General features: G+C 44.4%; 5 protein-coding genes across 5 annotated transcripts in view; all 5 read left to right on the top strand.

Moving 5' to 3' along the window:
* The first annotated feature begins 4,569 nt into the window (after positions 1 to 4,569).
* On the top strand, positions 4,570 to 14,417 carry LOC118832238 (gastrula zinc finger protein XlCGF52.1-like). The gene is made up of 4 exons (XM_036739637.1): positions 4,570 to 4,839; positions 5,591 to 5,717; positions 9,285 to 9,443; positions 11,945 to 14,417. Exons 1-4 carry the CDS (start codon positions 4,570 to 4,572, stop codon positions 12,658 to 12,660), a joined length of 1,272 nt encoding a protein of 423 aa, XP_036595532.1. The 3' UTR covers positions 12,661 to 14,417.
* A 1,906-nt stretch (positions 14,418 to 16,323) lies between these two features.
* Positions 16,324 to 28,779, top strand: LOC118831859 (oocyte zinc finger protein XlCOF26-like). Its single transcript, XM_036739328.1, has 5 exons — positions 16,324 to 16,392; positions 19,296 to 19,422; positions 21,274 to 21,432; positions 23,629 to 23,781; positions 27,717 to 28,779. The coding sequence occupies exons 2-5, from the start codon at positions 19,323 to 19,325 to the stop codon at positions 28,430 to 28,432; spliced, it is 1,128 nt and encodes a 375-aa protein (XP_036595223.1). The 5' UTR covers positions 16,324 to 16,392; positions 19,296 to 19,322; the 3' UTR covers positions 28,433 to 28,779.
* A 6,863-nt stretch (positions 28,780 to 35,642) lies between these two features.
* Positions 35,643 to 47,217, top strand: LOC118831860 (gastrula zinc finger protein XlCGF8.2DB-like). Its single transcript, XM_036739329.1, has 4 exons — positions 35,643 to 35,848; positions 41,042 to 41,168; positions 43,958 to 44,116; positions 45,742 to 47,217. The coding sequence occupies exons 1-4, from the start codon at positions 35,825 to 35,827 to the stop codon at positions 46,443 to 46,445; spliced, it is 1,014 nt and encodes a 337-aa protein (XP_036595224.1). The 5' UTR covers positions 35,643 to 35,824; the 3' UTR covers positions 46,446 to 47,217.
* A 2,439-nt stretch (positions 47,218 to 49,656) lies between these two features.
* Positions 49,657 to 56,684, top strand: LOC118832032 (zinc finger protein 786-like). The gene is made up of 4 exons (XM_036739517.1): positions 49,657 to 49,793; positions 50,691 to 50,817; positions 52,686 to 52,844; positions 54,456 to 56,684. The coding sequence occupies exons 1-4, from the start codon at positions 49,770 to 49,772 to the stop codon at positions 55,874 to 55,876; spliced, it is 1,731 nt and encodes a 576-aa protein (XP_036595412.1). The 5' UTR covers positions 49,657 to 49,769; the 3' UTR covers positions 55,877 to 56,684.
* A 6,818-nt stretch (positions 56,685 to 63,502) lies between these two features.
* Positions 63,503 to 70,102, top strand: part of LOC118832034 (zinc finger protein 398-like) — an 11,114-nt gene continuing 4,514 nt past the window's right edge. Inside the window, exons 1-5 of the mRNA XM_036739518.1 lie at positions 63,503 to 63,725; positions 63,979 to 64,347; positions 66,089 to 66,215; positions 69,307 to 69,420; positions 69,665 to 69,781. Coding sequence (XP_036595413.1) covers positions 63,702 to 63,725; positions 63,979 to 64,347; positions 66,089 to 66,215; positions 69,307 to 69,420; positions 69,665 to 69,781 — 751 coding nt within the window. The 5' untranslated portion in view covers positions 63,503 to 63,701. The remainder of the gene's footprint in view (positions 63,726 to 63,978; positions 64,348 to 66,088; positions 66,216 to 69,306; positions 69,421 to 69,664; positions 69,782 to 70,102) is intronic.

The raw sequence follows: 70,102 nt of genomic DNA, 5'->3' as shown, positions 1-70,102 counted from the left end.
TATGTATTTTTTACACACACATTTTCCAGTATATCATCTTGTTCCTCACCTAAAATGACAGAAAAAATGTCACTTGTGACAAGAAAATCAAAGCAATCACATCTGACAACATATGAAACATTTCTCACCCAGAGGAACCCACAGCTTTTCTCAGAGGAGGGATATGTGGTCATCTTCTGTTCTCTGAAACCAACATTGTTCATTACAATTTACTAGAGTCTCATTGTTATCTTTTGTGGTTTTTAAATCTAAATTATTGTAGTCATTGTGTCTATTTTCCTTTTGGTCTTGCTTTGTTCCTTCCATCATTGACCAGGCTGGGCAGGACATAGGGAAGCCGGCTCCAGGAGAATGTCCATCTGAGTCACCTGGCTCCCCTAGAGAGGCCTCAGTCTTTCCTGTGGTTCTCTTTACTTGTGCTCCCTATTGCCTTAGGGATAAAAATAAAGACTCTTCAGCTTGGGATTCAAAGCTAATTTTTTTATCTCTATACTCCGCATTTTATCTGCCACTTCCACAGCTTTGCCCAAGGTGTCCCTTCCTCTCCACCTCTACTTCTCAAAACCCCTAGGGGCCCCTTTCAAATTCAATCATCACTTCTATGTAAAGGAAGAGATCTTTCCTGATCTCCATCCTTCCTCAAATCATCCTGTTTTTACTCATCTTGTCCCTAGGCTAAGAGCTGAACAGGACTTAGAAGCCATTTAGTCATAGGATTATAAATTTGAAACTGAAAGAAAATTTAGAGATCATCTGATTCAATCCCTTTTTTCAAATGAGGAAACTGAGACCCAATGTGGTGAGACAACATCCCAAAGTCTCACATGTAGTAACAGACCCAAAACTGGATAGAGTGCTATTTCCTTGAGGACAGGGGTTGTTTCATGTGTGTCTTTGTATCCTTAGAACCCAGCTCAGTGATCTCTGAATTCCCACTGAGGAAACTCCTTCAAGCAATGTAGGTGGGCACCTGTTCTATTATGCCTTTTACTCTTAGAATTGCTTGGGGCACTGACAGGTTAAGCCAGTCTGTGTGAAAGGTGGGACTTTCACTCAAGCCTTCCTGACTCTGAAGCTGGCTCTCTATCTGGTATACCACACTGCCTCTGGAAATATGTAGATAATAAATGGCTGTTGGATTGGGCTGGATCAGATTAGAACATTTCATACAAGTCTTCTCATGTTTTTCTTAGTAGATGGTCTATGAGAGTTGCCACGTTCAAAAAAAAATGATCACCATGTAGCCAACAGGATAAGCTCCCCCAAATTTAGCTGGTACTTAGGAAGCAAAGACATTGTTCATTACCAGATGTATACTCAAAACTTTTCCAACATGGTAGGACCTTCCAGAGCTTGCTTACTCCCTACTGGTATAGTCTTTGAGAACCAAGAGTCATCAGTTCACAGTTAAATTAATTCAATTTCAATTCAATCAAGTAAATGATAAGCATTAGGGGACATACAGAGATGAAACAACACACTTTCTGCTCTTGAGGAGTTTGCAATCTAATTAAAGAAGCCTCCAAACTGGTCTCCTTGTTGTCATTCTCTCACCTCTTCTAATGAGTTTGGGTGCCGAGGGAGGACTTATTGACTTATTACATTCTTAGATGGACAATCTCATTCCATTTAAAAGGAACTCTTTTTTAATTTATTTGTTTTCCTTTTTTTTTTTCCTCATGGGGATAAGAAAGGGGTGTCATGGGGTTTGCCTGTAATAAACAATTGAATCTGAAATAAAAGGAAACCTATAAGGAAAGATTTACAGTTGTACAATAATAATCTCCTCATCCCTTAGTCCTTAGCCTTACTACACAGAATCCAGAGACAAAACAGGTAAAAGGACGTTGGAGAAGAGAAGGAATGTTTGTGGCTGGACTGTCATGTTCTTTGCCACTACTATTGAGCTGTCTTCTTTCTTCCAACCCTCTGCCCTTTCCTCCTGTTCTGGAATTAGTAGTGATAGGCTCAATTATACAAAGTAATAATCATAAGAATAGCTGACATTTCTAGAGTCTTTAAAGTTTTCCAAGTACCTACCTTCATTACCTCATTCAAGTCTTTCAATAGTTCTGTGAGGTATTCTTATACCAAATTTATATGATGAGGGCTATCCCCCATATGTAGCATGAGGCTGTTGTGTGGCTCTAAGGAAAGCAGAATACACATCGCTAGCCTCTTCTCCTCCCCTCTCTTCTCCAAGGGAGGCTTGAATTCCTGCCAGGATGGGAAACAGGAGGTTGGGGCCAGAGGTTTAGCCACTTTACTCTCCTCAGAGAGAAAGGCTACTGGGCTACAGTTATATCTATCTGATCCCCTAAATATTAGTGGTCTAGGGGATGCAATTTTCAAGTTTAATCTAACTTTTGATCACTGTTTTATTCATTAGGGGGGAGCAGAACCCCAAGCTTCATAGCCAAGGCTTGATTCCTTTCCCATCAAATACCAATTCCACAATGAACACACAGAGGAAGTAGCAAAGAAACTCATTTATCCAATCTGATATCAAACAGAAAGTAAAGAAAGTAAACATAGAATGTATATCAGACAATACATAGTGAAGTAGCCTTCCACCCTTACCTGACTGGGAGAAAGATAACTCAACTCAGCCAGGAGAGAGTTCTAGATCTCACTCAAGGGAAAGTTCTCCAAAGTTTCTAGTGTAGGAAGCAGGGAATGGGAACATGATGAAGACTACCAACTCTTCTCATGTCAACTTCTTCCCAGAGTCTAATTCTCCTTCAGTAATCTGAAGTGGGCTTAGTGTCTTCCATCTTCTCTTCTCCCATCTGGAAGCCAGAAGTGCCAGAAAGAGACCCTCAAGCTCAAAGAGGAGTGAACCTCTCCTCTCTCCTGCTCTTGACAACTCTACCCCCAGTCCTCTCCCTGCAGGGCATTGTTAAACCTGAAAATTTGGTTGAAGGAAACAACAGAGCTAGGTGATAGAAAAATCCATGTTGTTTATTATTTTCCCTTAAAGCATAGCGTAGCTAGCTTACTTGTACGTACAAGGAGTCAGAGTATAAACTCTGGCTGCCTGAACAAAGCAATGAGAAAACTTATATACGTTATTTTAGCAGAGCTAGCAAGCCTGTATGATCTCATTTTTATGACCCCCACGTATGTTTAACCATGATACAAGAAGAGGATTTTCCTTAATGGAATAGATTGTAAATACAACAAATTAGACAGTTGACAAAGTGTCAATTGGAATTACAACCCCAGGATCTCTGTGTTTAATTTGCCATTAACATTCCACAACACAGTATATGCCCATAAAATATTAAGATAAGGAAAAGTCACATAATTCAAGATAGTGTCTGGGGTCAAGGTTTTCACCCTTAATGGCCATGGACAGAGCAAGGAATGCTCCATCTGGATTTGTTGACAGAAGATAGAGATATCTCTGAGCTTACTCAGAGAACAAAGAGACTGTTAGGATCAGGCTTTTCTTCTGGTTAAGTAGTTCAGGCCCTGAGTCTTATTGAAATTACAAAAATGATATAAAATAGTATAATATTTTCCACAGCATTGATCTCTGCCAATGAGAAGAGAGTCCCATAACAATGGGCTTCACGAGGCAGGTTACATCTATAAGATAGAAACAAGCTTCGAAAAGTTAAGTGATTTCCATGGAGTAACATAACTAGTCACACAGTCCAACAAGATTTGAACCCAGGTCTTCCCAGATACAAGTATGGCACTCTATACAACCAGATTTCTTTATGCAGTGGGGATCACAACTCACAGGATCATAGTATTTAAAGTTAGAAGGGACCAGAACATGGGGAATGGATTGTCAGAGTGGAAAGAGACTTCAGTATATAGAGTGCCAGCATTAGAAAGGGCCTGAGTTCTCTCACCTACATGTAGAGGGAGCGCCTATCAGCCCAGAGCCGTATCTCTACCTCGTTGGAGTGAGATGCAGATTGAGAAAAGCAACGAATGGCTATTCCAATGAAGCCCTGTGGGGCTTGATGGTGAAATGAAAAAACAGTGGTGGCTAGCCTGGGGCCAGCGTGAAGATGCTTCCTGTCCCATTATCCCCAGATGGGTCAGTTTCCAGCAACAGAGATATTGGGACTCTGGAGGCGGGATCCTGTTTTTTCATTTGCCTGCGTATCAGCGAGGCAGATATCTGTGAGACTCATTGATGCTTTTATGCAGGACCAATACTGGCTAGAGCCAGCTGATTATTAAATTTTCAGTGAGCAACTACATTCTCAGCAATAGATAAAGGCTCCCAATCAGGGCTTGGTGTATTGTCTTGCCGACTTTTTAGACTTAAGAAAGTGATGGAGAAACTCCTGATAATGCAGACTGAACTTAAAAATGTATCGTGCATACAATTTTTCTTCAACGGAGCCAGTCGTGAAGCATTTAGCAGCACCCTGCTGAGTGTAAAGGCCTCGGAGACCCCCAAAGCCCTGGTAGCACTTATCCCAAGTACCGCCATCGGGTCACCGCAGGCGGCACTAAACGAAGCCTTGGCCTGCAAGGCTGGAGGCTTGTATCATACTCTCCGCGGGATCCTTCTTCTCTCTGGGCCTCAGTATCCTCGCCTGTACAATGGAGGCGTTGCATTCTTACACAGCGAGCACAGGCTCGGAAGAGAGCAGCACAGCTGAGGGAAGGGGTGGGCCAGCGGCTCGAGGCAGTTCCCCCGCCGGCCCGCAGTGGGGCGCTGTGAGGGAGCAGCGTCGGGAGCAGGCGAGGCCCCTCCCCCTAAGGGAGGAGGGGGGCGTGACCCGGATGGCGCGCGGCCTGACTGAGGCCCGAGCTTACGGACGCGGGGCGGAAGGAGAGGAGGAGGCCATGGCCGCGGGGGAGCCTGCTCCGGTAAGAGCGGCAGCGGCCGGGGAACGGCCGCAGAGGCCCGGGGCGAGAGAGGCGGAGCTCTCGGGGAGGGTCTGCGGCCTGCGGGAGGGACAGCTCCGGGCCATCGGGCCTGGCCCAAAAGGGGCCTGGGAAGGACACGGGAGAAGCCATCGAGGCCCCACCCCCTCGCTTTACAGAGAGGGGAAACTGAGGCCTAGAAAGACCGAGTCTCCCAATCAACGGTGCCGAGCAGACGCTGGATTTGAACCTAGGCCTCCCTAACCCAGCGCCGCGGTCCTGAGGGAGGGGGAGGTGGGGAGGCTGGCAGCGGCCCAGGGAGCCCATCCCTTTGGGGTAAAGGATGCCCCTGGGGCAGAGGCTCGATGGAGCCGGTCACGTGGCTCCCCGGTCCGCCGCGGGGGAGCCTTTCCTCTGCACCAGCGCGTGTGGCATCTGTGCAGCCCGATTCAGGGTTTGCAGAGGGCTTTACAGATGCGCATCTGCCTCGTCCAGCAGGCGTTCGTTGCCTGTCTTGTTGCTGCCACGCACTTGGGAAGAGAGAAGCCTTGCTCACAGCGAGGCAACACCCAGGGTTTCTCCTTGTTGGCTGTGATCAAAGTGTTTAAAATATGCCTGGTGGGCATCCGTTTTTAGCATCAACCTTGTGTGGGGGGAAAAAATGAAATAGTAGAAATGGTGCCTGGAATGGGGCGTTTATAAATGGGTGAAATAAAATTTAAAATGAGTCTGTGTTTCTCATGCTTGTTTCCAGGTGCCTGTGACTTTTGATGATGTGACCATGTATTTCACGGAGCAGGAGTGGAGAAACCTGGAGGAATGGCAGAAGGAGCTTTACAAGCATGTGGTGATGACCAATTATGAAACCTTGGTCTCATTGGGTAGGCTATTATTATAGGGAAATTGGGGAGTTATATAAAATCAGATACTGGAAGAGGCCTCAAAAAGCACCCAGCATCTCCATCCACAACCTGAAACGGGTTTCCTGAAACCCAGTTCTAAATTATTCTTTTCGTATCATTTAGTTTCCTTTTTAGACAAAGTTTTATTGATGCCTTTTGTTTCTTAAGTTAGTGACTTGTTAGAATCCACCCCACCCCTATTGAACACTTTCTTTTTACAAAGAAAACTATTAAGCGAAACAGAACAAAAATGATTGTTTACACTGTATTAAACATTCTGCCCCCATGTCTCCCACCTCTCTGCGGAGAAAAGTATATTTCTTCTCTTCTCTCAGACCAAGATTGGCCATTACAAATCTATCTGTAAAGTATGGCTGTGTTTTGGTGGTGTTTTCATTTGTGTTACTGTAGTCTAGTCTAGCTTGACACAATGCTAGGTCAGGTCCGTGAAATGTCCTATACAGCTAATGGCTTTTTCCACATTTGTCACTGGCGTTTGTGTGCCTCAGCCTAGTTAATAGTAGTCTCCCCCAGAATTGAAACAGCAAGTGTTTTTCTCACTTACCTCACTGTCGTCTGCTTCATTTCAGTCCCACAAGTATCTAATAAATGCCTGCTAACAATGAATGATACCTCAAATTTTCCTGCCTGCTATATGTCACGTGGTTTTCTTTTTACAACTTTAATTCCACTATCTTGCCATGACTAGTTTTGCATAGTAGATCATGAAAAAATCTTTTTTGAGCACACCCACCAGGAATTCCAGAGACTCCTCCTACCTACCTGGCCAGAGAGTATCATTAACCTTATCAGTCCATTAATTAGAAATTTTTTTTTTTCTGTGCCTGCTCTGTGAAAGTTACTTCAAGTTCTGGGAAGAATAAAAAGTTGCATAAGAAACGATACCTGTTTGCTCTCAAGGAGTTTGTTCTTTGTTGAGACCTAAAAGATAAACAGGATTTAAAATATGGAATTGTAAATAGTGTTACAAGAGACCTTTTTTTAAAGTTCAGTATAGCAATGTAATATGTCAGGAGGCAATGTGTGATTAATTGCCAGACGTGCTATAAATGTTCAGAGGAAGAAGAAATCACTTGAGGTCTGGAATGAGGTTGTAAAGGCTTCACAGAGAATTGTAGTCAAGATATTTTCAAAACAAAGGTTTAAATGAAAGTTACAGAGTAAAGCGGATGTAAAATGAGTAAGTGCTGATCGACTGAACTATGTGATATTTATTAGTGACCTTCATGGAAGCTGTTTTTGCAGAGTTGTTTGGATAGAAACTAGGTTTGAAGAGGTTGAGATGGAAAACTGAATCACCACAACCTCTGCTCGTCAGATTCCCCATCTCATTATCAAGACCATCCAGCATATGAAGCCTAAGCCAAATCTTTTTCACATGAGACTTAGACCTTACCACCTACTTCAGAGATTATTCGAGGGTTCCTTTTATTCAACTGATAGTTATAAGTGCCCACCACGTACTGGGTAATCTATACTAGATGCCAGGGATACAAGGACAAAAACTAAATAGCCCCCTAATCTCGAGAAACCTGCCTTCTATTGGGGAAAACAACATCTACGTGGAAAACTGTATACAAAGTAACATCCAGTGAAGACATTCATTGGGGTAATATCAAGAGAGGTTTCTTATAGGTGACAGTCATACTAGAGCTACACTTTGAAGGCCGGTAGGGATCCTAACAGGTGGAAGTGAAGAAGGGAGCAGCTCATAGAAAAGCAGAGAGACAGGAGATGCCAAGTAATGTATAAGCAATAGCAAACTGTTTTCTTGGTCTAGAATTTAGACTGAGTGAAAGAAAATAACATCTGATGAGACTGAAAAGGTAGGCTGAAGACAGATTGTGAAGGGCTTGAAAAGCAAGAGGAGTATGTATTTGATCCTATGGGCAAGAGGGAGTCACAAGAGTTTCTTGAACAGGGGAGTAGCATGGTCAGACCTGTCTGTGCTTTAGGAATAAATAGGGTAGCCACACAGAAGATAGATTAAAGAGGGGAGAGACGAGGCTAGGAAACAGATCTGGGTGGCTATTGCCATCTTGTAAGAGTCAGTGAAGATCTGAATTAGGGTGATGGCCGTGTGAGTGGAGATAAGGGGCATCAATACATAACATATTGTGGGGCTAGAATCAATAGGACTTGGCAGGATATTGGATGTGATGGATGAGGGAGGGAGAAAAGACAAGGAGGACTCCAGTTTTGTAAACCTGAGTGACTAAAAGGCTTGAGGGGGAAAGAAAATGAATTTTTGGTTTAGACATGGTGACTTTGAGATATTTAAAGGACATCCAGGAGATATCCAAAAGGCCATTGGTATTATAGAACTAATAGGGGTGTACAATCAAAAAGGTTTGGAGACCACTGGTGTAAGAGAGAAGAAAAGAGGGACCAGGATAGAGCCACAGGGTAGACGCCCATATAGGTGACAGGATAAGAATAATGACCCAGCAGAGAAGACTGAAAAGGAACAGCCATCGTACACATAGAATAAGGGGAGAGCAGTGTCAAGAAAACCCAAAGGGGAATGGAAGGGAGGGATGATCAGTAGTGTCAAATGCTACAAAGAGATCAAAGAGGATGATACCTGAGAAGAGACCACCAAATCTGGCAAGTAAAAGGCCATTGGTAACTTTGGACAGAGCACTGTATAATGGGAAGAGGTAATGGAACAAGGAGACCTAGGTTCAAGTGCTACCTCCAGTGCCTACCCAGCTGTTTGAAATGGCCAAGTGACTTCATCTCTGTGAACCTCAATTTCCTCCTCTTTATCATTCCCTGCCTTACAGGGTTGTTGTAAGGAAAATACTATACAAATGTTATGGTGCCATATAAATAAATATGATGAATCGGTCCATCTCTCATCATAACAATTATTTGTTCTTACAAACTAATCAGTGTTGGATTTTTTAAAAGTAGGCTCAAAGTCCACCGAAACTCTTTGTTTGGAAGATTTTTAAACAAGTTAGAAAACTCTGTGCCTAAGTTAAGTATGAAGATAATGAGAGTTTTTAAGTGACACACGTTTTCAAAACAAAAGCTTAGTTTTTAAGTATCTTCATTTAAATCATTCATCTCTCTTTCTAAGGACAAGGTCCATCCATTTGCTCTGAGTGGTAATGGAAACTATTCCCAAGTAAGCTACGGGAAATGTTTCTTCTAAAGTCAGTTGCTTTCAAAACCCTGTGATTTGATGCCTCATTTCTTGATAGCCCAGAGTATCTTGAAACCACTCAAATGGCTCTCAAGGAATTCTCAAAACAAAAATAATTTGAATTGATTTTATTAAGTGATTATGTACCATGTAATGATATTTGGGGGGTGGGAAATGGGGAAATATGAAACACATCATGGGCAGCTTAGAACCAAATATGTTAAGCCTAACTCTGTTAAGAGTGTGAACAATTGTATTCTGCTTTATAGCACCCCGAGGCCCATGTGTTTTTGCATATGTAATCATATAATTTGTGCATCTAATGTAAATTTTTTTAAAATACACTTAATTTCTTCTTTGTGACCTCTATGTAGGCTGTGCCATTGCCAAGCCAGACTTGATCACCTGGATTGAACAGGGAGAAGAGCCGTTCATCAGAAGTCAGGGATACTTAGGGACAAGAGATCTGGCATTTGGCTTCAGAGATGACGAGCATCTTGACTTGAAGCATACCAAGATGCAGCTGCTTTGTGGTGAGTGAGAAAAGATGAGAACAGCAAAACCAGAAAAGTGTGTCCAGCTTCCCTTAGCTGGGAAACTTAAATCTTCCTTTAATGCTGAACTGAGCTGGTGTCTGGTATCAGGATGGGCTTCAGAAGAGTGGTAAAGAGACTAACTCTCCAGGGCTCAAGACCCAAAACAAACCTCACTGTCAGTGTGGGGGACGTAACTCAACTTGAACACACAGAGAGGAGTTCTCTATTTTTTCTGCGTGATTGGGATTCCTGAAGTTCTAGATTTTAAAAAAGATGAAACCTTTCAGGAGTCAGGAAGACCCATGTGCCACATCATGAGGGCAGATGTTATTTCATTTTTGGCTGTTGATTTCCAATTAGTAATAAGCCAGGTATGCTATCGATGTTAAAGTCTGAAATTTTGTCCCAGGATGAGGAAAAAGAAGATATAAGGGCCTCCTGGTTATCTCTGTGGGTCAGAGAGGAGGAGAATTTAATGAGATTCCTGCCATCTCTTTTACTTAAATAAAAGACACCTGAAATAAAATAGGCTTGAAATCCTCAAATATGGACAAGATTATATCTCATAAGGGAGTAGGTTGAGCCCTTCTCTGATTTCCTTTCCTACAGGTAGTTCTACCACTTGTAGTAGCCAAAGTTTTCTAGAGACTTGTGTCCCAGATCATCAGGATTTGAAGGAGGGGACCAGATGGGGAACCCTAGCTCAGAAGCATAGTTACTTCTCAATATGAGAAGTCAGGGAGAATGTGGCTAAATGGTGCCCCTCTTGCTCCTTCTCTTCCCATGAGCTTTGGAGAAGCAACAAAACTACCTAGGCAGCCAGGTGCACAGTAGAGCACTGGGCCTGGAGTCAAAAATTCCAGGGTTCAAATGCAGCCTCAGACACTCATTAACTGTGTGACCCTGAGCAAGTCATTTAACCTCTACCTCAGTTTCTTCGTAAAATGGGGATAATGATAGTATCCACCTCCCAGGGATGTTGTGAAGATCACATGAGATATCTGTAAAGCCCTTAGCACAGTGCCTTCCTTAGTAGGTGCTATGTACCTATTGGCTATCATTACTGTTATCATTGCCACTTATATGTTGTATGACTTCAAGCAACTCAGCTCTCTAAGTTTGTTTATTCATAAGATGAGGTTGAAAACATTTGCATCACATGCAAAGCACTTTATATTCATTACTTCACAGGGCTGTTGTAAAGGTCAGATAAGGTAATGTGTTTAAAGTGTTTTGTAACCATAAGATGTTGCTAACATATTAGTTGTCATAGATTAATTGTAAGGAAAGTGAAAAAAAAATTTTAAATGATAACATAGCTTTTCATTATTTATTATTTTTTGTTATCATAAACATTGGCTAAGCCTGTTTGCCCATCGTAGATTGTAGGAAAATCAGTCACAGTTTCTGAGTAATTCCCCTGTGTTCATTTGTGTAAGTTTCCACTTCCACCTCCTGGAGATTTATCATTCCTCCAGCATTGCATCTTCCTGGAAACTTCCTTGAATACGGTGGTGAAATTCAGAGGGTAATGATGATCCTGAGTCTCTCTCAAAGACCTCTGTGTAAGTTATTCCACAGATTTGAAAAAGATATTCTCAATTCTCCCAAAGCATTTCCCCCCAGACCTGACTGGCTCCATTCAGGGGGGAAATATATGGACTAACACAGGTTTTAATGTCCCTTGACATGGTATACAAGGCCTTAGTACTTGTTACCTGTCATCCTGAGGTTTGCGTCTCCAATTTCAATCCAGTCTCAGTGATCTAATTATATTCCATTGCATTAATTAAGAAGTGAATTTAGAGGAGGAGTGATTGACTCTCTGGCAGGAAAACACAGGACAGGAATTGGATTTTCACCGCAGGACAAGCCAGAGAGTCAGTGTCTAACTGGGAGAAGGATCTAGAGTGATAAATTCAGTTCAAGACATTAATTAATCATTTAATTAATTAAATCAATTAATCAAAACCTTTTAGGGTTTTGTATGCAGTGTGCCATTTGGTCCACACAACAATGCAAGGATTATTATCTAGGTTTTGCACATGAGGCTCAGAGAAGTCACATAGCTGGTAAATGTCAGAGCTAGGGCCCAAAACCAGATCATCTGATTCCAAATCCAGTGTTCCCTCCCACATAGCCTGCTGGCAGTGCTGGGCTCCATACTGAGCAGACTACAAAGGCAAATAAGACATGTTCCCTGATGATAGTACAGTATCATCGCATAAAGAAATGGTCACGGGCCTGAGCGCAAGGAAGATCTAGGTGCAAATCCTGCCACAGACACTTATTAGCTCCATGACCATGAGCAAGCAACTTAATCTGAGCTTCGGCGTCCCCATCTGTAAAGTGGGGGCACCCATCTCCCAGGATTGTCATGGGGATCAAATAAGATAAAGTATATAAAGCACACCGCAGAACTTACAATGCCGTTGTTGCAGTTGTGGTTAGCACCTAGTCAAGTCATGAGGACTGACTGGATCTGTTTGTCATTCCAGGGGACTCTGGATCTTCAAGTTCAAGACAACAGGAAAGCCATGGACATGACCCTCAAAACCAGAACTGTTCTGAGCCCTTACCATTCCGCTGCAGTGAGTGCAGCAAGGGCTTCACTCACAAAGCTCAATTAACCAAACACTTCAGGATTCACAGACGAGAGAAACACTTCTGGTGCGCACAGTGTGACAAGAACTTTGCTGGAAAATACGAATTACTCCGGCACCAGCTTCTGCATACTGGGGAAAGACCCTTCCAGTGCCCCAAGTGTGACAGGAGCTTCCGCCAAAAAGGGCATCTTCTCCGGCACCAGCGCCTGCACACAGGGGAGAGGCCCTTCCAGTGTCCAGAGTGTGACGAGTGCTTCAGGCTAAAAGCTGACATGAAGGCCCATCAGCGCCAGCACAGGGGAGATAAGCCATTCTCCTGCAGTGAATGTGGTAAGAGCTTCACCAAACATTGTTATCTCAATGAGCACATCAGATTGCACACAGGGGAGAGGCCCTTCCAGTGCCCAGAGTGTGGTAAAAACTTTCGAATGAAAGCAGATATGAGAGTCCACCAGCGAAGACACATAAAGGCCAGATCTTTCTGCTGCAGCGAGTGCGATAAAGCATTCCCCAAACAATCTAAGCTCACAGCCCACATTAAGGTGCACACCAAGAAACAGCGCTACAGGGCCCTGCTCTTTGGACTGATGGACCTGGACTGGGGTTGAGGCAGAACCATAACATACAAGGTGTGATTATCAAGTACAGACTGAAAGTCAGTGTCACAGCGAGAAGGGACTTAAGGTGTTATCTAGTACAACCCCCCTACAACATTCTTGGATTCAACTAGAGTCACATCCCAATAACTCCAAACCATTGGTTATCGTTCTGTGTGGAGCAAGCAACTGTTTGGCACCCTGTCCACATAGCATCCCTCCAGCTCTGAGTAAAGTCTGGCCAATAATTTGAGTGACCAAACTGGACTAAGCTGTCTTTCTTCAAAAATAAGATAAAACTAAGAAGTAAGGAGGCTGGTGTTCTCATAGGGCTTATTAGTCAATGCAGAAGAGGTTACCAAAATGGATCACCTCTCTGTTGGCAAAATATTCTCACTCTTTCTAAAAGCCTAGGAAGTTAGGCCCTGAAAGACTGAGAGACAATCCTGAACAAACTTAAGTGAGGAATAGTATGACAGGGATGGAAATCTTTCCCCTACCTATCTCAAACATGAATGGGTGAAGCTTGATACTCATCTGGACACCCTGAATAAAGATCCTATAAAATGTGGTCCCAATTTTGTCCTGTTCTAGTTGAGGAACTCGGTGGGATTGTTTCCTTGGTGTAGTTTGCTGCTGACACAGTAAATGGAGGCTCTCTTAATCTGAGAGCTCATCAGTTGGTGTGGAGATTCATCTAGCTGCGATGAACCTGTGCAGTCTCCCCAACTTGTACAGAGCTCTTTACTGAGGCATGATAGAGTGGAAGTAGGAGACATAGTCCCTGCTGGCCCAGTCTAATAGGATTCCTCAAATATAGTGATTCTAGGAACACTTACAAAGAAACATATGACCACAAATTAACGTAGGAAAACATATAGTTCCCATGGACATAAAAGTTCTGAAAAGATACCAGCTAACATTGTCAAAATTTACCCGAAAAGCCTGCATGAAGGATTTAAATCTAGGTTGGTTAGGTAGGTGAGAGGCATCTGAGGTAGAGGAAGTGCACTGCAAAAACCATCAGGATCAGCTTATCAGCTGAGTAGTATTAAGGTTTTAGTAGTGAGAGGAGGGCATTGAAACTGGGGCTCGGGAGGTTAAATTTGATATAATACAGAGGCATGGTGATGTGTCATATAAAGTACCATTGAAGTCTGAGGGTTTAAATCTGCCCTCTTGACGTTCATTAGTTCTGTAACCATGAACATGTTATTTAATTCAGAACATCCGTTTCCTCATGTATAAAATGTAGATATTACCTATAGACATACCTCACAGTTTTTGTGAACTCAAACTAACTGATGCCTATAAAGCACTTTATAAACCTTAAATCGCTATATAATTGGCAAAGGCCAAGTAATTACTTTTGGAAACTGGTCTAAATTCTCACTCCACTGTGCATTTTTGGCCCAGTGACCATTACGTAAGGCATCATCCCAACTAGTGTTTTCAAACTCCCAACAAATGTTAATCTTTCACATTCCAGAATGAAGAAGAAATGATTCCTGGGAATTTGTCAGGGATTCATGAAATTATGAGTTATTCTGTATTTTTCATGACATTTATGTTCTTAAATAATAATGAGTGACTATAATAAACAGTCAATCACTTTTCTGTCATAGTGTTTTATTAAAAGTTTCAGGAGATATTTTGTTTAAAGCATAGTAATAACAAATTATAGTAATAACAAACATATATGTGTGCATATATATATTATTACAACAAACTGATATCTTGTGATGTTGATTTAAAACCGATCTGCCAACAAACTGACTGATTTCCTTTATCTTTCTTAAAATACTTCTCATACTTTTTATTCAGAATCATGAATATCTTTTAAAATTATTTAATGAATAAGAAATATTTAGTAGTATTAGCAGCCCTTCATAACTTAGCCCCATCCTATCCTTCCAGCTTTCTTATACCTTATTCCTTGATAAGTACTCTTTGATCCACTAAGCAGACTCTCTTGGCTCCAGGCATTTTGTCTGGCTATCCCCCATGCCTAAAATATTCTCCCTCATTATCTCTGCTTACTGGCCTCCTTTAAATCCCAAAAAGACAGTCCCTTGCCCTCTAGGAGCTCACCATCTAACAAAGGAGAAAACAAGTATGTACAAACAGCCTATATACAGGATAAAGAGAAAAATAATTAAGAGAGGCAAAGGCACTGGAATTAAGAGGGGTTGGGAAAGGCAGAGATGAGGAGGGAAAGCATTTCAAGCATGGGGGTCATCTGGAGGAGCTGGGACTAGGCGATACTACAACCACTTAGTTTCAGAACTGATACAGGACACAAAGTGACATTGGTTTTATGTCCACCTAAAAAATAAAAAAGTCAGTAGGGTTATAATAGCTATCTTTAAGTTTGTGGAAGAGGAATTAGATTTATTTTTCTGCTTGGCACCAGAGGGCAGACCTAGGAGCAATGAGTGGAAGTTGTAAAGAGAGAAATTGGGACTTGAAATAAGGAAAACGCTTCCTAGTAATTTGGAATGGATTGCTGTGGGAAGTGGTAGTTCCCCCTCACAAGGAGATTTTTTGACCAAAGGCTGGATGACCACTTCAAGGCACATCCTGCTAGGGATTCTTTTTTAGGTAAAGATTGAACTAAAATGGCACCTTTAGTAATTTCCACCTCTGATTCTGCAAGTCTCTTGTGGAGGGCTGAGGATTGTTTTGTTTTGTTTTTACTTTATATTGGAGACAATGAGAAACTTAGAAAGAATACTGAGAAGGGGATCCACATGGTCAGTCTGTGGAATAGTAGCCCTGTAAAGAATGGAAGAGATTGGAATCAGAGAAACCAATTGGGAGGATTTTGTAGGAGTCCAGGAAAGAGCTGACAATATCCTATTAGGGAAAGGCTGTGAAAACAGAACAGTGGGGAGGTATGAATGTGGTGGAGTTCTTAATGAACAAGACCTAGCAATGACTGGATATAGGACTCCAAGGCTGGGAACCTGAATAACAAAAAATGATGGTGCTTTAACTGAAATAAGGTTTGGAGGAAGGATTAGCTTGGGAAAATTTAATGAAATAATTCCTTTTAAATATGCTGGATTTGAGATGTCTGTGAGACATCGAAGTGAAGTTAACCAACAACAACAGAATCTCAGTTTGGAGTTTATAGTCCAACCTTTACCCGAAAATACTCCCCACTACAAATTCCTGACAAATGGGCATGCAGCTTTTGCCTGAAGACCCCAAAGTAGGAACCTACTCCCTAGTAAGGGAGCCCAGTCCACTTTAGCATATTCCTGATTATTAGGAGGCTTTTCCTTACCCCAAGCCTCAATTATTCCTAGGCCTGTCTTCTAGGAGCCAAGCAGAAAAAGGCTAATTTTCATATGACGGCCCTGCAAATAAGAAGGAAACAAATCACCTCCCCCCAAGCCCCAGACTACTCTCCTCGGGGTTGACAAAGAGCCATTAATACTGCGCCTTGGTTCAGTAGCTTCACCGGATTCGAACCCGAGAACCCGCTCTTCCTTTCATCGAGTTGCATGGCAGTAACATAATGCCCTCCAACGTCCTGATGGCCCTCTTCCAGCAAGCCTGCGGTTTGTCAGTGTCTTTTTTTTTTTTAATGTGCTGCCCAGAACTGAAAACCAGGCACTTAGTAAATGTTTTCAATCGAACTAAACCGCGCGTGCCACGGCCAGCAATGAGTCAGGGCTACGGGGAAAGGATCCAAGGGACGGGGAGAGGACCGCTGGAGACTGGGAGAAAACCGCAAAGGTGACCATCATGGGGCGGCTGGAAAGGAAGGTGCCCGGAGGACAGCGCAGCCCCGAATCTGGGCGAGAGCTGCCCCTTCCTCCGCAGCAGGGAGGGAGAAAGATCACGCGGAAGGGCGCAGCGGCGAGTGCAGGCTAAGAGAAGCCCGGACGCAAGGGGCGGGGCCGAGAGAAGCCCGGGCAGGGGGGGCGGGGCCGAGAGAAGCCCGGGCAGGGGGGGCGGGGCCGAGAGAAGCCCGGGCAGGGGGGGCGGGGCCGAGAGAAGCTCGGGGAGGAGGGGCGGGGCCGAGAAAAGCCCGGGCAGGAGGAGCAGGGCGGGGCCGAGAGAAGCTCTGGGAGGAGGGGCGGGGCGGAGCGGAGGGAGGTGTTCCCTCTCCCGCCCTCTGGCGGTGCTGTGGAGGTGGAGCTTGGGGAAGGGGCGGCTCCTCTGTGCGGCCGGCGGGGCGCGTCCCCGAGGCAGCTCGTGGCCCAGAGCACGGCGCCCCTGACAGCTGGGCCGAGCTCGGCGCTCCGTGCTCCCGGCCGGAGGAGACCCACAGGCCATGGCCCCGGGGGCGCCTGTTCCGGTAAGAGCGGCCGGGGCCGGGCCGCAGAGGCCTGGGGCGGGGGAGGCGGAGCTCTCGGGAAGGGTCTGCGGCCTGCGGGAGGGACAGCTCCCGGCCTTAGGGGCCGGCACCCGAGGATCTCAGATCCCGAACTGGAAGGGACCTGGGGAGGGCCCTGGGAGAAGCCATCGAGGTCTCACCGCTCGTTTTACAGAGGGAGAAACTGAGGCCCAGAGAGACAGAGTCACCCAGCTAACAGCACCGAGCTGACTCGGGATTTGAACCCAAGCCTCCCTAATCTCTGTCCCAAACGGCCTCCTGGTCCTGGGCTCCGAGGTGGGGGGACAGAAGTGCGGGGAGGCCGAACACTTGCAGCCGCACAGTCAGTCCACAGACATTTATTAAGCGCCTACTGTGTTCCAGGCACGGTGCTGCTAAGCTCTGGGGATACAAAGAAAGGCCCTCAAGAAGCTCAGTCTAACAGGGGAAAACAACCTGCAAACAAGTGTGGACGAACAAGCCACATAAAGAATAAATAGGAGAGAATCGGGAGACGCTGGACTTTAGAGGGGCTTCCTGGAGAAGGTGGGGTTTAAGCGGAGACTCAGAGGAAGCCGCGGAAGCCCGAGGCAGGGACAGGCAAGGACAGCGGTCCAGGGAGGGGGAACAGTCGGGGAGAACAGCCTCTGCATTGAGAGACCTAAGAAGACTGCAAAGACGGGAAGGCACCGATTTTGAAGGGCTTTAAAAGCCGGGCAAAAGATTTATATTTTATGATCCTGGAGGTAACAGGGAGTTTCTGAAGCTTCTTGAGCAGGGGAGTTACACGTGGTCAGAACCGAGCTGAGAGCACTATCAGACTGGAGACAAGAGAGACTTCTGGCCTGCAGACCCGCCTTCAGGTTATTTCAGTACCAGAGCTGTGGCAGCATCGGAGGAGAAAGGGGGTCTCATATATGCAATCTGCTAGGAAGGTAGTCTTTGATGACAGATGGCATTTAGGGGTGAGAGTGTAAGCACAGGTGACCCTGCACGGTAACAGGAAGCTGAGAAGAGGGGAGCATTGGGGAGAAAAGAGGATGGGTTCTGTTTTGGGTATGTTGAGTTTAAAATGTCTTTGGGACAGCCAGTTCAGGTTGTCCAGTAGGTACCTGGAGGTGTGAGATCTCAAGAGAGAAGTTTAGATTGAATAAGTAGAACTGTGAATCATCAAAACAGAGATGGTAAGGAAATCTTTGGGAGCTGAAGAAATCAACAAGTGAAATGGTATAGAGAGAGAAGAAAAGAGAACCTAGGACAGAACTTGGGAGACTCCTGTGGTTAGAGGGTGGGTCCTGGATGAAGATGCAGCAAAGGAGACTGAGGAGTGGTCAAGGCAGGCGGGAAGAAAGCCAAGAGAGAGCAGCAGTCATGAAAACCTGGAGAGAACAGACTGTCAAGGAGAGGATAATGATGAACAGTGTTAAAAGCTACAGAGAGGTCAAGAAGGATGAGAATTGAGAAAAATTTGGCAGTTAAGAAATTGGTAATTTTGGAGAGATTAGTCTTGGTTGAATGATAAGGACAAAAGCCAGACACAGGTTGTAGAAAGTTTATCCACTAAAGAGAGGCAAGATATAGTTCAACACCTAACTCAAAGATTCCAGTGGTGACAGTTTACTGGAGAAGATGGGATGGGATGGGATGCAAAGTATATGTAGAGGGAGAGGACTGCCTTTGCAAGGAGAAAGGCCATCTCTTCATATGAGAAAGAGGTGAAGGACATGGCATCTTAGTGAGGTGAGATGAGAGAAAAAGTAGACACTCTCAGCAAATGGCCTCAGTGTTTTTCAGTGAAATATGAAGCAAGCTTCTCAGCTGAGAGAATATGGAGAAATGGAGCCATGGGAAGTTTGAGGAGGGACTACAAGTGAGAGCCCCTAACTTTGGGGAAAGGGAGAAAGGTGAGGGGTCACCATTTCTGTGCTCCAGGGGCAAAGGCTCAGCAGCCCCCAGGGTTTGGGGATTTAGAACAGGAATGGAGCTGGAGATGGTCATCACTTGCCAGAGAGGTCAGGTGAAGTTCTCAGGTTATCTCCCTGCAATTCACCTCAACAAACCTTTCTCAGAGTGAATTGACTTTGCTTAACCATTTGCTGCCCATATTGTTGCTACCACACACTTGGGAAGAAAAGCCTGGCAGTCTTGGAAGATGAGCACCCAAGGGCTTCGCCTTGTCAGCTGTGATAAACCTATTTAAAATATACCCGGTAGGAATCAGTTTATAGGATGTACCTTGTGTGAAAGAAATGAAATAGAGAAGGATATTTTCTGAATTGGTGATGCAAAGTGAAAGTATGACTCAAGCTTGTGGTTCCAGGTGGCTGTGACCTTTGATGATGTGACCATGTATTTCACGGAGCAGGAATGGGGGACCTTGGAGGAATGGCAGAAGGAGCTTTATAAGCATGTGATGAAGACCAACTATGAGAACTTGTTCTCACTGGGTAAGATGTTTTCATCAGGAACTCTGAGGGTGTCTTACAGAATTAGATACTGGAATAGACCTCCAAAGATCATCCAGTTCTTTCATCCGCAACCTGGAAGTTGCTCTGGAAACCCTTTCCTATTTCTCTTTATTTAAAGATTTTATTATACCTTTTGTTTTTAACACCAGTAATTTCCCAGTATTGGTACTACCTTCTCTTGTAACAAAGAAAAACAGTTAAGCAAAACAAACCAACAAAATGACTTCATATGCAGTATATGTAACATTCTGCTCCCTTAGTCTTCTCCTTATTTACTGAGTGGAGGGAAATGTATTGTGTCATCTGTTCTCCTGAATCAAGATTGAACATTGCAATTAATCTGAATTCTACATCTTTTTAATGTTGCTTTGATTTATGTAATTGTCATTTTATATGTTGTTCCCCCAATTCTTTCTACCATTTCTACAAGTTTTCTGATGTTTCTCTGAATCCCTCCATCTGTTCCTTATTTTTTATGGAGTTTTTATTTGTTCAGCTGTTCACCAATCAATGGGTACCTGTCTTGTTTCCAGTTTTGTGTTAACACAAAAACTGGTACTCCAAATCTTATATATGGGATAAAGTTCACATTTTATAGCCTTTGTAAACATCTTTAGACCATAATGACTAGATGGATAGATAGTAATATAATTCAACTCAATAAACATTAGAAGTATAAGATACAATGCAAAAAGGAGAGAGTAAACTTTAATAGCAGCCATCATTATTTAGTTGAAATGAAACACCCAGAACGGGAAAGGTTTTTTCACTGTCCCTACACAGGCTATCTTGTTAGTTGAACCTGGCCTCCCTGTCACTTCAGCTCTATGAATTGTCCTTTACACCCTATAGCATCTTTTTTTCCCAGTAATGTTTACTGAGCCTGGCTAATATTAATCTCTGCCAACCATGGGGTCTCAGGTGCTATTGCAAATCATCTCACTGCTTCTCATTTCTGGGTTCTTAAGATACCTACTAACAAAAAATGGCAACTCAAGTTTTCTAGCTTGTCATGTATCTTTTAATTTTCCCTTTTAACATCTTTAGTGCATAGTAACTCACAAAAATTTTCCCCAATGTGTCCAACAAGAATTCCATATACCCCTTGTGTCAGCCTATCACAGCACAATGGAGGAACATTAACTCCACTAGGCAGTTGGTAGATCAATGCTTGTTTCATGCCACTTTATTAAATTCTATCAGGAATACACAGCAATATAAGATACAATATGTTTTTGTCCTCAAGGAACCTGTTTAGGGAGATCATTAATAGATATAAACATATAAAGACAAATAACGATACAAAAGACCAGTAACTGTTTGCTACAGCAATGAAATACGCATCAGGAGGCAGTACCTGATTAATTGTCAAATACATATTATAAGTGCAGCAAATGTACAGTGAAAGAAGAAATAATTGTAGTCTTGAGCACGCTAGAAAGGGTACACACAGGAGGATAGTCAGGTTTAAAATATGTATATATATATTTGATGAGCAAAAGGCCAAAGAGGATGTAAAATGAATCGTGGCCAATAATTGAGCCAAAAGATATTTCCTGGCAACTAAGTTACTATGAAGGAATTCGAAAAACAAAAATAATCATAGCTGATATTATTCAATCACTGAACCCAAAGGTAAGAACTTAACTAATGGGCATCTTAGAGCCAAGTAGGTTGGGCATCACTCTAGGAACCTAATGCTAGGTGCACACAATCATTCTTTTTTATAGCACCATGAAGTCCCCATTTATTATAGGTGTTCTCAAAACTTGTGCTTCTAGGACTCTTAAGAAAAATAAATTTAACTGCTATTTTGTGACCTTTGTCCAGGCTATGCCATTCCCAAACCAGACTTGATAACCCAGATTGAACAAGGGGAAGAGCCATTCATCAGAGATCCAGGACACCTGGGCACGAGAGAACTGGCCAGTGGTTCCAGGGCTGATGAGCATCCTGACGTGAAGAGTACACAGGGGCAGCTGTCTTCTGGTGAGTAAGAAGAGCTAAAAGGATGTCACGTTCAGATTCTCCTCCTTCTGGGACTTCATTCATCCTTTCATGTCCAGCTGAGCTGGGGTTTGGTGTCAGGGCAGGGCTGGGCTTCAAGGGAGCAGGTAAAGAGATCAGCCGTCCAGAACTCGAGACCCCAAACAACTTCGCTGTCATGTGGGTCATATACACACAGGAGCTCCGTCCTGTTTTTTTGTGATCAAGAAACCCAAGATTCTGGAGTTTGAGACAGAAAAGCAAACCTGTAAATATTACCGTCAAATGTTAGCCTCAGGAGAACAGATTATATCATATACTGTTAGCTTCATTACTGATTTTCTAGTTGCATAGAATTTAAATTCCTTTTAGTGATCTTTTTTCATTTATATTGTCATTGTGTTTATTCTTTTAGTTCCATTTGTTTAACTCCACATCAATAGATAAAAATCTTCTCTTTTCCCTGAATTCCTCATAATCAACATTTCTCAAATTCAGTATAATTCTACTACATTCATATACTGTAGGGGTATTTTTTAAGCCATTCCCCAACTGATGGGCACCCACTTTGTTTGCAAGTTTTTTGCTACCACAAAAAGTGCTAATATAAACATTGGTCACACACACACAACCACAACCTTTATCTAGCACACCAAACAAGGATTGCATACATCTTTCCTTTTCTAGCATACCAAACAGGAATTTCATACATCTTTCCTACCCACCTATACCAAACGACTAATGTTTGACATTCATTTGATAAGCATGTGAAGAACGCTTTAAATTCTAAAGATATATGGAAGTGTGTATGACCAGAAGTATTTATCACCATAAACTACATGGTATTTTTCAAAGAACTTGTCTATTTAGGGATACCCAAAATGTAAACAAGTAGGACATAAGCACTTGAAAATGCAAATAGCAATTCACTACATCAGTGTAAGAGGGTTCAGGAGGCAATGCAATGATTACTTGCCAAACACATCTGTGCAGTAATAAGTGCTGTAAACATGCAGGACAGGTAGAGAGCACTGTTGTCTAGAGTGGACTCTGGAAAGGCTTCACAGAGGAATCAGGAAGTTTTCAAAAGCAGGATTTGAGTAAAAAGTGGCAGAAAGTCCAAAGAGGATATAAAATGAATAATAACTGATAATAGCCAGAAAATTTTTGGTCACCTTCATGGTAACAATTTTGGGAAAATATAAGCACCTTGTGCATAGAGATTGTTTCCTTCATTGTATTTGTATCTGCATGCCTGTCATGTAGTAAATTAAAATGTCATTTAATAAATACTTGTTGATTTGATTAAGATAGAAACTAGATTTGAAGGGATTAAGATGACAATGTGAACCATGGCAGTCTCTGCTTATCAGATTCCCCATCTCTAATACCGCCTCCCAGTTTTGAAAGCCTAACTCAAAGCCCAAATTATTTTTCCACCTATGGTTTATACTTTACAACTTATCTTCATAGACTGTCTAGGAACAACTTGGTGTAGTAGAAACTAGGCAGGACCTAGAGCAGAAAGAATTAGGAAACCCAAGTTCAAATGGTAACTCCATTATAGATGGTATGGACCTTGAACAAATCGAAATTATAGCACGTCTATGAGCCTGTTTCCTCATCTTTAAAATGGGGATATAATGCCAGTTTCACAAGGTTGTGGAAAATAGAATGTTTTGAAAACCTTAAAGCGCCATTTAATTATGAATTGGTGGGGGGGGAGGCAATGCTGTTTCTTAGTTCTGAACAACACAGTCCCATCCTGTTGAACCAAGGGGCGATGGCAGGTGCCACTAAGAACACTGTTGGGAACATTTGAGCTGAGGTCAGTTACTTTCAAAGCATAGCAATTTGAAGATTTGTTTCAAAGCATTTTGAACCCCCTCAAGTTGGTCTCTAGGAATTCTTAAAACAAAAACAATTTTATTAAATTTTATTAAACTTAAAAACAGAGTCATTAAATCAACATAAACTGCACAGTCCTTTTAGAAGTGTGGACAACGTGGAGAAACCAAACAACTCATTGGTAACTATGAGCCAAATGAGTTAGACATCACTCTGCTACAGTGTGAGCAGGCGTATTCTGCTTTATAGCACCCAAACCCCAGATTTGTGTGTATGTGTTCCTATACCTTGTACCTCTAATGTAAGCTGAAGGAAAAGGAAATTAATTGCTTCTTTCCGGCCTCTGCGCAGGCTGTGCCGTTTCCAGACCAGACTTGTTAACCCAGATTGAAGAAGAGGCACTCATCAGCAATCAAGGGAACTTGGAAACAAGAGACTTTGCAGTCTGCTCCAGTGATCATGAACATCTTGACTTGAAGAGTACAGAGGTGCAGCTGTTTTGGGGTGAGTTAGAAGTGGAACTGAGGATGTTCTGATTCTCCTCTTCCGTGGACTTAATAAGTCTTCCTTTCATGATGGGCTGAGCTGGAGTTTGAAATCAGAGCAGGACTGAGCTTCAGGAGATCTCATGAAGAAACCACCTAGTGAGGGCTACAGACCTAAAACAATACCACTGGACACTGAACTTCTCTTAAGTATACCTAGATGAGCTCTCTTCTGTTTTTCTTATCATGATTGGGAAATCTGAATTCCTGAGTTCTTAGAAGTAAGATGAAACCTGTCATTGGTTGAGGAGGCCAATATTCAACATCATGAGTAAAGATATTACTTCATTTTTAACTGCTGCTTGCCAATAAATAAATGTCAAGAACTCTACAGAGGATAAGATTTAAGATTCTGCTCCCAGAAGAGGAAGGATCAGCTTCCTAGTTAGCTCTATAAGTTAGGAAGGAGAAACCACAGGTTTTTTTCACCTATTAAGTTAATGAGATTTCTACCATCTTTTTAGTTATCTAAAATAAGCATACTTGAAACAAAAAATAAGATAAAAGTCCTAAGATAGGGCTAATTGTATCCATTCCAGAACAAAAAGATTGCACTCTTATCTGATTTTCTTTCCCAAGAGTAGGTTCACCACTTCCAGTAAACAAAGTTTTCTGTTGGAAGTATTTGTTCCAACATGAATAAGAATTTGGAGAAAGAACAATCTCAACAGACCTTGACTTGGAGCACAGTTTTGAATCTGGCCAAGTAGGGAGAAGGTAGAGAGTGAGTTCTTCCTGATCTTTCTCTTCTCATAACTGTTAGGCTGCACAGCCTTGCAGAAAGAGAATTATACCCAGGAGGACCAGGGTGACACTGCCTGTCTACCTCTCCATTTTATCAGCTGTGTGACCCTGGGCAACTCAATCTCACTGAATTTCGGTTTCTCATCTATAAATAACAATGATATTTCGATCCCACACAAAGTATTATGTGTATAATACCTCATGGGATTATTATAAACATCAAATAAGATAATATATATAAAATGTACTACATAAAGTACAATGTACATGTCAGTTATGACAAAGTGTGTGGAAAGGAACTTTACCTCACTATATGAACATGAACTAGGCCTGTTGTTCATAAACACTCTCCATGCCTTCATGTCTTCCTTCAGGGAAGAGGATCTATGAATTCACACACTTGAAGCGTGGTGTATCAGAGCCTTATGTCCTTTGGGCTGTGTCTCTACTGGTTATGTGCATCCAGTTTAAACTTTGTCTAAGCAGTATGATTATATTTGGTTGTGTTAATGAAGAAGTGGATTGAAAGAAAGAATGATAGCTTCACTGGAAATGAAATTTGAGAGAACAGGGCAGGGAATTTCAGTACATGCCAAGTCAGAGTCTAACTTTGATAGGGACATGGAGAGGTAAATTCAAGAAACATTTAAAATGTCCTACAATAATACAGAGCTTTGTAGTTACAAAAGACTGTACAAAATACCATTTGGTTCACACAGCCATCTTGGTCTTAATCCAGGTGAAGCTTAGAGTAGTCACACTGCTCGTTCATGGAAGACCTTTACTCCTCCTAAATCCATTTCTTTCCCTCCCCATGAGCTCCAGTCCCTCCCCACCTCCTGTACTTTCTCAGACTATTACTCCTTTTTTAATTCCACTCTCCTCCCTTCAGTCTTAACCCTATAGTTAACCAGTTCAACTCCACATTGTCCTCCACACACACAATCCCTTGAGCCCTTCACCTGTTGTCACACCAAAACTTTAAATTGTTTGGTCATGCTCCTCTTCCATTCCTCCTCATGTGTTGCTGAAGGAAGTCACGCAGCCATGATAACCAGGGCTACTACAGAGCTCTAGCCTCAACTAGGCCCTCACTGCAGCAAGGAAATCCTTTTACTTCATTCAAAGTGTTTCCTTCTTTCGCTCCAAACTTTCTGTTCATTCCTCAATCTCTCAGACTCCCTCCTAACCCCACCATCTCACCCAAGCACCTCACCACTTACTGTACTGAAGAAATTAAGGCCATCAGCTCCCTCTTCTCCCCTTCTCTTTCTCTCCAAACCCCTTGACGATATTCCCCCATTTGCTTTCCCTTGATTCCATTTTTTTTTGATAATGAGGTGGCCCTACTAACTAATGTGACCTTTTTTTCCATCCCCTCCTGTCTTCTCCAGCAGACTACCCCTACTGTCATCTATTCTCACACTTCCTAATCCTCACTTTCTCCCTATCTACTGTTTCTTCCCCTGCTGCCTCCAAACATGTCCAAGTCTCCTCAGTCATCAAAAAAAACCTTCACTAGCCCTTATGGTTTCCTCCTATATCCCTCCTTTTTTCCCAGCCAGAGTCCTAGGGGAAAAGTGTCTATACTTGTTACCTCTTCCTCTCCTCTCGCTCCTCATCCCTTTGCAAACTGGCTTCTCACTTCACTCCACTGAAACTGCTCTTCCTAAAATTACCAGCGATCTCCTCACTTCCAATTCAAATGGTCTTTTTTTTACAGTCCTCATCCTGCTCAATGTCTCTGCAGCATTCAACACTATTGACCACTCTATCTTCCTGGATACTCTTTGTTGTTTGGGTTTTTATGACACCATTCTCTCCTACTTCTCCTACTTAGTTATTGTCCATAAAATGTGGGTATATCAGTCCTGGACCCTCTTCTCTCCACATTTTTTGTCTTTGTGACTTTATCAGCTTCCATGAGTTTAATTATCCCTGTGCAGATGTCTCCTAGATCTAGCTACCGAGCCCCAATTTCTTTCCTGAGCTCTACAAACTGCCTTTTGAACATTTCAGACTGGATTCCCATGGACATCTCAAACCCCAAATGTCCAAAACAGAACTCAGTATCTTCCCTCCCCACGGCCCTTCTTTTGAACTCAGTTTTTCCCCCTGAGGATACCACCATTCTTGAGTCTCCCAGGTTCATAACCTCAGTGTTATCCTCAAATTCTCAGTCTCCCACACCTATATATTTGATGAATTGCCAAATCTCACAGTTTCTACCTCTGTAAAATATCTTCCCAAGTGTGCCATTCTCACTACTTACACACCTACAACCTTAATTCAAGCCTGTTTGCCTCTCACTGATATATCAGTGCAGTAGCCTCACAACTGATCTCCCTGCCTCAGGGCCACTCCAGCTCCTGTCCAGCCTCCATATACAGCTGCCAAAGCTCAGAGGTTACACTTCTGTAGTTTGAAAGCTCTTCATGGCCCAGCCCTAACCTTTCTTTCCAGGTTCCTTTTGACTTCCTCCTCTTCCCTCGCTCTCCAGTCTAGCTAAATTGACCTTCTTCCCAAGCCCCACACAAAACTCCATCTCCCTTCACCAGGCCTTAACACTAGCTGTCCTCCATCCCTGGGATATTCACAGTTCTCACCTTACCTCTACCTCCTAGAATCCCTCCTTTCCTTCAAAGCTCATCTCAGACACCACTGTCTACACAAAGCCTTTCTGGATCCCTCCAGCTACTGGTGCCTTTCCTCCCTCCCTAGTTTTGTTTTTAACTGTCTTCTATTTATTGTGTGTTTATTCTAAATATTTTTAAATATGTACTTGTCTCTCCCCACAGAGTTTGAGCCCCTTTAGAGTACGGACTATTTCATTTTTTTTTCTACGTATCCCCTGAGCCTGACACATAGCAGGTGCTTAATAAATGCTTGTTGCTTCATTGATTTATTGTAGTAGGCTTCTAGATTTTAAAGTTGCAAGAGACCTCAGACCATTGAATACAATTGCCTTATTTTACAGACAAGGCAAAGCCAACCTCCCTTAGTAAATGCTGATTGATTGATGTACCCAGAGTCACATAGGTAGTAATCGTCAGAGCCAAAATTTAGACTGGGTTCTGGTACTTCAGAGTCCCTTGGATCTTCTGTAGGGCAGCCTTGAATTCCTGACTAGATCTTTGTTTTTAATTCCAGGGGATTCTGGATCTTCAAGTTCAAGACAACAGGAAAGCCATGGACATAATCTTCAAAACCAGAACTGGTCTGGGCCCTTACCATTCCGCTGCAATGCGTGCAGCAAAGGCTTCACCCACAAGTCTCAGCTGGCCAATCACATTAGAGTTCATAGGCCGAAAAAACACTTCCAGTGCACTGAGTGTGAAAAGAACTTTGCCCAAAAGTCCCGACTGCTCAGGCACCAGCGCCTACACACAGGAGAGAGACCCTTCCAATGCCCCGAATGTGACAAGAGCTTCCACCAAAAGGGGCATCTTCTCAAACACCTGCCCCTGCACACAGGGGAGAGGCCCTTCCAATGCCCAGAGTGTGACAAGAGCTTCCGAGTAAAGGGGGACATGAAGGCCCACCAGCGCCGGCATAGGGAGGAAAAGCCATTTTCCTGCAGTGAATGTGGTAAGGGCTTCACCACGCATCATTATCTCACTGATCACATCAGAATACACACAGGTGAAAGGCCCTTCCAGTGCCCAGAGTGTGGTAAGAGCTTTCGAATGAAAGCAGACATGAGAGTCCACCAGCGAAGACACAGCAAGGCCAGTTCATTCTGCTGCAGCGAGTGTGATAAGGCATTCCCCAAGCAGTCTGAACTCACGGACCACATTAAGGTGCACACCAAGAAGCAGCACTATAAGGGCCTGCTGTATGGATTGATGGATCTTGACTGGGGTTGAGAAAGAACCTATAGCAGCCAGAGTGCGATTGTGAAAGTCATAGATCATGATCTAGTCCAGATTCTACTACATCCTTGGTCATTCAACTTCTGCTGGAATATCTTTAGTAATAGGGACCTCATGACCTCATGAGGCAGGCCATTCCATCCTGGCAAAGCTCTCATTGTTGGGAAGTGTCTCCTTAGCTTGAAGCAGAATCGGGCTCTCTATAACTTCCACTTCTTGGTCATGGATCTCCAATTTTACCCAGCAGAAGGTTATCCTATCCACATCACAGCTGTTCAGTACAATCTGGCCAATAAAGTGAGTGATAAAACTGGCTAATGCTGGATTTTGCTTGTTTGTTTTTTCAAAAACAAGCAATAGCTAATAAGTAATGATGTTTGTCTTATATAGCTCATTAACTGGCTCTAAAGAGGTTACCAAGATGTCACAAATACTATCTATCCATTGCTGAAACCCCCTATTGTCCTTTCATTACTCTCTAAAAGCCAAAGAATTTCTTCCTGAAAGCTTGAGACTCACGTTAATAAACTTAAATATGAATTATCAGGCTGACAAAAATGGAAATCTTTCTCCTGCTAGTCCCAAGTCTGAATAGATGATGCTGGTGGCCATCTGGTGAGCCTGAAAGAACCTGTAGAATGTGGTTCTGAATGAACCCAATTGCTGTTGAGGCACTGGGTGATGGGATGGTTTTCCTGCAGTGGTTTATTACTGACAATAAATAGAGCATCTCTGAATCTGGGCACGTCTTTCAGGGTGAAGCTTCAGCTGCCCTGTGCAACATCTCCCCTAATTTGAGGCAGTGTCTGTTCTAGATAGAGAAGGAAGACATAATTGAAATAGAAAAAGTGGTGTTGCTCTCATTCTCAGACAGGTTCTTTGAGTATGGTGTACATAGAAATCCCAGGGGGAAGGTAGGCAAGCACACCTGAGCAATTACTGTCAACATAAAAGCTTTCCGAGCACCCTGTATAAGAGTAGGGGAACCCCGGGTGAAATACACCTGGAAAGGCTTCATGAAGCATTTTGAGCTGAGTTTGAAAGAAATTAGGAAATATTTCCGGCAAGAAAGTGTCCTGGAGAAATCTACCAAGACCAAATTTGTTTGACTGGGGAAAAGTGACCGTGGGGTACTATTGAGAAGTGAGATTTTTACAGTGGCAGAAGGACACAGAAACTCAGGTTTAGGGGCTTAGGTTTGAGAGAGGCATTAAGATTTGGGGGGGGGGCGGAGAACCAACAGGATTTGGAGTAAAAGAGGCATAAAGCTGCATTACTCCCCTGAAATGTATCAGCTTTCTGAGCATGCCATTTACTTACTCTTAACTTCTACTTCCTCAATTGAACTCTTACCAACTGGAGATAACAACACCTATAGACCTACTTCCCTGGTTTATTGTCAGGCTCAAACTATGCCTGGAAAGCATTTTGCAGCCTTCAAGAGCACTAGATAAACGTCAGCTGTTGAAGAGAAGCCCACAAACACTTGTGGAATCGAATCCTACTCCTTGCCTCTTCACCCTGGCTTCCCTCTCGTCTACTTGTAACCTGGGGCCCCTTGGGCAGAGTAAAAAGGACCACAACATCCTAACTTCCCCAAAGTTCTTAAAAAGAAAACAAACTGTCAGAGCCTAAGGTGCTCAGGTAATTATGTAAACAAAGCAATCGTAATTCATTCAGAAAATGTTTACCGAACATCATCTGTGTATTAGGAACTATGGTGTATTCAATGCACATCTCACATTAACAGTAACAGACAAGACTTTGTACACCAGTCAAGATCTCTAAGAGTATCTCTGCCTTAAATCTTCCTATACTGCGGTCCTCTCCAAATTCAGTTGCAAGATTACCGTTTCTTCAGCACTGTCTTACTCAGTAATTTCCTGTTGCCCTTCTCATAAAATACAGGCTCAGACCACCTTTCAGAGTTTACCATGACCCGGCTTCTTGCATACTCCTGAGACTTCTATTAATCCCCCATTCTGGATCATCTCTTCCTCTGCTTGCTTTGCTCACTCCTCCTGTGTCTAGGACAGTGTTGGAAGGAAGTCTCAAAATCACATTCACTAGACCCAACACAAACTCTCGCTAACTCCAATCGGATCCTAACTGATTCCCAGCATTCATTTCATTTGTTATCTTTTTGTTCTTATATTATGTTCCTTCTAACATATGTTCCAAAACGAAACACTCTTCAAACTCCAGGAATGTCCCTAATATTCAGCAGCTGACCTCTTTTCCCACTTAGCTGGGGAGCCTAAAGCCATCTGGCAAAATCTCCAACCCTCTTTGCTTCCAAACCTTTCTACACCTATACCTTCCTTCCCATCCTAAAATAGCTGTGTCTGTACCTCCAACACCATTTCACAACAAGCATTCTGTAAGTAGCCACTAAGTATCTCAGTGGAAGAAGTAACCCTCTTCCTTTTAGAGGCTCCTGACTCCTACATCCTTGACTTAACAGGAGTCCAACCTCATGAGGACAATTTTTCTCTTCCAACCTGATAGGATGAAGACCTCCCACTCCCTCGGCTTCCAGGACTAGGAAAAGGTAGTGCCATATTTTTTTACATTCTACTTACTGCCACTTATCAACAGTTGCTATGCCCAGTATCCCTTTATGACCTTTAGACGACATTCATTTAAACCATCTCTATGTCACTCTCCCATCTTAAGCGATTTTAGAAACTGGTGCAGTCAACAAGCACCTACTTGTGCCACATACTGAACTAAGTGTTGGGGATCCACAACGGAAAAGTCCCTCTTTTCAAAGCCCTTCATAACCTAGCCCCCTGCTACCTTTCTTCCTCCCCAACATGTACTCTTCAATCCAGTGATGCTGCCCTCCTGCACAAGACATGCCATCTCTTGGCTCTGGGCATTTTCTCTGGCCATCCCCCATACCTGGAACTTTCCCCTCTGCTTCAACTACTGACCTCCTTGACTTTCTTTCGGTCCCAACTAAAATCTCTTTTACTGGAAGCCTTCCCTATTCCCTCTTCATTCTAGTGCCTTCCATCTGTTAATTATTTCGTATTTATCCAGCATACAGCTTGCTTCATATATATTTGTTGGCATGTTGTTTTCCCCATTCATCTGTAAGCTCATTGGAGGCAGGGACTGTCTTTTGCCTCTTTTTGCATCCCCAGGGTTTAGCGCAGTGCCCAGATCGAAGCAGGTGCTTGCTTAATAAATGTTTATGGATTGATCAGTTGCCTAAAGGTGTTTACATTCTTTTTTAACTTTTAAAATCTGAATTTAATTAATACCAAAAAGAAACATTTCCATATACAAAGTAGAACGGAAAAAGATGATATGCAAAATTGTGAATCTATTATGTATAACTTGCTTTTTAAGAATATACAATAAATTCAACATTTTTTTCAAAGCTGTCCTATTTGTGTTTCCTTCTGAACTTGTGTTCTCTTTTATGTATTTCTTAAAATGTTTCAATGACCCTCTTTTCTTTTAGAGGGTAATACTATTAATAGCTCACATCTTCCCCACAAAATCCTTTCTAAATAAAAAAGTTCACATTTCTTGCAACAAATAAGCATAGTAAGGCAAAACAGGTCCAACTATTTACCATATCCAAAAATACATGTTAATTCTTAACCTTGGATCTATCACCTCTCTTGGGAATTAGGTAGCATGCTTCATCATCAGTTTTTTGGGAATGGTTGATCGGAGTTCTCAAGTCTTTTAAAGTTGTTTTTCTTGATAATCATTAAGGTAGTTGGAAGGGTTTTGGAATTGTGAAGAAGGCTAGCGATTAAGGAGGAAAAATTTGGGAAAACTTCTTTTAAAAAGTTAGAGAACAATTTGATTTAAGGAGGACATTCTGAAAAAGTACAGTTGAGAGTAAGAGCCCTAAGGAAGAAAGACTCAAGGAGAAAAGTAGTTGATAAACAAAAAAAAAAAGATAAGATAAAATAAAATTATAAGAGAAAGATGCTAGTGAGAGAATGAAAAGAAAGTTGAGTGGGGTTGTCTAATGGTTTAGGGGTGCTAAAGAGACAAGGTGTGATCACCTGAACTGAAATCACTCACAAGCAGTTTAAAAGATAAAAACTCAGGTTTCTACCTTAGCAAAGGGAGGAATTGGTGAGAGCTTGAGAGAAGAGAAATCTTGTTCTTCAAGCTTCCAGCTTGCAGAGAAAAGAGATGCTTTCCCATACTCTCTTCAGGTTCCTAGAGGGAAAAAAAACCTCCAGGTAGAAACCAAGATGTAGAGGAGCCAGCCCTCAATCATGTTCCTGACCCCAGCTTGGTAAATGGGAAACTTGAGGTCTGAGACTTTCGTGGCGGAGCTGAGACATTTTACTCTCAGTGAGAGGGATTATTCACTCTAAATATTATCTGGCATATATTCTCATATCTATATTTTCTCTAGATTTCTGTTTGATATCCCTTTGGATACATGGATTTATTTGCCATATATGTTCATTGTGGAACTGTCATCTGGTGGGAAAGGGAATCGTGACTTGGATACATAGCTTGGGACACTCCTTCCCCATTAAGGGATAGTGATCAAAGCACAACTTGAACCAAAAAAATTTTCCCCAGACCAGGACTTCTTAAACTTTTTCCACTCACTTTTCGCCCAAGAAATTTTTACACAACCCCAGTGTATATAGGTATACAAATCAAACATTTGCTAATAATAAATCATAAAGAAATTTATTTTAAAACAGTTCTTTGCTATATATATAACTTTACCATTTATTAAAGATGAAAGCAAACATTCATAGTAATGAGATGGATGTGCTTGTTTATTTTTACCTAAAGAATTAAATCTTGGCGGAATATTTAGTACTGCAGGACATAGAGCATCTTCAATGTTTTTCAGAGTTGATTGATACTTTGATTTTATAATTGTCAATGCTGTGTTCAGAATCAAGGCTGCAGTGAAGTCACTTGGGCAAACGCTGCCAGAAACACCTCAGATTCATTACGTGTTTGATTTTTAATTAATTGTTGGTTGTGGCATGTTCAGAAAACTTTTACTGTTGCCAATTTTTTTTTGCAACCCCCGAATTCAGTTACACCATCCCATAAGGAATCACAACCCACAGTTTAAGAAGTGCTACACCTAGACTAACAATATTTAAGGCAGAGATATATAATCCTATCCTGGTACCCCGGTTTTTGAGGAGAGCACAGTGGCTAACCTCTGACCCCAACCCCCTGCTTCCTGGCAAGAATTACCATCTCCCTTGGAGAAAGGGAACTGTAGGGATGTCTATGCTTGCCTCTCTATGAACCACATCCAGACAGACCCATATGGACATGCATAACCTACATGAGCAAAACACAGATTATGCCGCACATCTCTTATGTTTATACTTACAGATGATTCAAAGCTGGGAGAGACAGATAGATAGATAGATAGATAGATAGATAGATAGATAGATAGATAGATAGACAGACAGAGATAACAGACTGGATGGCAGTCAGAATCCCAAAATCTTGATAGATTAGGATCTCATTGTCTTTAATAATATAAAATGTAATAGAGATACATATTAAGTCTTGCACATGGATTTGAAAAAATCAACTTCATAAAAACAAGATAAGGGAAGCATAGTTGGATGGACATTTGTCTAAAAGAGCTATGGAAAATCTATGTGTGATTGCGATATGGCAGTCAAAAAATGTAATGTCATCTTGGGCTAAAATTAAGCAGTCAGAGCAGTAGTAAAGAGATGATAATCCCACCATACTGGACCCTAGTCAGACCACATCTGAAACATGGGATTCAATTACAAGCAGTGTGTTTTAGGAAGGATGCTGATAAACTGAAAATTATCTAGACAATAAAGACGGTTAAGTGTACCAACTTAAAGCATCAAATGAAATTAGTGCTAGACTATAGTACAATTTGAAGGATTAAGAACTGGTTGGATGGCTGGACCTGAAGAATAGTCATTAATGGGGCTTTGTCAACTAGGAGAAGAGAAAATTCACAAGAATGTGGTAGCCAGCTGTCCAAGTATTCGAAAGGCTCTCATTTGGAAAAGAGATGAGGCTCTTTTCTGTTTGGTCCCAGAAGACAAATCTTGGAGTAATGCATCGAAGTTAGAAAAAGACAAATTGAGACTTGAAGTGGTAAAACAAGCAAACAATTAGAAATATCCAGTTGGGGGATACGCTGCCTTTGGAGGTGGTGGATTCTGCCATATTGCAGATCTTTGGGCAAACACTATATGATAAATTGTCAGATATATTTTAGTAGGGGTTATATTTCAGGTATGAGTTAGACTAAATGGCTACTGGCTAAAGTACTCTCACCTTTGAGATTCTTTGATACCCCATCTTCATCTGGATGTATCTCACATTCAACATGTTCAAAATGAAAATCATTCAGTTTGTGCTTATCTTTCCATCCCACTGCCCTATTTCTGTTAAAAGCACCACCAGTGTATCCCTTCCTAGGTTCCCAACATTAGAGACTTCCTGGACTCTTTTCTTCCTTCTTACCCTCACATACCCAACTAGTTGTCTGAGTAGTGTTGATTTTAACATAAATCTTTTCTATTCATCCCCTTTGCTCTGTTCATTAGATTGTAAGCTCCTTGAGGACAGGGGCTGCCTGTTTGGACTTTTTGAACTTGTATTTGTACTCTCAGCACTTAAATCAGTTCCTGGCACATAGGAGGCTTTTTTAAATGGATGTGTGTATATATAATGCATAACAGCATCTCCTACCAGAGAATGTTAGCTCCTTGAAGATAGGCTCAGGTCTTTCTGTCTCTCCAGTGCTTAGCACTGTGTATCTTGAACGTAGTAGGTATTTACTAAATTTGTTTTGTTGTTTCAATAGAATTGAAGGTAGTGTACTCTGGCCAGCAGTAGGTCAGAAATGGAAGGAAAGGATCCGCGGCCCTGGAGAAGCCCAGGCAGGGGGGGCGGGGCCTGGAGACACCTGGGCAGGAGGGGAGGGGCGGGGCCCGAGAGAAGCCCGGGAAGGAGGGGAGGGGCGGAGCCGAGAGAAGCCTTGCGCTGGAGGGGCGGAGCCGGTGAGGGGCGGAGCCGAGAGAAGCCGTGGCAGGAGGCGGGGGACCTGGAGGGGCCTGGGCAGAAGGAGCAGGGCGGAGAGGGGGCAGGGGAGGAGGCGCGGGGCGGGGCCCGAGAGAAGCCTGCTCCGGAGGGGCGAGGCGGGGTTCTTCTCGGGGCGTTTCCCCTCCGACCGCATGGGGGCGCTGTGAGGGCCGAGGGCGGAGGGGTCTCGAGGCGGGGAAGGGCGGCCCTTCCCCTCGGCCAGCCAGGGCGCGTGTCTCGGTGCAGCGCGGGTCCCAGCGCTTGGGGCGGGCGGGGTGAACTGAGCGCCGGGCCACTCTGGGCCCGCCGGATACCCGGCGCCGGGCAGGAGGAAACGAAGAGGCCATGGCCCCGGGGGTGCCTGCTCCGGTAAGACCGGCCCCAGCCCGCCCGGGGCCGGACCGCAGAGGCTGGAGGCGGGGCAGGAGGCCCGGGACCGGAGGCGGGAGGGAGGCGGAGCTGTCGGGGAGGGGCCGCGGCCTGCGGGAGGGACAGCCCCCGGACTGTGGGCCCGCGGCCGAGAATCCTAGATCCCGAGCTGGGGGGGATCTGGGAAAAGCCGTGGAAGCCCCACCCCCTCGTGTTACAGAAGGGGAAACTGAGGCCCAGAGAGTTGGAGTCAGAGCTAATGACCAAACTGCCGTGGAATTTGAACCCAGGCCTCCCCGACCCAGAGGCCCCGCCCCTGGCCCAAAGCTTCGGGGTGGGGTGACGCTGGCAGCCGCCCAGAGAAAGGGCGGGAAGGGGCTTTGGGGAAGGCTTGCTGCGGGCGGCACTCGGCCCGGCCTCCTGCATGGGCCTGGCCGCCCCGAACCAACTTTCCCAAGGCGGGCCCAGCCTGGCGGCCACGTGAGGAGAAAATTTCTTAGCTGTGGTGGCTGGTGAAGTAAACTAAGCCAGCGGCCGCCCCCTTCACGGGTGAGCAACCCGAAAGCCAGAGGGAGCATCCCGCCGGGAGTGGGAAGGGCAGAATGAGCATTTATTAAGCGCCTCCTCTGTGCAAGGGGCACGAAGAAACTGACACTAAAAAAGGCCTTCCTGGAAAACACGAGGGTACAGACAGCATCGCGCTGTGTGTTTCTGTGGGTTATTGAGTGTTTGTAGAGTAGAATGCGGGCCCCCAGCAAGGGGGTCTTTCATGTCCATCTTAAGATCAAACAAATGTCAGCACAGAAGGGGCTTTGTTCAATTATTAGTCTCAACAGAGGCAAAAAAAAAAAAAAAAACATCATCTGAGAGAAACCAACGTTCATTAGCTGGAGGAGTTGACCTCCGTTAAGGAGAATATCCAGCAGAGTCCAGGTGGAAGAGGGGTCCGCTCTGGATGGTAGGTAGTATAGCATCCCCCAGATCATGCTGGTGGTAGACTTTATCCAGCCCCAAAATACCAAAGGGCCAGAAGGTGCTAAGAATCCCCAGGTTTTTAAATAATGAGTGAACTTAGCTAGTACTTTATTATGAGATTCTTTTCTAAATACCAGCAAGTTGGCAGGCAAGTTACCGGAGGAACTAAATTCTCTGGATTTTGGCACTCTTGCTCAAAACAAAACCAGAATATAGTAAAGTTATGCATGAGTAGAAGGATAAGGAATGTTCCACACATGGGAAATGGCCTAATGGTGTCGAGGGAGAACAGCATGTGCAGGGAACATCAGCTGCCAATTTGAGTGGAACCTGGTTTAGGTGGGGGAGCTGGCATACTAGCTCCCCATTGCTGTTTTCAGGTTCACTCCCCATGTTATGCCTGTATACTCCCCAGCTGCATAGTAACTACCTGACTTTGAAACAAGCCCGAGTCTATGGTTTCAGAAAAGCCAAAGCAGGCTCCTCAGGGCAGGAACACAGGGGTCTCTAAAAGTGATGCCAGTCCCCTAAAGTATAGCAGAAGCAGAATTCAAGACCACATCCAGGTGCCTTGGACAGTGGGAGGTTCTCAGATGGGTGGCCCACACCTTGCCCAAGTATACTTTGTCCAGGTGGTTCAGACTAGAGTGTGATTGGTGCTTGTCCATCCAGGAGTTCTGGTGCCCTGGACACTTGGCCATTCATCCCCCAGTGGAGCTTCCTCCAACCCTGGACAACCTTTCGAAGGGCTCCAGTTCAAGATTCACCTCCTCAGGAGACCTTCTTGGACCCTGCTGCCCACATCAGTCCCTCCCTATCTACTCCGTATCTTGTCTGCCCCCTTCAGAGACCGCCTTTCAAGTATTTTACTGTTTGCTTTTCAAGTGGCTGAGCTCTGCTGGGGGTGGGGGTGGGGGGGGGGAGGTGTACAAAGACAAAAGTGAAACAGTCCCTGCCCTCAAGGAACTTATATTCTGATGTAGGAGACAACGTGTACACAAATATGCATATATACAAGGCATAAGTAGATATGATACTAGGTAACTTTAAAGGAGAAGGCATTCACAACTGGGGTTTGGGGGTCTCAGGGGAGAAACATGAAAGGTCTCCCCCAGAAGATGAATGCTTGAGCTGAATGAATCCTGAAGGAAACAAGGGATTCAAAGAGGCAGAAATGAGGAAGGAGAACCTTCCAGGCAGGGTCACAGCCAGTGCAAAGCCTTGGAGATGGGACTTGGAGCATCATTTGTGAAAAACAGCCCCCCAGAGGGCCAGGAGATGAGTAATGTGTGTAAAAACAGAAATGATAGGAGGGGACATGTTTTGAAGAGGTTTACATGCCAAACAGAGAGAGAACTTTATATTTCATCCTAGAGGTAATAGGAGGCCACTGGAGTTTTTTTAGGTAGTAGACTACTTAAATATGAGGAGAATAAATGACTCAGCTTTGAGCACAAGAATTATGAATTCCTCAGGTAAATACTGCCTACACTCTGAAAAGTGAATCAATACATAACACAGTGGAGGAAATAGAATTCCTATTAGAGCAAAACCACATTTCAGGCTTTAGTGAATCATGATTTGGGATTTTAGGAGAAGCAGTCCAGCTAAGTTGTTTGTGATGAGCTCTTGGAAAGTACTCAAATCTTTTTCACAGACCTTTTTCCCCCTTTAAAAGAACAGGAATTGACTCACAGCTTTTATGCCTGAAAATTATTAATCCATTTTACGAATCTGTGTTTGGTCCTGTTTGCCGCCAGCGGCCACGGGGCCAGGATACCAGAGGGAAAAAGGATGCCGCAGAGAGTGGAAAGAGTACACGGGCCAGGCAGCTCCGTTTATTGAACTGGGGGACAGGGCTTATATACTTTTTTAGGCAAGCAGATCAAGTTAACGTGGGAAAACATTTGCATTGCATGACTTCCTCATGCTTTGTTCCCCTTTTGCCGTAAACAATATTATGTTAATAGCCTACAGGTGGTATTTAGCACATGTGTGCCATGGAGGTTTTGGAGTGAGCACGTGTGTACCGAGGGGGCTTGGAGAGCCTTCATTCTGAGCAGCACGTGTGTGCTGAGCAGGGGGTGGGGTTGGAGAGCCCACATGCCAAGTTATCAGCCCAAGGGCAAGAACAGGCCTCAGAGAAAACCTGGCCTGTATCTTAGCCGAGAATGAACTTTCTCAGAGCTGGCCCTCTACACCTGTTCATCAGAAGGACAAAGTGACATCATCTTCCATACTGAATTTGCTCAGATTTAATCATTCCCTTGCCAAAGTATATCAAGTTCTGTTTTAAACATGCTGAGTTTGAGATACCTATGAACTATGCAAATGGAGATCTGCAAGCAGATGATATGGGATGAGCTCAGGAGAGATAGGAGGGTTGTATATGTAGATAGGGAAATTATATAAAAAAGAGAGTTGACATATGCAAACTGATGAGATCAGTAAGAGTGTATAACGAGAAATACTCGGAATTAAAGCCTAAAATACTCTCATACTTATGAGGCAGGACTTGGAAAACAATCCTGCAAAGAGACTGAGAAGTGGTTAAACAAAAAGGAAGCCAACCAGAAGAGCAGTGTCATGACAATCCCCAAAGAGAGAGCACCCCAAAGGAGAGGAGGTGCTGACACCGCATGTAGGCCAGGAGGATGGGAACTTGTTGTAACAATCTTGCTAGCAGCTGCTGTGGGGGTGTAAGATCCACCAACAACCAGCATCCAGAAAGCTGCCAACACAGGTTCTTTGATCTGCTTTTCTAAGGAAAGCAACTTTAAGGGGTTAACAATCTCAATTTAATAGAACATACAAATATCATTCACTTAGTTCAGGGGGAAAAGCCAGCATCCTGAACTTCAGAGCAAATACAGACAGAAATTACAAATATCAACAGACAGACCATGTCTGATTCAAATCACAATTCATAGTTACAAGAGAAGAACCAACATCTGAGTTGTAAAGCTGGGGGGCAGTTTGCAGCTTGCCCATAGTCTCAACACTCCTTCCATGAGTGTGCCCCCAAAATCAAATGCCAAGCTCTCCTCAATTATATCCAGTTTGGAGCCATGAGGGCTCTGACCTCACCCAGGCTGGGTCTGGGAAAGTTCTCCATCCCCAGGATCACATCATATACTAATCAGTGACTCCCAATTGTCTCAGTGCTGAGAAATACTCCCAAGACAAAAAGATCCCACTTTATCTGCCCCATTCAAACAAAGGCCAAAATCATTAAAGGCACTCTTGATTGGAACTGTATCAACCAATTACCCTATAACTAACGCTCCCTGTAACTTTCTCTACTAAAACACCCTTCCCTGTCCACCAAGCCCTTCATGTGTTATTCTCCCCTAGGAGAAAGTAAGTTCCTCTTTGCATTTTTATCCCCAGTGCTTAGCACTGTGCTTGGCATATTATAAGCACTTAGTATAAATACTTTTTCATTTCTTCATGTGTTGGTGTAACAGCAACTACACTGGTATACCTAGGATGGCTGCTAGCATAGGTTCTGAGATCTGCTTTACTTAGAAAGATAGCTGTTTAAGGGGTCAACAGTCTTTAATTACATTCACTGGTTCAGGGGAAAAGTCAGCACCCTGAACTTCAGAGAAAGTACAAACAGAAAATATGGGCAGAGAAAGGACCAACAGACAGGGCTCTACTGCCTGAATCAAAGCAATATTGCTATACTTTACATGCATCACTGAATCGAGAGAGCCTTTACCTCTGAGCAGTTGGGGAGTTGTAAACATACGGCCACTCAGAGGCTCAACCAGGGAATCACAAGGTCCTTTTCATAAGCAGGTCCCCAAAGCAAAACCTCACCTCAGAGTATATATATACACTTCTCAGAGTCAGAGGGCATCACAACCCCTGTGACTCAGTGCCTAATTAGAAATTAGCAAAAAGTGTGAGCCTTCCTACAAGCAAGCCTCCTCCAAGCAAGCTTCCCTTGCTTCATATGAGGCCTGTTAATGGGCAGGGAAGATCTTCCCATTCCATTTACATTATAGTCGGTTGGTTTTGCTGAGCTGCTTTTTTTTCCTCCTTTTTCTTTGTCTCAAGGGATGGTTTACTGAGTAGGAGAAAGGGGGACTATTTTCAGAAATGATAGCAACAGAAAAATGAAAGATAAAAATGGAATTTAAGTAAGAAAAAGCTGTTTCTGAGTTAGTGGTGAAGAGTGAAGGTAAATGTGTTTCATACTTGTGGTTCCAGGTTCCTGTGACATTTGACGATGTGACCATGTATTTCACAGAGGAAGAGTGGAGCATCTTGGAGGAGTGGCAGAAGGAGCTTTATAAGGATGTAGTAAAGACCAATTATGAGATCTTGGTCTCACTGGGTAAGATATTTTCATGAGGAAGTTTGAAGGTATCTTATAGAATAAGATACTGGAAAAGACTTGAAAAGGTCATCTAGCTTGAGTACTTAGCGCTTAATGCATATAGATAGATAGGTAGTTCTTCAGTTTGGGTAAATACTCAGTTCAGTTCAATTCATTACATGTATTAAGGTTGTAGGTGCTATAAATAGAAAGACAAAAATGAAACTGTAACGTTTAACATCTGCCATCAATATGGACAAAGATTGCCCAGAAATTGGAAGTTAACTGTAACATGCCAGCTCCATCCTATCAAGTAATACATCCACCCTACAGCATCTTCCTGTATTTTTTGTGGTGTCTGTCTTTTGCTTGGCTAATGGCACTCACCCTCAAGAGTGGAGTCTCAGGCCAAGCTTAGTTACCTCATTTTTCCCATTCGGAGTCATCATCTCCTTTTCAGTTCTATAAATATCTCATGAATACCCGCAAGAACAAATGACAACTCAAGTTTTTCATCCTGAAGTGCATCTCCTCATTTTTTTCCTTTTAACAGCATTATATCTTCTAAATTTTAGGACCCTTTTTTGTCGAAAATAGCAACCAGAATTTTACACAGGCCTCCTGCTTTACTATGTGCCACAAAGGAAAATTAACCCTACTGTGTGAAGAACACTACATTAAATTTTGTGGGAAATATGTAGAAATTTATGTGCGTACATATATGTATATATGTGCACATAATGTATGTGTGTAGTTAGACATTGTGGGGGGGGTGGTGAGAAAAAGAGAGAGAGAGAACTTGAATACAGGTCTTCCAGACTCCAGGTCCAGTTCTATCTTCTATCAGGAGGTTTTAAACACACTGCCACTGGGGAACCAAATTAAAATGTAATTAGAAAATGTTTAACAAAATAAAAATACAAGGCAACATAATGTTAATTTACGATTTTCTAAGTCATTGTTCTGCCAGCTAGGATCTGTTTCTATTTGAGTTTCAACACCCCTGCTCTAGGCCACTCTGCTTCTCTCTATCAGTATAAAACATAACAACCTGTTAATTCTTCAGGAACTAGTAATCTCTTTGAAGAAACCTAAAATAATAAGCAAACAGCATAGGCTATAAATACATGTGTGTAAATAATAGTAAAGAGCTGAGATTTTGTGAAGATGGGGAAATGCATGGCTTGTTTTAGTAGATAAACTTTAGAGAATTGCCCCCAGCTAGTATCACTTACAACTCCAAATCCAGCCCTTTGCCCACCCCCCTTCCCTCTGGTACCAGAACTTCCATTCTGGGAGAGTTATGGGAAGCTCAGAGAAGTTAACTTGCCCCTGGCTCACCAGATAGTGTCAGCAACAGGTTCTGACTCTTGGGACTTCCTTACTTAGCACTCTATCCAATGTGCCACACTTTCTTCTAGACTATAGTATGAAAAAGAAATTCAGCAATGCAAGAGTGAGGTGAGGCCAGCACTACCAGCTGTAAGGCTGTGGTGTCCGGGGTGAGGAAATACTTCTTAGAGGAGGCTAGTCAAGGAATTTTCAAAAAAAAATGTCTGATTGCCAAAGTCTGCAAAGAGCCCAAAGAGAAGGGGAAATGAGTAGTAACGACCTCCATGGGACCAGTTTCAGCAGAGTGGTCAGAATGAAAGCTAGGTTTGAAGGAGTTAAGATGACAACCTGGACCACAGCAAACTCTTCCCATTAGCCTTCCCCTATCAGCCTTCACCATCCTACTGCATTTCAAAACCCGTTATAACCCAGCCTTTTCAGTCTTCTTATACCTTACTCCTACAAAAACTCTGTGGTCCAGTAACACTGGCCTCTTTCTTGACCGTCACACTTCATCCCCTGACTAAAAATAGGCATTTTTACTGCCTATTACCCATGCCAGGAATGGTCATCCTCATTGCTGCCTCCTGGCTTCTCGGGCTTCCTTCAAGTCTCAGCTAAAATCTCACCTTCTACAGGAAACCTTTCCTGATCCCCCTTAATGCCAGTGCCTTCCCTCAGTTGATTATCACTGATTTATCCTGTGTATATCTTGTTTGTGCATAGTTGTGTGTTGTCTCCTGAATTAGACTATGAGCTCCTTGAGGGCTTTTGCCTTTCTTTTGTATCCTTGGTGCTTAGCACAGCACCTGGCACATAGCTGGTATTTATTGACTGACTGACTGAAAAGAGCAGGAGCTGGGGTTAGCAGACCTGTGTTATAAGTTTCAGCCCCTGTGCTTAATAGGACCACAAGCAAGTAACTTTATCTCTTTGAGTTTTACTTTCTTTGTTTAAAATGGGAAGAAGAACACTTGATCTATCCACCTCATAAGGTTTTTATAGACTTTAAAACACCATATAAATATGACTCGATGTGGGGCAGCTCCTTAACTCTGAGCAGGACAGTCCATCCATTTGAGCCAGATGGTAATGGAAACTTATCACCAGGAACACTAGGGAACATTTTACCCATAGCCAGTTGTTTCCAAGGTACAATCATTCAAAGGTTGTTTTTATAACAGTCTCCACATCTTGAGTCAACTCAAGTGGCTATCAAGGAACTCAAAAAACAAAAATAAGTATAACTTAATCACTGTACACAATATTGTACTTTAAGAGATGTGAAGAAGTTAAGGGCAGCTTAGAGCCAGATAGGCTGGGCATCACCCTAGGAATCTGATGCTAGGATGCAGACAGTCATTCTCTTTCATAGCACCTGGAAGCCTCCACTTTTTATAGGTGTTCCCAAAACTTGTACTTTTAGTGACCTAAAGAAAAATAAACTTAACTGCTATTTTGTGGCCTTTGTCCAGGCTTTGCCATTCTCAAACCAGACTTGATAACCCAGATTGAACAAGGGGAAGAGCCATTCATCAGAGATCCAGGACACTTGAACACAAGAGAACTGGCCAGTGGTTCCAGTGCTGATGAGCATCCTGACATGAAGAGCACACAGGGGCAGCTGTCTTCTGGTGAGTGAGAAGAGGTGAAGGGATGACATGTTCAGATTCTCCTCCTTCTGGGACTTAAATCGCCCTTTCATGTCCAGCTGATCTGGGGTTTGGTGTCAGGGCAGGACTGGGCTTCAAGGGAGCAGGTAAAGAGATGAGCTGTCCAGAACTCGAGACCCCAAACAACTTCACTGTCATGTGGGTCATATACACACAGGAGCTCCGTCCTGTTTTTCTTGTTTCAGAAACCTGAAATTCTGGCTTCTGAAAAAGAAATCTCTCATGGGTTGGGAAATCAAATTTGTAATATCATGATAGAAAATGTCTTGCTTCTTTTTTGCTGTTGGCTTCCAGTGGCTAATTAAACCAGGAACTAGAGCACTAAAACAGAAGCCCCTGCTCCAGGGTGAAGAAGCATTGAGTTCCTAGTTAACTCCACAAGGCAGGAAGGACAAGGCATCTAGTTCTGTCCAACTGTCAGTGGAATTTCAACCTTCTGCTTTTAATTGACTAAAATAAATGACATATCTGTAATAGAAATGGGAGGGGAGGCCTATGATATTATTCCTCACACGAGACAAATCTTTAAGCATCTAATTTCTTTTCCCAAGGGTAATCTACCTCTGTCAGTAGCCATAGTGTTTGCTAGGAACATGTGTTCCAGATCGGTAAGAATCTGGGGAAAAAAAGCATTTTCAGCAGACTCTGGCTCAAGAGCAAAATTGAATTGTCAGCTTCGAATCTGCAAAGGAAGGAGGATGTCACAAGGTGATTCCTCCTGATCCCTTTTTTCTCAAGGTCCATAAGAGAAGCAGCATGCTATTGGGGAAGGAGCACACTGCATTCAGTATAAACTAGAGTTAACCTCCCACCTGTTCCAGTGACCACAATTTAATCTCTCTGAGCTCTAATTCCCTCATCTGTGAAGTGGGGATGGCAATGCTTGCACAATATATAAAGCATTACCTCACAGACTTGCTGTAAGAATCACAGCACATTACAGGAGGTGGAATGTATAAAGTCCCAGAGACCCACCATTCTCCCAGAGGAAGATCTTCCTGCACACTTTCCTTCAATTTTGTGATAGAATTTTTGAGCTTAACACCGTCCCTGAGTCTGACCTCTATGAGTCACATCAAAAACTAGGGAAGTTGTAGCCGCCATGTACTCAACCCTTCTAGAGTGTTTTAATTCATATGACTGACTGCCTTCCAGAGAGGAATCTGTGGACTCACAGAGCTTGATTTTACTAGAGAAGTGGATTCTATTCTTTAACTTTGTTGCATGGAATGAGGGATTGGGAGTAAAGAAAAGGGTGTCAACAGTCTATACTTGGTCATGATAATGAAATGAAAAAATGAAGTTAGAGGCAAAGCCAGAGCATCTCTGGCAATGAAATTTTGGATTTTTAGGACAGCTCAGAGTCAGTATCTAACTTTGCTAAAGACATAAAAGAGTTATTTTGCTTCCACAAATATTAATACCTTACATTTGTATAGTGCTTTCATTGACACAATAGCCCCTTGCAATTGGGGTTGTGTATGTGTGTGTACGCACATATGAAATACATGTTTATTAAGTAAGTCCCTTAATTTTGACATGGCACAGCCATGAATATTGACAGGATTTTTTGTTTTTAATTCCAGGGAATTCTAGATCTTCAGGTTCAAAAGAGCAGGAAAACCTTCAAAACCAGAACTCATCTTGGCTCTTACCATTCCGTTGTAGTGAGTGTAACAAGGGCTTCACCCATAAGTCTCAACTAGCCAATCACATCAGGGTACACAGAGAGAAGAAGCCCTTCTTCTGCACTGAGTGCAACAAGAACTATGGCCGGAAGGACCGACTGCTCAGGCACCAGCGCCTGCACACAGGGGAGAGACCCTTCCAGTGCCCAGAATGTGACAAGAGCTTCCACCAGAAGGGGCATTTGCTCAGGCATCTGCCCCTGCACACGGGGGAGAGACCCTTCCAGTGCCCAGAGTGTGACAAGAGCTTCCGAGTGAAAGCTGACATGAAGGCCCACCAGCGCCGGCATAGTGGGGAAAGGCCTTTCTCCTGCAGTGAATGTGGTAAGGGATTCACCAAACATTGTCATCTCAATGAGCACATCAGATTGCACACTGGGGAGAGGCCCTTCGAGTGCCCAGAGTGTGGCAAGACCTTTCGCCTGAAAGCAGACATGAAGGGTCACTTGCGAATACACAGCAAAGCCAGGTCATTCTGCTGCAGCGAGTGTGATAAGGCATTCCCCAAGCAGTCCAAGCTCACAGCCCACATTAAGGTGCACACCAAGAAGCAGCACTACAAGGGCCTGCTGTATGGACTGATGGACCTTGACTGGAGTTAAAACAAAACCTCTGGCATACAAGGGGTGGATATCAAATATACCCTCCCAGTCAAAGAGTTACAGTGGGAAGGGACTTCAAATATCATCTAATCCAAGCTCCCTACAACATCTTTGACCAATGGTCTTTAGACCTCTGCTGGAGCACCTCTAGGAAACATACTACCTCATGAGGCAGGCCATATTCCGTCTGGGATAGCTCTGATTGCTGGGAAGTTCTTAGATTGTGCTAGAATCAGGCTCCCCATTACTTCCACCTATTTTTTCAGATCTTTCTAGAACCAAGCAGAAGCTAAGTACCTTGTTCATAAGGCAGCTCTTCAACTATTCAGTGAAGTCTGGCCATTAAAGTTGGTGATCAAACTCTGATGCTGTTTTTTTTTTCCAAAAACAAGGTATAACTGAGAATGAGACTATGTGCCTCATAAGCTAGCTCTGAAGAAGTTGTCACCTCTTCAGATGTCACAGTATCCCTTCCATTGGCAAATCCCTTCTCACTTAGCACGCCCTAAAAACCAAAGAAATTCCTCTTGAAAGCGTGAGAGAGAAGCCTGAATATAGACTAGTTTGACAGGAACAGGAACCTTCCTCCTGCCCACCTCAGACCTGTACAGATGAGGTCAATGGCCACATGGGCACTTTGTAGCCCTTGTATAGTGTAGTCCTGAATGAATACAATTGTGTTTGAGGCATTGGTTGCTGAGGTGGTTTTTGTTTTTTGCTGTAGTTTTGTTAATGACACAACCGTAAATAAAACATCTCTGAGTTTGAGCTGAATGAAGAGTCTGTGAGTTCTGCATTGCCTATACAAAGTCTCCTCTACTTGGGAAAAACTCTCTACTACAGTGAGCTAGGGAACAACAGAAAGGAGAGCTAGGCCCTACTTTCCCAGTCCAAGTAAGATAAAGAAACACCAAGTGTTTTAAAGTTCACCAAGTGAACATGGCTAAACCCCCTTCAGCCATTACCAGGGACACAAACAGCCCAGAGGACACCCAGTAAGATTTGTCTGGGAAGTATTGGAGTACTCTGAGCTGCATTGAAAAGGAAGACAGGAGACATTTCAGGCAGAAAGGTTCTGGGCTGGGAAAGTTCACCACAAGAATGGTATTGAGGAAATTAGGTTATTGCAGTAGGGGAAGAAGGACATGATGCTGTAGAAAAAGACACTGGATTTGAAGTCAGAGAGGCATGAGTCTGAATCACTCAGTTTACCTTGTTAGCTCTCTGACCACAGGAAAGGCATTTAACCTCAGAATTTCAGTTTCCTCACCTACAATGCAAATAATATCTGCAGACCCACCTCACAAGTTTGTGGTCAGGATCAGTCAAACTGAAAATCATGTGAAAATGAAATTAACATTGCATTCACAATTCCTTCTGCCAATATTTATGGAGCCAGGTTCTTCAAGAAACAGTACACTTCACAGGCTCAAAATAATGGAAATTCACCAGCTCCGATCTCATCTCTACCTTAACTTTTTTCCCAGGCTAGCCCTTCAGAATGGAGCTACATGATTAATTTTTCTCAAGCACCATTTTGTCATATCATTCCCCTCTTTGGAATACTTCAGTGACTCCTGGTTGTCCTCATGGCTCTGCCATGGCTTCCTGCACTCTCCTAAGACTTAACAGTCCCCAGCTGCCCATCATTTTCACAGTCCATTTTGTGCCTTCCTGCTTTGGGGACAATGAGTGTCTCTGGGGAAGGTTCCAAAACCTGGCAACAGCCAGGTCCCAAGACAAATTCAAGGTATTTTACTCCTATTGTATTCTAACCACTGCTCAGCAACCATGTATCTCTGGTGGTAGTTTCATGTTTTATTTCTCATAGCAGTTGTTTCAAACTTCCAGATGCTCTAAAAGCCCCAATAGATGTTCATCAATCAGCGAATATTTATTTATTAAATGCCTATCATGGGTCAAGAACTGTGCTTGGAAGTGGGGAGACAAAACCATGAGACAGTCCCTGCCCGCAGACATGCCACTAAGACGACACAACCCAGATTCAGAGCCACGGCCATGCGTTGGCATGGCAGTCAGGAATTGTGAGGAGAGCCAGGGAGGTGCAGATTGTCACACCATTCCTGGAAACAGTGGTTGGATGTTGGTGTCCTAAGCACGAGGTGAAGAGCAGGGCTGGGAGAGGCGCTCATGTTATGGTAGGGCAGAGACCAAGATGCCCAGTGATGGGGCATCACGGTGGGTGGCTCTAGGGGATTAAGCACTCTGGGCTAAACTAGCAAGAGAAGGCGGCTGAACTTTTGTACTGCCATCCGGAATGACCTCCCCCACCTCCCCACCTACTGCCTTCTACGTAACTTTCCACCGCCAAATACCTATTTATTCTCGCCTTACTTCGGTCTAGACCACGATCTATGTGACCCATTCAAGCAGCCTCATTTATTCCTTCCCTTCACTGCCATACTTCCTAAGGGTGGTTTACTACTAAGAATAGTTTACACTAATCAAAGCATTATCACGGCCCCAGCACAGTCATGTTTAGGGGACTGTGCAGCTTCGGGTCAAATCAGGTCCAAGTATACCTTACTTGAGTACCTCCAGAGCGCAAAGTAACTTAATGCTTCTAACACAGGCTCTCAGTAAATGTTTTCAATCGAATTAAACCGCGCGTGCCACGGCCAGCAATAGGTCAGGGCTGCAAGGAAATCCTAGGGACCGGGAGAAGACCGCAAAGGTAGCGGTTACCGAGCGGCTGGAAAAGGACTTGCCTGGAGGGCGGCGCGGCCGGGAGTCTGGGCGAGAGCCTCCCCTGCCCAGCTGCGAGACCTGGACCGCCTGCTACTCCCCCCCGGGGGAGAGAGCGAGTTCTCCACGCGGAGGTGGGGGGCGGGGTGCTACGAGATTGGGAAAGCAGAAGGGGGCGGGGCCGAAAGAAGCCCAGGCAAGAAGGGAGGGGCAGGGCCGAGGGACGTCTGCAGAACGGGGCGTAGCGGGGCCTAGAGAAACCCGGGTAGGAGGGGCGGGGCGGAGCGGAGCTAAGAGAAACCTTGGCAGGTAGAGCAGGGCCGACAGAAGCCTAGGCAGGAGGGGCGGGGGGGGCGGGGCCGAGGGAAGTCCGGGCTGGAGGGGAGAGGCGGGACCCAGAGAAAGCTGGGTGGTAGGAGGGGTGGGGCAGGGAGAGGCGTTCCCCCTCCCGCCCGCAGGCGGCGCTGTGGGGGCGGAGCGCGGGCAGAAGGGGCGGTGCCTCCCCGAGGCCGGCCGGCGCGTTCCCCGGATGGAGGTACTGGTCCAGATCTCCGAGAGCCCGAACCGCGTTAACTGTTTCTGTGCTCCGTGCTCCCGGCCGGAGGAGCCTAGGAGGCCATGGCCCCGGGGGCGCCTGCTCGGGTAAGAACGGCCCCCAGCCAGGGCCCACGCCACAAGGAGACGGGCAGGTGTTCGGGGGCGAGGGGCTAGGGGAGAGCGGCGTCAGTGAGAAGCCCCGTACAATGCGATTTCAAGTTTGCCCAATTGGTTCCCCGGGGTCTTGTGCTGCTCTGCGGCGCATCATGGACGGGCCCCGAGGCCGGGGTCGCCGAGCCCTAGTGCCTGCTTCCGCCGCGCCGGCTCCGCTTCGGCCCCTCGGGCGGGGAGATGCCAAGGCTGAAGCGCTCCCGGCCGAGGAGGGGCGTCGTGTTGGGCCGGCCGGATTGCTGCTGCGGCCCCCAGACCCGGCGAGGACACCGTGCTGACCCCCGGTGGGCCGTGGGAGCAGCGGGCCGTGGCCTCGGGGTTCCGGCGCGGGGGCCGGGAAGCCCCCGGTGTAAGCGAGAGTGTGGCCGGAGCCCTCCGGCCCACAGCCCCCGAGGCAGAAATGGGAGGGCTTCTTTTCCCCGTTTGCAGACGGGACGACCGAGGTTAAGAGACCCCCAGAAACTGCTCGGCTGGTCGGGGCTTAGAGCCGCCGGCGACTTTCCAGTTCGGCCACGCCGGCCTTCCTTAGGGCCGAGGTTCGGCGTCCGGACGGATTCGAGTGTGGTAGCAAGAGATTCCGGGCAACCTGGGGCCTGATGACCGGGTTTTCCATGAGCTTTTTTGAGAATGTGACGAGGAAAAGAAGCCCTGATCTCTTGGAAGATGCTGCCGTGGCTTTCTCTTGGAGAAATACGGTCACCTTGAAAATGCTGAGACTAGACCGTGTGCGAATGAATTTGTGGCACGCGATGTGAAATGAATGGGATTGAAGGAGTTTATCTGAATCAGTGACAAGTAAAAGTGACGTGTGTTTCATGTTTGCGGTTCCAGACACCTGTGACCTTTGATGATGTGGCCATGTATTTCTCAGAGCAAGAGTGGAGGAAGCTGGAAGATTGGCAGAAGGACCTTTATAAGAACATAATGAAGTCCAATTATGAGACTTTGGTCTTCCTGGGTAAGAGGCTGTAGTGAGGAACTTTAAGGGTGATTTTCATGGAAGCAGATGCAGGGAAGAGCTTTTGTATAGTCATCAGTTGCTTCTCTCTGTCCTGGCTTCTTCAGTAAGAGAACTTGAAAGATGGTTTTTAATATTTGTAGTTTGGCTTGGGCTTTCATTGCTTGAGAGACTGAAATTGGTATGTGAGAATTCCTAATATGGTACCAATCATCTGTACCAACACAAGGCAGCTGTGCATTCACTAAATGCTCCCAAAGTCATCATCTGGTCTAATGTGAAGGCACGTCCAATTCCTAAGTGTCCCATCATTCACCAAGCATTTGTTCAGCTCTATGTGCCAAGGCACTGTACTAGGTGATGGGATACAAAAATAAAATAAAACTATTCCTGCTCTCAAGGAACTCTGTGTATGTGTGAAGTATACATCCACTCATACATGCATAAATACATTATGTGTATATTATGTATAATATACAAGTGGTTAGAGGCATTAGTTATATATTATACATAATGTCTATCCACTTATATATATAGATTATATCATAATAATAATTATGTGATGTAGAATTATATATGATATAGAATTATATTTGTACAAATACTTATATTTATCATATATAACATTGTTTATTATATTCAATATTCACTTATCTTTACATTCATGTACACATGCATGCAATTATATGTTTCGAATGTAACTTCTATAATGTATATCCGTTAGTATATGCATGCATACATTATATACAATATATGTAATATTAATATGTGTATATCTACTTGCTCACACACATATATGTAAAATATAATGTGTGTATCCCTTTTTGCACCTATACATACATATACATATCTATCTATATCTTTAGATATATTACTAATGAAATATTGTATAGCAGCCTGGGTGTTTAAGCCTTTTCTTGTCCATGTTTTGAAATGCTGTCTGTAAATTTATCATCCTCAGAACTGGGGTCACAGGTTCTATTTTCTCTTATCTTTTTACTTCCCTTTTGGGACTCTCATATTTCTTCAGTCAAATTCAAGAACTCTGTGTTGCATGCCTAGTAGCATTAAATACCCACTCTTCTTGGGGGCCTATGTGTTCCAACCTCTCTATAGCACATAATTGTGTTCAATTCTTTTTGTTGAACTTTAGAGTTATTATGAATGCCTGAACTCTGTGCTCAATTACCTTGAAGACTGATCTGTCTACACTATACCTAGGAGGTGTTTTCTTACACCACACATACACACACGTCCCACATATACATAACACATACATACAAATACACACAGCACCCAACCTAACCAGGAGGATCAGCTCAGCAATTTTAATTTACTCGTTAAGCCACTGTATACCATATAGAGGGCAGCAAGCTCTATGGAATGAAAGACTGTCTTAAGAGTCAAAAAAAAAAAACTTGGTTTCACATCATCCTGAATCTTCCATATATTAGCTGTGTGACCATGGGCAAGTGGCTTTACTCCTGTGCTGTAGGAAACTCTTTAAGACTGTCACAGAGTGGGTGTTGATTTGCATCAGTAAAGGGGATTTCCACACTAGTAATTCCCACATACCTATGAAGTCATAAGCCTGGGACCCCCCCCCCAAAAAAATGTACTGCGTAGCACATTTCATGAAGTAAAAGAGCACGAGAAGAAGTGAAGCAGGGCATTCACATAGGGTGAAGAGAACAGTGTTAGGGTGGGATACCCCAGGGATCTCATTTTAAAAATCTTCCCCATATTGCCTCCCGTTTCTCTTGTTCTCCTAGGAAATCAGGTGTAATTGAATCACTATCAACATGCTTTTCAATTCAAGGACATTCAATTTAAGTAAACATGATTCCTTCTTTGTGGGCTCTGTGCAGGCTGTGCCATTCCCAAGCCAGACTTGATCACCTGGATTGAACGGGGGCAAGAACCATTCATCAGAGATCTCGGAAATTTGGAGAGAAAAGAGCTGGCAGTCAGCACCAGAGCTGATGAGCGTCTTCACTTGAGGAGCACAGAGAGGCATCTGTTTGGGGGTGAGTAAGAAAGGATGAGGGCAGTAAAACTAAAGATAGCATGTCGATATTCTCCTAGTTTTGAGACTTAAATCTTCCCCTAAACAGACACTAAATAGGCTTCAAGAGTGCCTATAGAGACCAACTGTAGAGGGCCCCAGACCCCAAAAGACTTCCCTGTCATATGGGAGACTGTCTTTCCCAATTGAACCCATAGATGATCTCTCTTCCAAGATTGGAACCTCATCTTTTACCTCATCATGACAGTTCTAAATATAACATTCTGTAGTTTCCAGAACACTTGCCTATGTTAAGCTAGCGATTATTATTGGAATTATTTTTTCTCATCAAGATGGTCATCTTACAGATGAGGAGATGGAAGCCTAGCAGTTCATATTCTCTGCAAGATTAAGCAAGACAAAGAACCCTATGTTCTGATCAGAAATTGAAGAAACAGCAAACTTGAATGGGCCTTCACCCTAGGGTATGATTAAATTAAGAGAGCTCAGAATCTGAGGAGGTAGGGAAGATGTGGCTGTTCGTTCCCTATTTCCTTATATTTTCCCTCTCCTGGTTTTTAATTTGGGAGCAGCATTTTCTATGTTCATTTGCCCATCTATTTACTCTATAAGAGTACGTTAGAAAGTCCAGCTATGTTGTTCCTTGGGGATTCCTTGCAGTCATTTCTTAGGCTAATATTTCCCCTTCTTGAAGACCCATACCCCTCAAAATCTTGCTTCTATCAGTAACCCATTTGGGGGCTGTTTGGAAATGGTAGATGAACATGGTCCTCAAACTCCCTCGCCTCACCTCCCAAGGACTTAGATTAGTTAGCCTGGAGAAAATGTAACAGGGACCTTGTTAACAGCCACATGTATGCTGTTGTGACCTTATTGGTCTCTATGATTTCCCTAGGGGTGTCTGTCACATTTCGACTGAGCCTCAGCAGTGTAGTTATTTTTGGTTATTTTAGTGAAGACTAAAGTCCCCCTTGGAGAGATACCGCATTGTAGCATATGGCTGACCTTGCAGTATACTGACCCAACCTGAAAGTCTAGGTCAGCTGAGCACATATTCTAACAAGGATGGGGAACTTGTGGCCCCAAGGCTACATGTGGCCTTCTAGGTCCTTGGGTGGGGCCTTTCAACTGAGTCCAAGTTTTACAGAACAAATCCTTTTATTAAGGGGATTTGTTCTTTGAAGTTTGGGTTTAGTCAAAGGGCTGCAGTTGAGGACCTAGAGGGCACAGGTTCCCCACCCCTGTCTAGAAGATCCTACCAACATGGCTTTGAGTGATATACTGACCTAGTAATATACAATCGATTTGAGAACCACCTAGCTAACTTTAAAAGACATCTCTCCAGAAGGCTGGCTGCCACATGATCATGTTGGAAGGTATCTGTCCAGGGAGTGGCAGAAGGGAGTGAAGGGGTTGCTTTGTGTTAGGAGAGAAAGTGAGAGAACCCACATCAGTGGAATCAGAGATCTTTTGAAAAAATGAAGAAAGCCATTTGGGGACAGAGTGACAGCTGCCCTAAAAAGTGGGGCTCAGGGAAGACTGTCCAGATCTAAAGTTTCTGCAATAAAGCACCTAGAATGTATAATGACTAGACTTTTGTTTTTAATTCCAGAGGACCAGGGATCTGTGAGTTCACAAAAGGAAAAGCAGTATTTTTGTGGTCTTCAAAACCAGGACTCATCTGAATTACAATTATCAGGAGAAAGAAGAGAAGCTTCCTCTATACATGGTCAGCAAGGCTCTTTAAGGAGCCCATATAACGAAGATTCCCAGTCTTTAGCTTCAAAAGTCCACAGCATCAAGGAATCCCGCTGGAAAAAGAAAGACTTGAATCACAAAACTGAGGGATCCCCTTCCTTCCAGAAAATTCCCACAAGGCAGAGCATCTGCCCGTGTCCTGACAGCAGTAAAGGCTTCTGCCTAGAGGGCCACCTGGTGAAACACCAAAGAAACCACTCCAGAGGCCCGCCATGCCAGTGCCCAAAGGGCAAGAAGACATTCAGGCAGCGATCTGCTCTCCAATGGCACCAGAGCATCCAGGGCTGGCAAAGGCACTTGCCACAGAATGAGATCAGCGAAAAAGACTTCTGCTTAAAGAGTTACATGAAGGCGGATGAGGGCCTGTACAGAAGAGAGGGAGCATTTGTCCAGGACCTCACCCAGCTCATGGAACAGACCCAATTGCACAATAGCAAAAAGCACTTCTGCACAAAGGGCAGCAGGAACTTCCCCAGGAAAGGCCTCCTAAAGGTCCACCAGCACCTACCTAGTGGGGAGAGGCCCTTCTTCTGCCAGGAGTGTGGCAAGGGCTTCACTCAGAAATCTAAGCTCGTTGAACACAGGAGAGGGCACAGTGGGGACAGGCCCTTCCAGTGCCCTGAATGTGATACCAGCTTCCGCCTGAAGGGACATCTGCTCAGGCATCAGCACCTGCACACAGGGGACAGGCCCTTCCAGTGCCCCGAGTGTGACACCAGCTTCCATCTGAAGGCCGTTCTAAAGGCCCATCAGCGCACACACAGTGGGGAATGGCCTTTCTCTTGCAGTGACTGTGGCAAAGGCTTCACGAGGCAATTCCACCTCACAGAGCACCTCAGAATGCACACAGGTGAGAAGCCTTTCCAGTGTCCCCAGTGTGACAAGAGCTTCCGCCTGAAGGGCACCCTCAAGGTCCATCAGCGTGTGCACAGCAGGGATCGGCCATTCTCTTGTGGGCAATGTGGCAAAGGCTTCACTCACCAGTATAAGCTGACCGAGCACTTCCGAGTCCACAGTGGTGAGAAACCCTTTCAGTGCCCTGAGTGCAGCAAGAGCTTCCGCTTGAAGAGTGGCCTGAATTACCACCAGCGCTTACACCATAAGGAGAGACCGTTCTCCTGCAGTGAGTGTGGCAAGGGCTTCATTCACCAGTCCAGGCTCAGTACCCACATCAGAGTGCATACCAGGGAGAAGCCCCTTGATGACCTGCATGACCCTGGTAAAGCAAAGCCAGGCCAGCTTTTTAGGCTAATAGAGGAAGACTGGAGTTCATAGATTCTGGCATGCAAGGACCTTAGAAATCATCATTCAGAGTGCCACTCATCTTACAGCCAAGATGGTATCTTACCCAAGTGAGTGGCAGAGGCAGAACTAGAACTCGGATCTCTTGATTCCTTCAATGGCCAGCTGAGCTGCCCTCATAGCACAGAGACAAGCTGGAGGGAAGGAGTTAGGAAAAGAGTCAGTCATACTCCAGTGCTAAAAGTTTCGGCCCATCAAAGGCAGCTAGGTGGAGTAGTGGACGGAGCCCTGGGCCTTGAGTCAGGAAGACCTAAGTTCAAATCTGGCCTTAGACACTAGTCATATGACCCTGGACAAGGCACTTAACCTCTTTTTGCTTCATTTTCCTCAACTATAAAATGAGGATGAGAGCAACACCCGCCTCACAGGGTTGTTGTGAGGATCAGATAATATTTCTGAAGTGTTTAGCGAAGTACCTAGCATATCTTAAGCATTATCTAAATGCTTAAGTCTGTTCTCTTCCCTGCCTCACTCTTCCTGTATTATCATCTAAAGACCTGAGGTGTTGACCTTCAGATACTGAGGACCAGTCAGAGCCTGACTGAAGAACAGGGAAAGGTCCATAGATATGTAATGGAAGATTTTCCCTTGCCATTCCCAAGTTAAAAAGGATGGGATGAGCAGCTCTCTGCCTGTTCTGTTAACCCAGCAGAATGTAGTCCTGATTTCACTGCTTAATCCTTTGAGAGTCTTTGCAGGCATGAGCACAGTTGGCCAGTCTCTTTCTTTAATGTAGTTTGTCAGCAACAGCAGTAATAAATGGAGTCACTCTGGAATCAAAGCTGGTCTGCATAGTGAATAATGAAGACTCAACTGACCCAGTGTTCACTCTGCAGCTTCACCAGACAGAAACACTGGAATCCCAAATACCCCAAGTCCCTGGTGACTGCAATGGTTCATAAAGCCTGAAAAGCCCTGATCACTCCTGGTCAGGTAGAGGGACAGAGAAAGGGGATCAGAGCCTTAGGAACAATTGTCAATTAATAAGAAATTAGCAAAAGTTGCTTCGCTATAGTCGGGTCCCAGTTGCAGTTAGTGTGAATTCATAATGGACCCATCAGTAGCCTTTTGTAAGAAATACCCCAAGTATTTCTTGAAAACGCCAGGGCTCAAAAGACAACCTGAAGCTGGTCCAACCTCTCCTGGGCCTGTGGGCCTTTTTCATTTAGTATGACCCATATCTACTGAGTGCTTCCTCTGTGCAGAGATGGCTGTGTATGCTGGATCTATGGCTCCCACTCTAGTCAGAGGGATGTGGCACCCTAAATTTCCTGTTAAACCTCTCCCAGCTCTTTCCAGAAAGACATCCATCAGAAATTAATTGCACCATGTTTAATCTTGGAGATCCATATACTCCCTCACTAGACAGAGGCTCCTTGCTCTGTAGTGGCCCAGCTTTTCCTCTTGAACCAGAGGAATCGGTACCAGCTTTTTGTAACAATCTGGCTAGCAGCTGCTGTGGGGGTGTAAAACTAACAACAACCAGCACACAGAACGCTGCAAGCCCAGGTTCTTTTCATCTGCTTTACCAAGGAAAGCAATGTTAAAGGGTTAACAATCTTACTTTAATCCAACATGCAAATATCATTCACTTAGTTCAGGGGAAAAAGCCAGCACCCTGAGCTTCAGAGCAAATACAAACAAATTACAAACATCAACAGACAGACCTTGGCTGATTCAAATCTTAATTCATAGTTACCAGAGTTTAACAAAGTCTGAACATCTGGGTTTACAAGCTGGCTTAACTACAGCTGCCTGGAGTCTCCATATCAATGTACCACCAAGAGTGAGAGCCCTAAGCAAATAGCTCTGTCTTCCCCTTTTATGCACTCTTTAGCCATCCTCAAAGGTCACCTGAGCAACCAGAACTTAAGCTCTTACTATTGGCTCTGGAGTTAGCACCTCCCCCTAGGACCTTGAGGGCTTCCTGCCCATATGAGCTTAGCACCTAATAGATAAGGGTTTGGGCCTGGGGCTTAGCACCTAATAAGACTCAATCAAAGACACCCAACTTAATTGATATTACACAGCTCAGTCACCCTGTCCTTTGTCCTAGCTCTAGAGAAGCAGAGGTTTATTGATGGTGGACTATGGAAACCAGTATTGAAGAGTGTGGCTCTCAGCAGTTTCCCTTCTTGCTTTGGAGTATACTTTAAAAATTCCATTCCTTGTTAAAAAAAAAAAAAGTCTTTACAACAATATGTCCATTATTACAGCATTTGGTCATTTGGATATAATCAACTTGCTGATAGCAAAAAGAAAAAAAGACCCATCCCTTCTACTCCTTGTCTTAATAGTTAGCCTTGAGGTTTACCAAGCACTTGATCATCACAACAGCCTATGAAGGAGACGCCGTTAGTAATCATATTTAACAGAAGAGGAAACAGGCTGGGAGCACTTACCAAAGTCACTGCCACCTAGTGGCAATGATGGAATACAATAAAAGGTTATGTGGACTAACTGGCACTGCCTCAGGCAAAGAGGGTAATGAAACTTCCTGTCACCAGGCTCACCAGGTTAGGCCCAGAGCAGGGGGTGATTTAAAGCTGCTCAAGGAAGTCTTTCCACATGCAACATATCGTACATGGGAAGGTCACCACCAACACAGACCCCTTCCTTTGTCTGACAGACTTGGCTTCCCTCCCAAATGGTCAGATCCAGATGGTTTAAACCCTCTAGGAAGCTCTTCTTAAGAGAACAATTCCAGGCTGGAATTGTTCTCTTAAGAAGAGCTTCCTAGAGGATTTAAAAGGTCCCTCACCTATATTTTGTTGGCCATGGAAGTCCTGTTAGGTATCAGTAATCTGAATAAAAGAGCATCACTAAAGTGTCCAAAAAAATTATATGAATGTACTTTGGGATTTGGGCTCAAGTCTGCCAGAAACAATTTTATTGAATGTATATCCAAATAATTCCTCGATTGAGGAAAGAGAGATGTTCAAACTGTCATATTCTCCCGTGACTTCCAATATGACTGCCCTGATTTCAGGTTAACATTTATAGGACTCTTGAATAAGGAAAAGATCACAATATGTTAAAATACAGTTTGGGGTTAACATTCTTAGACTTAGAGTCAGGAAGACCTGAGTTCAAATCAGGCCTCAGACGCAGTAGCTGTATGACATTGGGCAAGTCATTTAGCCTTAGTTTCCTCATCTGTAAAATGGGAACGATAGCATTTACCTCCCGAAGTTGTAGATGCTGTTTGCAAACATTAAAGCTATTTAAATTATTCCAGAGCTGAGTCCCTTCCTGGACTATTTGATAGATAAGAAAGCGTTCCTGTCATCAGCATCTTAACCTTTAATTTCAAATTGGGTCAGTCTGTGCACTAATCACCCCTGGTGAGTGAGAAGGCAATCATTTATCTAAACGAAATCAACTTGATTACTACCCTTACTCCATCTCAAAGGAAGGCCCTAGCCTTTGTTTTTCTGACTTTCCTAAAGGGAATAGTCTGGAAAGGGCTTTTGGCTAGGGAAATGATATTTCTTAATTCTAGAAAAACTTTAAAAAGAGGCTTTTAAAAATATGCTTCCTACCTCCATAGCTTGCTCAGAATACAGTAAAGGTCAGATGACCTTTACTTGGAGATACTACCCATCATAAAAGTACACGTAACAAACATGGTTATTCACCCTGAAGCAATCAGGCTGAGGGAGATAAATCAGAGAGTGGATAAAGTCACTCAGCATCGCAGTAGCCAGTCAGGCACGACCAGAAAACACCAAGTTCTGTCCACATAGATCACTCCCTAAGAACATCCATAAGCCACATAAGGTTCCAATTGCCCAAGGCTGTATTCATGTTGGGGGTCGCAGTGCCCTTAACTTGCTGTCAGCTCCCACCAGGGGGCATGAGTCTATCCTCCACACTCTAGCTAAGAAGAAACTACGGGATTTCATACAACAAAGAATGCCAAAAGTACTCAAACCTTAGTTCAGATAGATGTGTATTATTGGGTTAAATATTATTGGGTTAAATATATATATGTATTTTTTTAAATTACCGTCTGGTGGTCCTTACCTCCCCCAGGGACCTACCAGATTTACACTGCAACCCTAGAGTTGAGCCCTACACACCTCCACCAGATGAGAAAAAAATTGAGGGTTTCTAGAGAGTCGAGCAACCTAATCCTTGAGTGAAACCTATCTTCCCCAGGGATCTATGTGGTCTTTCCAAATTGAAAGTGCTACCTTGTATTGGTTGTATGGAGTCCCCCTCCCCCAAAATAGAGATAGATCTTAGGTTGTTAAAAAGTTGGACATCATTCCCCCAGATGTGAAATCTGTCACTTATGGGTACTAGTAAAGGAGCAAAGTTTAGATTTGCTGCCCCACTTTGTGATGTTTGCGTATTGAGGCTTCCATAGCTCCCTTTGTGATCCAAGAATATAGCTTGAGCCAAGAACACCTTGCTGTTCTGAGTAGCCCCAAGAAAGCACTGAAAACAACTGAGGGAGCAGGGACAAGGCTGACAGCCTGGCAGCAGTTGGCCTGGGGTGCAATAACAAAGGCTTAAATTACCTTAACATATACAAGATAAATCTGTACAGCCCAATATCCGGCAAGGTACAGTCTCTGACTGGACATTTAGAATTATCTTTTGTGCAGTCAGCAAAATGGTTGATAACTTGTTTTATAGCTGTAGAAAGGAAACAAATCAAGAACCTATATAACAAACACAACACATTCATGTCAGGAGTAAAAGTAGAAAATAAGGCTGAAAAAAAAGATGGGAGTCAAGGTCAGACTGTAGATTTGAATACCTTGCTAACGAATGTTAGCTTTGGCCTGTTGGCTGTTGAGAGCCATTGAATGTTTTTGAGCAAGAAAATGAAAGATGTGATCAAAGTAATATTTTAGGTATCAACGAAATGTTTATTAAATGAATGATGCCTTACATTTGTCTAGTATTACATAAGCTATTTTCACATTATTTTTTGTTTCTTAGGGCAACCCTGAAAAATAGGTAGGACAGCTATTTAGCCCCGTTAAACAAACTGAGAGTCTGACTTCTCCAGACATATGACTAGTAGAGGCATCAGAACTAAAACTCAAGTATTCTGACCCTTCGTCTGATGTTCTTAATACCCAATGCTGAATGAAGGCAAGCCTCAAAAGGAACCAAGGTTTCTAGCCTGATTGGGAATGATAATAACTGGCATTTACTTCACATTTTGAGAATGACGAAGCACTTTACACACATAATCTCATTTGATCTCCACAATAAACCCAACAGGTAGGTACTACATGTGTCATCTGAATTTTACAAATGGAACCAAGGCTCCAAGGGGTTAAGTCACCTGCCTATAGCTACTCAGCTAGTGTTAGAATCAGGATTTGATTCTAGATCTGACTAACTCCCATCCCAACACACTATCAACTACTGCCTCTTACACTATTTAAAAATATAGAGAAATCTAGAATTCATTTGGAGGAAAAATGGTTCGATTAATTTGAGCTGACAGGGCATCCAAGAAAGGATAACCCATGAGGCATTTAGAGCTAGGACAGCTGAAATTCAGATAGGCAGCAAGACTGGATATGTAGACTCAAGTCATCTGTAGAGAAGCAATAGTGGAAGATTTCAGAGTGGATGGAATTTCTTCAGGAGAGACTAGAAAACTGGTGAGAAAAGGGCAGAGGGCCGGAATTCTCCTTAACTGGTAGAAGGAGAAATTGGAGCTAGTAAAGGAGACAGAGGAGTGGATCTAGATGTATAACCAGGACCCTGTCCCAGTCTCCAGGAGCCAGTTGTCCACAGTCAGCCAATAAGCACTTAGGGGGCCATCTCCAGCTGTCCTGATCTATTTCTGGGCACTGGACCCAGATCGCTCTGGAGGAGTGAGTGAGGCTGGTGACTTCACACAGCCCTCCCTCACTTAAATCCAATTCACTTGCAAGTCATGGCATTACTTCCCTAACATCAAGATCCTCTTCCAGAACTAAGGACAAACAAACATTAAGCACTAAACTATGTGCCGGGCACTGTGCTAAGCGCTAGGGATACAAAAAAAGCCAAAAAACAGCCCCTGCCCTCTTAATTTACTGAAGGGAAACAACACCCAACACCTGTGCAAACAAGCTATATGTGGTATAAATGGGACATTATCAACAGAGGGAAGTCCATAGGATTGAGAGACTAAAAAAGGCTTCCTGTAGAAGGTAGGATTTAGTTGGGACTTGAAGGAAGCCAGGGAAGCCAAGGAGGCAGAGATAAAAGAGAGCATCCCAGGCATGAGTGATTGCCAGCGAAAAATCTCTATTTCTTGTTCAAGGAATAGAATAGAGGCCAGTCACTGGACTGCAGAGTACATGGGGGGTGGGGTGCAGAGAGCTGTGTAAGGTGTAAAAAGACTGGAAAGATAAGGGATAGGGATGCAGGATATGAAGGGCTTTGGACACCAAACAGGATTTTATGTTTGATCCTAAAGGTGATAGGATGCCACTGGAGTTTATTTTGTAGAGGGATGACATGGTCAGACCTTCACTCTAGGAAAATCACTGGCAGCTGGAGTGGGGACAGACTTGTGGTAGACCCACCAGCAGACTATTGCAATAGTCTAGGTGTGAGGTGATGTACCAGGATAGTATCAAAGGAGAGAAGGAGGTGTATGTACATGAAGGACATTAGGAAACCGACAAGCCTTGGCAACAAATGAGATACGGAGGTAAGAGAGAATGAGGTGTTGAGGATGACACCTAGATTGTGAACCTAGGTGATGGGGAAGATGGCAGTATCCTGGTAGTAGTAGGGAAATTAGGAAGAGGGGAGGATTTGGAGGGAAAGATACGTTCAGTTTGGGGTATGTAGAGTTTTATACATCTATGGGACAAAAAGTTTGAGATATACAATAAGCAGTTTAAGATGGGAGACTGAAGGTCAGCAAAGAGGTTAGGGCTAGGTAGGTAGATCTGAGAATCAGCTTAGAGGTGATAATTGAATCCTTTGAAGCTGAATGAGATCAAGTAGAAAAAATACAGAAGGAGAAGAGAAAAAGGCCCAGGTCAGAGACCTGTGGAACACTGAAGGTTAGCTGGTGCGATAAGGCTGAAGATCCAGCAAAGGACACTGTTCAGATAGGTAGGAGGAGAAGCGACATTGTGTGACTGTCCTGAAAAAGAGAAGAGCCATCAAGAAGAGGAGGATAAGCAGTGTCAAAAGCTGCAGAGAGGTCAAGGAGGATGTGGAGTGAGAAAAGTTTGTTAGTTTTGCAATTAAGGAATCATTAGTAACTTTGGAGAGGGGAGCTTTGGTTAAATGGTATCAGAAGCTGAATTGTAGAGAATCAAGAGGAGAGGGAGAGGAAAGGAGGAGAAAGACCAAGGCGGGGAAGGAAGAGTGCATTCGACTGCTTTGGCCAAGAACCTAGGCTCCACTAACCTGGTTTACAGCCTGCCCACAGTGTCAGAAAGAAGGTGAAAGGGCCAGGTTGGGTAGCAGAGGTGCCAATCTGCCGAGGTGGAAGGGCGGCTCCAGGGTGCTGGGGGCGGGCCGAGGTGGTCCTGAAGCGCCCCAGCCACCTTTGCTCCTCCAATCTGTAGGAGCCGCTGTCTTCCGGGAAGCTACAGGAAACAGCCCTGCTGCTGCCCCGAGGACGCACCGGCTCGGAGCTGGGCACGGGGAGCTGGGCACAGGGAGCCCGGAGCGGGCACGGGCCGGCTCGGCCTCCAGCAGCGCTGAGCGCAGCCTGGGCTCCCCGGCGCCTGCCCCTGGCGCGGGACCCACCCTCGCTGAGCCGAGCCCAGGTGGGGCTGCATCTCCCCGGGGTGGCAGGGAAGGAAGCGGGCTGACCATGGCCGAGACCGCCCCTGCTCAGGTAAGAACCCCCTGGGGAGGGCCCGGAGTTAGCCCACTCCCGGGGGGGGGGGCGCTGCATGCCCTGACCGCCCCCCAGCCTCGGCTCTCGCGCGTGCACTCGGGGGGCCCCACGCACGTCCCTTCGGCTCTTAGCCGGGAGCCTGGGCCTCCCGGGCCGAGCACAACCTGACGGGGACCCGAGGGAGGCCGATGGGGTAATTCGTCCGGGGGTGTCTGTGGTGCTTGTGGCCCATCCCCTCTCCTCCCCACAGGCTCCAGAATGGGACGTGGGCACGCCTTTCCGGGGCCTCCAGCCAGACGCCCCCTTCCCGGCCTCGGAGCTTTCCGTGTGGCCCGTGATGGCGGCGATGCGGGCGGTGGAGAGGACCATCTGTTCCCATGCCAGCCGGCTGATGAGCCTGGAGGGCCGGACGGGCGCGGTGGAGAAGAAGTTAATGGACTGTGAGAAGACGGCCGTGGAGTTTGGGAACCAGCTGGACGGCAAATGGGCCGCGCTGGACACCGTGCTCCAGGAGTACGGGCTGCTGCACAGGAGGCTGGAGAACATGGAGAACCTGCTGAGGAACCGCAACTTCTGGATCCTGCGGCTCCCGCCCGGCTGCCGAGGGGAGGTGCCCAAGGTATGCATCCCCCGGGGCGCCCCGGTGCCACCAGCCTCCGCGCCTTGGCACCCTCCCCCACCCCAGCACCCCCCCGGTAACCCAGAGGAGAGAGCCACAAAACCCACAGGTGGCCCGTGCCCGGAGTGTGCTCTGCCCCTGGGACCCGGCCTTCCGCTCCATCCAGATGGTGACACAGGGTTACTGTTTACCTTTACGTGATTGTGGTCTTTGTGTGAATGTGTGTGTGTGTGTGTGTGCGCGTGTGCGTGCAATCTCCTTTCTCCTCTCTGCATCGTATGAGGCAGCTAGGTACCTTTGAATAGAGCACTGGACCTGAAGTGAGGAAGACCTGAATTCAGATCCCGGCTCAATCAGCCTCAGTTTCCTCATCTGCAAACTGGGAATAATATGGGCACCTACCTCCCAGGGCTGTTGCGAAGATAAAATAAAATGTTTGCAAGGAGCTTTACAAACCTCAAAGCACGAAAAAAATGCAAGCTGTTATTATTACTTAGAATGTGCCTTCCACAGTTTCTCTGAATTCCTCACCTTCCTCATTCCTTTCAGCAGTTTTATTCCATTATGTTCATATCCATTCAGCTGTTCCCCAATCAACAGGTACCCACCCTGACACTTTGCTTCAGTATATTGCTACACAACAAGCGCTGCTATGAATATTTTGCTATATATGTGGCATTTCTTACTGTCTTCATTTCCTCATCTGTAAAATGAGGGGGTTGGAGAGGTGGCCTCTGAGGTCCTTTCCTACTCATCTGTGTGATCCTAGGATCAAAGAAATGGAGAGTTTAGTAACTTCTCTCGCATAATTACAATTGTTTCCAGAGTGGCTGGGCCAATTCAGGACTCCACTGATGACATATGGGTGTTCCGCCTTCCCAGAGTCCCTCTAACACTGATGATTTCCGTCTCATTATTCCCTTTGCTAATTTGATAGGTGTGAGGTGAAACTTCAGAGCTGTTTTAATTCACATTTCTCTTATTAGTGATTTGGAGAATAGATATCAAACTTTCAGAAGAAATACTTGATGCAAAAGGATTGTTCCTTGACAAGAGATATAACAATTTTACTCCCTTAATAAAATAACTCTGGTTAGAATAGCCTAGATTCCAGGAGGAAACCACATTGAACAGCTGTTGCTCTGTGTCAGTTCTGTAGGAGGGACAGCCAGGATTTAGAGCACAACTCCTGTCCTTGAGGAACTTATGTTTTAAAGGGGAAGGCTGTATGCTCTTGACAGACACATAATACAGAATTACACAGAGCCACTAGAAAATTAACTTGGCTAGCAGCAATCTTAACTGAACAGTAAGGAGAATCTGAAGAGATTGAAGTGATTGGATCAGCATGGGAGGAGTCAAGGAAGGCACTGCAGAGGAGGGGAGTTTGAAGTAGAGTTGGGTTTTTCATCTTTTTGGCATCATGGACCCCTTCTCCAAATGATGTTTTTAAGTGCACAAAATAAAATACACAGGATTACAAAGAAAACAATTATATTGAAATAGTTATCAAAATAATTTATACAGCAAATTCATGGACCTCTTGAACTCTATCCAGAAGCCCCTTGGGGTCCATTAACCCCAAGTTAAGAGCCCTCTAAATAGAGGAATAGAACTGGTGGACAAGAAATGTGGAAGGTAGGAGTTTCAGGTGAAAATGGGTAGGGGTAGCATGAACAGGGCAGAGGTGAAATGGTGCTCATCTCTGCAGAGATAATGTGTGGGGTGTTTGTGGTTTCAGGTACCTGTGACATTTGACGACGTGGCTGTGTATTTCTCAGAGAAGGAGTGGGGGAACCTGGACAAGTGGCAGAAAGAGCTTTACAAGCACGTGATGACAGGCAACTATGAGATGCTTGTCTCCTTGGGTATGGGTTTACTTTTTAATCATTTGTTAGAAGACTGTAGAGGCTGGACAGTGTGAGATATTAAGTGCCAGCCTTGGAGGCAGGAAGACCTGGACCAGTCATTTAAACTCTGTCTAGCTCAGGCTGGCTACTCCTTGGGATTTCTCTCTCTCAAGTCACAGACGAGGTACAGTCTGCATTGGCTGGGACAGTCCCAACACCAGTAGCTCCCTGCAGTATGGAGATCCCAGACCCTTTGAATGTTGGCAGCTTAGACTGTTCCATGGTGGAGTCCAGATCATGATCATTGGCTCCTTGTGGGGTATTTAATTCAGAGTATGGAGAGGAGGAGAACCTTAGAGCCAGGTGCCCCCTTCCCCTTGTTCTCTCCCAATTATCAATCTGTGCAGGGGCAATGTAGCAGGTAGGAGCTGCTCAATAACAAACTCACTACAGTCAAACCAAAATCCCACAAGGATTCTGGGGTATAGACATAGAAATCTTCATGTCATGGTACTGTATAAAAGAAACTTAGAAGAAGAATCGAGCCACCGAAAGTGTGAATAATGCTTGGAGTCTGACCCTGCCCGGGGCTTAGGATGCCAGCTTAAAATGTTCAGACCCAGAATCATCTTTGTGTACATGTGTGATGCTGGTCATAGAACTTGTACCCAGCAGCATGGCATTGTTCTGTACCTTACACAATATTAACTGAGTCTTTCATCCTTCATGACCTACAGATGTTTCCATTTCCAGAAGGCACCATGTGTGGACACAGCTGTAAGGATTATGGTTGTTTTAAAATTAAGTGCTTTAAAATTCTTCCAACCACGTAGGCATCATCATCATCATCATCATCATAGGCACATAGTCAGCTCAGCAGGAGGCCCACTGAGGAAACCAGAGTATGTCTGTGTTCGTTAAAATTAGCTTGATTTCATAAGCTGTCTCCCAGATTAGGTTCTAGACTCTCTGTGTTATCATTAACATTGGGGAAGTTAAATTATAGTTATTTTATCAACACCTTTTGTGGAGTCAGATACAGGAGGTCTAGTTTCTTCCCTAACAGGATTACCTGCTGTTGGTACCCAGTTTTATACTTTTTCAACCTGATCTGAGATCTCACAGCCGTTTCAGGTGGATTTACCAGTGACATTGTGATATTTTGTCACTGACAGTTTAATTAGAGGCAGTCATTGGTCACATCACAAGAGTCACAGCAAAAGAAACTGTTCTCCCTATTAGTTCTGACACAGGTGCTTTTTTAGTGGCCACAGAACTGGTGGGTAGGGAGACCATGGAAAATTTTGTATTCCAGGGAGATCTAGAAAATTGAAGGGGGAAAAATTAAAATTTAGAAAAATTTTTTAAAAAGAAAGTTTATGAAAAAGTAAATGAAGTGATCCCTTCATTGGATAATCATGTTGAGGCTCCCCACCCCTGGAAGCATTGAATAACACTAGGCTGGCTGCATTGGGTTTGGGGGGAGCAGTGTTGCAGTGGAAGGAAGGAAGAAGAAGAAAACTAAACCAAGGGCCTCCATGTCTGACAATAATTCACTCAGGACCTTACATATCCTCAGTGTCCATTAAATATTGATTAATTGAAAATAAAGTCATTGATTAAAGAGTCACAGGAATTTAAGCATTAAAGGCAACAAGGAACCTACAAAATGCAACAATAGAAATAAAGAGGCAGTGGTGGGGTGGTGGCCAGGAAGACCTACCTAGCTTTAAGTTCTGCCTCTGAAACACACTGGTTATTTGACCCTGGGGTCTATGTTGTGTTGTGTTTTTACTTATTTTGTTAAATATTTCCCAATTACATTTAATGTGGTTTGCAAGTCGAGTGCTACATGCAGTCCAGCCAGTTCTACAGCCTCTGTGTGGGGAGCTCCTTTATCGATGCAACAACTCACTGAGTCCTTTCCCTGTCCTTTGGTCAGCATTGAGGAAATGAATGGAGGGCCCCCATCGAGAGATATGTAGGCAGACAAGCCTCTTGGGGGACTGGGTGAGAGGAGGGGAAAGGGCCAAGAACTAAAACTGGGGATTCCCCAGGTGAAAGGGAAGGGGGAAGAAGAACCAGGTGGAAGCAGGAAAGTGAATGGTGATACCTGCAGCCAGAAGAGGCCTCTCAAAGTGGATCCCTTCCTTGGAAAGTCATCTGGATGAGCTCCTCCTTCCCCTCTCCTTCTCTAAGTTCTGCCCCAATACCTTCCTTCTCGAAGCCCCCTGCAGCCTCCAAGGCAGGGCCAGGGGAAGGGACACTGGCTCTAGCAGGCCTGTCCCCGCCGACCTGGAAAGGCTTCCCGGACTGGGATTTCTAAGCCTGGGCACAAACTCTTGCCCAAAGAATGACCTGCCTGAGTTTAATTCAGCTTATACAGGCTATCACCAGAATGATGATGATGATGATGACAGTGATAATAGCTAGTGTTTATATGGTGCTTTAAGGTTTGCAAAGTATTTCGCATATATTAACGCGTTTGATCCTTGCAAAAACCCTATGAAGTAGGTGCTGCTATTATCCCCTTTTACAGGTGAGTTGCCTGAGGCACATAAAAGTTAAGTGACTTGCCCACACAACTAGTAAGTGGCTGAGGCAAATTTGAACTCAGGTCTTCCTGATTTTTAAGTCCTGCACTCTATCTACTATGCTGCCCAGCTCTGCTGCAGAAGTCTGGCCACCACTCGAATATTATTTTTTGGCCAAAGCAACACACGAACCCTCCTGCTAAGAAGTAGAGGAGCTGCAGTCTGCACTAGGAAGGCAGTGCGCATGCCAAGATGACAGATCTTCTGAAGTTAAAGTTAAAGGCTCCTAATTTACATCGTGAGTAGTAAAAATAGGTTACCCTCCAAATGCCACGGGCTCCAAGTCAGAGACAGTAGGATTATCCCATCGTTAGGAAAGGCAGCGATGTTTAGCAGCACATTCCCAGCACATTGGTCCAGCTGTCTGGAGACAGGTGCCAAGCTACAGGGGCCGTGAGGATTACCCCCTCCTCGGACATTTCTTAGGAGATGTCAAAAATGAAAACAGGAAAGCCGAGCTCCTGCCTTGTGCCATGAACAGTAACATAGCCTCTCTCTCTTCCTACGTCAAACAGACTATGCTCTTTCCAAACCTGAATTTTTGACCCGAATTGAACAAGGAGAAGAACCGTGTATCCAGAATCAGTTGGACTCGGGAGAGACAGACATAGCGACAAACCCTGACCCTGGTGAGTCTTACTGCTCTGAACTTTGAAGGCCAAAGCTTCACTTAATGATGCAGAAAACTCTGGGTTTGGGGGCTGACTTTTCCATTTTCTTCAGGAGCTCACACCACTGATGTGCTGCTTTAATAATCCCTAATATCGTCTCAGCTGACTCAGCTTTGAGATTTTTTTCTTCCTGCTCTCCATTGTGAGATCTGTAATGGAGTAACTGGCTGCCAGAAACATCGAATATCATCTCCCTTCCCAGGGACAGGGCCTCCAATTTCTACTAACGATGTGCAACCATGTGTTAAGCAAGAAGAACAAGGGCCCAGGGATCAGGAAGACATAGAGGGAGGCGTCCCTATTGCCGACCCGAACGAAGGTGAGTGACAAAGAGTGAGACTCTCTAGGTCTGAAGGGGAAAGCTGGGCACATTAAGACTACCCCATGGGTGGCTTCCGTTAACAGCGGTCTGACATCTCGAGACTCGGGAGCCAGAACTCACTTGGTTTTGAGAGCTGATTTTTCATCTCTTCCCTGAGGACCCCTCAGGGGGCCCTTCTATCGGCCCTACAGCAGAACTGCCATAGACATTCAGACATAGCAGGCTACAGGGGCTATACATAGACATAGCAGTTTGAGCTGCTAGATCAGTGACTGTCTCAATGTTTCTGTATCTCCAGCACTTCACACAGTCTTTGGC

The sequence above is a fragment of the Trichosurus vulpecula genome, chromosome 9 (genome assembly GCF_011100635.1).
Source record: "Trichosurus vulpecula isolate mTriVul1 chromosome 9, mTriVul1.pri, whole genome shotgun sequence".
Taxonomy (NCBI): Eukaryota; Metazoa; Chordata; class Mammalia; order Diprotodontia; family Phalangeridae; genus Trichosurus; species Trichosurus vulpecula.
The sequence above is the reverse complement of the archived record's forward strand: the minus strand, read 5'-3'. Positions and strand labels throughout refer to the sequence as shown.

Excerpts from the sequence above, each read along its gene's own strand:
- LOC118831860 (XM_036739329.1), top strand. The coding sequence starts at position 35,825 with ATGGCCCCGGGGGTGCCTGCTCCG. Across the intron at positions 35,849-41,041 it reads CCCCGGGGGTGCCTGCTCCG|GTTCCTGTGACATTTGACGA; the intron begins GTAAGACCGGCC and ends TTGTGGTTCCAG. Across the intron at positions 44,117-45,741 it reads ACAGGGGCAGCTGTCTTCTG|GGAATTCTAGATCTTCAGGT; the intron begins GTGAGTGAGAAG and ends TTTTAATTCCAG.
- LOC118831859 (XM_036739328.1), top strand. The coding sequence starts at position 19,323 with ATGTATTTCACGGAGCAGGAATGGGGGACCTTGGAGGAATGGCAGAAG. Across the intron at positions 19,423-21,273 it reads TGAGAACTTGTTCTCACTGG|GCTATGCCATTCCCAAACCA; the intron begins GTAAGATGTTTT and ends ACCTTTGTCCAG. Across the intron at positions 21,433-23,628 it reads ACAGGGGCAGCTGTCTTCTG|GCTGTGCCGTTTCCAGACCA; the intron begins GTGAGTAAGAAG and ends GCCTCTGCGCAG.
- LOC118832238 (XM_036739637.1), top strand. The coding sequence starts at position 4,570 with ATGGAGGCGTTGCATTCTTACACAGCGAGCACAGGCTCGGAAGAGAGC. Across the intron at positions 5,718-9,284 it reads TGAAACCTTGGTCTCATTGG|GCTGTGCCATTGCCAAGCCA; the intron begins GTAGGCTATTAT and ends ACCTCTATGTAG. Across the intron at positions 9,444-11,944 it reads CAAGATGCAGCTGCTTTGTG|GGGACTCTGGATCTTCAAGT; the intron begins GTGAGTGAGAAA and ends TTGTCATTCCAG.
- LOC118832032 (XM_036739517.1), top strand. The coding sequence starts at position 49,770 with ATGGCCCCGGGGGCGCCTGCTCGG. Across the intron at positions 49,794-50,690 it reads CCCCGGGGGCGCCTGCTCGG|ACACCTGTGACCTTTGATGA; the intron begins GTAAGAACGGCC and ends TTGCGGTTCCAG. Across the intron at positions 52,845-54,455 it reads AGAGAGGCATCTGTTTGGGG|AGGACCAGGGATCTGTGAGT; the intron begins GTGAGTAAGAAA and ends TTTTAATTCCAG.